This window comes from Panulirus ornatus, chromosome 19 (assembly GCF_036320965.1).
Source record: "Panulirus ornatus isolate Po-2019 chromosome 19, ASM3632096v1, whole genome shotgun sequence".
Lineage (NCBI taxonomy): Eukaryota > Metazoa > Arthropoda > Malacostraca > Decapoda > Palinuridae > Panulirus > Panulirus ornatus.
Genome location: NC_092242.1, coordinates 37,345,928 through 37,418,016, shown reverse-complemented (window position 1 = coordinate 37,418,016; position 72,089 = coordinate 37,345,928).

Here is a 72,089-nt window from a genome sequence, read left to right as displayed (position 1 = left end):
GGTTTTGATGCACGAGACCGGGTTATAGTGATGGGTGATTTGAATGCAAAGGTGAGTAATGTGGCAGTTGAGGGAATAATTGGTATACATGGGGTGTTCAGTGTTGTAAATGGAAATGGTGAAGAGCTTGTAGATTTATGTGCTGAAAAAGGACTGATGATTGGGAATACCTGGTTTAAAAAGCGAGATATACATAAGTATACTTATGTAAGTAGGAGAGATGGCCAGAGAGCGTTATTGGATTACATGTTAATTGACAGGCGTGCGAAAGAGAGACTTTTGGATGTTAATGTGCTGAGAGGTGCAACTGGAGGGATGTCTGATCATTATCTTGTGGAGGCTAAGGCTGAAGATTTGTATGGGTTTTCAGAAAAGAAGAGTGAATGTTGGGGTGAAGAGGGTGGTGAGAGTAAGTGAGCTTGGGAAGGAGACCTGTGTGAGGAAGTACCAGGAGAGACTGAGTACAGAATGGAAAAAGGTGAGAACAATGGAAGTAAGGGGAGTGGGGGAGGAATGGGATGTATTTAGGGAGTCAGTGATGGATTGCGCAAAAGATGCTTGTGGCATGAGAAGAGTGGGAGGTGGGTTGATTAGAAAGTGTAGTGAGTGGTGGGATGAAGAAGTAAGAGTATTAGTGAAAGAGAAGAGAGAGGCATCTGGACGATTTTTGCAGGGAAAAAATGCAATTGAGTGGGAGATGTATAAAAGAAAGAGACAGGAGGTCAAGAGAAAGGTGCAAGAGGTGAAAAAAGGGCAAATGAGAGTTGGGGTGAGAGAGTATCATTAAATTTTAGAGAGAATAAAAAGATGTTCTGGAAGGAGGTAAATAAAGTGCGTAAGACTAAGGATCAAATGGGAACTTCAGTGAAGGGCGCAAATGGGGAGGTGATAACAAGTAGTGGTGATGTGAGAAGGAGATGGAGTGAGTATTTTGAAGGTTTGTTGAATATGTTTGATGATAGAGTGGCAGATGTAGGGTGTTTTGGTCGAGGTGGTGTGCAAAGTGAGAGGGTTAGGGAAAATGATTTGGTAAACAGAGAAGAGGTAGTGAAAGCTTTGCGGAAGATGAAAGCCGGCAAGGCAGCAGGTTTGGATGGTATTGCAGTGGAATTTATTAAAAAAGGGGGTGACTGTATTGTGGACTGGTTGGTAAGGTTATTTAATGTCTGTATGACTCATGGTGAGGTGCCTGAGGACTGGCGGAATGCGTGCATAGTGCCATTGTACAAAGGCAAAGGGGATAAGAGTGAGTGCTCAAATTACAGAGGTATAAGTTTGTTGAGTATTCCTGGTAAATTATATGGGAGGGTATTGATTGAGAGGGTGAAGGCATGTACAGAGCATCAGATTGGGGAAGGGCAGTGTGGTTTCAGAAGTGTTAGAGGCTGTGTGGATCAGGTGTTTCTTTGAAGAATGTATGTGAGAAATACTTAGAAAAGCAAATGGATTTGTATGTAGCATTTATGGATCTGGAGAAGACATATGATAGAGTTGATAGAGATGTTCTGTGGAAGGTATTAAGAATATATGGTGTGAGAGGAAGGTTGTTAGAAGCAGTGAAAAGTTTTTATCGAGGATGTAAGGCTTGTGTACGTGTAGGAAGAGAGGAAAGTGATTGGAAAGTGAATGTAGTTTTGTGGCAGGGGTGTATGATGTCTCCATGGTTGTTTAATTTGTTTATGGATGGGGTTGTTAGGGAGGTAAATGCAAGAGTTTTGGAAAGAGGGGCAAGTATGAAGTGTGTTGGGGGTGAGAGAGCTTGGGAAGTGAGTCAGTTGTTGTTCGCTGATGATACAGCGCTGGTTGCTGATTCATGTGAGAAACTGCAGAAGCTGGTGACTGAGTTTGGTAAAGTGTGTGGAAGAAGAAAGTTAAGAGTAAATGTGAATAAGAGCAAGGTTATTAGGTACAGTAGGGTTGAGGGTCAAGTCAATTGGGAGGTGAGTTTGAATGGAGAAAAACTGGAGGAAGTGAAGTGTTTTAGATATCTGGGAGTGGATCTGGCAGCGGATGGAACCATGGAAGCTTAAGTGGATCATAGGGTGGGGGAGGGGCGAAAATTCTGGGGGCCTTGAAGAATGTGTGGAAGTCGAGAACATTATCTCGGAAAGCAAAAATGGGTATGTTTGAAGGAATAGTGGTTCCAACAATGTTGTATGGTTGCGAGGCGTGGGCTATGGATAGAGTTGTGCGCAGGAGGATGGATGTGCTGGAAATGAGATATTTGAGGACAGTGTGTGGTGTGAGGTGGTTTGATCGAGTGAGTAACGTAAGGGTAAGAGAGATGTGTGGAAATAAAAAGAGCGTGGTTGAGAGAGCAGAAGAGGATGTTTTGAAGTGGTTTGGGCACATGGAGAGAATGAGTGAGGAAAGATTGACCAAGAGGATATATGTGTCGGAGGTGGAGGGAACGAGGAGAAGAGGGAGACCAAATTGGAGGTGGAAAGATGGAGTGAAAAAGATTTTGTGTTATCGGGGCCTGATCATGCAGGAGGGTGAATGGAGGGCAAGGAATAGAGTGAATTGGAGCGATGTGGTATACCGGGGTTGACGTGCTGTCAGTGGATTGAATCAAGGCATGTGAAGCGTCTGGGGTAAACCATGGAAAGCTGTGTAGGTATGTATATTTGTGTGTGTGGACGTATGTATATACATGTGTATGGGGGGGGGGGGTTGGGCCATTTCTTTCGTCTGTTTCCTTGCGCTACCTCGCAAACGCGGGAGACAGCGACAAAGTATAATAATATAATAAAAAAAAAATATATATATTATACCTGGGGATAGGGGTGAAAGAATACTTCCCACGCATTCCTCGCGGGTCGTAGAAGGCGACTAGAGGTGACGGGAGCGGGGGGCCAGAAATCCTCCCCTCCTTGTATTTTTTAACTTTCTAAAATGGGAAACAGAAGAAGGAGTCACGCGGGGAGTGCTCATCCTCCTCGAAGGCTCAAACTGAGGTGTCTAAATGTGTGTGGATGTAACCAAGATGTGAAAAAAGGAGAGATAGGTAGTATGTTTGAGGAAAGGAACCTGGATGTTTTGGCTCTGAGTGAAACGAAGCTCAAGGGTAAAGGGGAAGAGTGGTTTGGGAATGTCTTGGGAGTAAAGTCAGGGGTTAGTGAGAGGACAAGAGCAAGGGAAGGAGTAGCAGTACTCCTGAAAGAGGAGTTGTGGGAGTATGTGATAGAATGTAAGAAAGTAAATTATCGATTAATATGGGTAAAACTGAAAGTTGATGGAGAGAGATGGGTGATAATTGGTGCATATGCACCTGGGCATGAGAAGAAAGATCATGAGAGGCAAATGTTTTTGGAGCAGCTGAATGAGTGTGTTAGTGGTTTTGATGCACGAGACCGAGTTATAGTAATGGGTGATTTGAATGCAAAGGTGAGTAATGTGGCAGTTGAGGGAATAATTGGTATACATGGGGTGTTCAGTGTTGTAAACGGAAATGGTGAAGAACTTGTAGATTTATGTGCTGAAATTGGACTGATGATTGGGAATACCTGCTTTAAAAAGCGAGATATACATAAGTATACGTATGCAAGTAGCAGAGATGGCCAGAGAGCGTTATTGGATTACGTGTTAACTGACAGGCGCGCGAAAAAGAGACTTTTGGATGTTAATGTGCTGAGAGGTGCAACTGGAGGGATATCTGATCATTATCTTGTGGAGGCTAGGGTTAAGATTTGTATGGGTTTTCAGAAAAGAAGAGTGAATGTTGGGGTGAAGAGGGTGGTGAGAGTAAGTGAGCTTGGGAAGGAGACTTGTTTGAGGAAGTACCAGGAGAGACTGAGTACAGAATGGAAAAAGGTGAGAACAATGGGAGTAAGGGGAGTGGGGGAGGAATGGGATGTATTTAGGGAATCAGTGATGGATTGCGCAAAAGATGCTTTTGTCATGAGAAGAGTGGGAGGTGGGTTGATTAGAAAGGGTAGTGAGTGGTGGGATGAAGAAGTAAGAGTGTTAGTGAAAGAGAAGAGAGAGGCATTTGGACGATTTTTGCAGGGAAAAAATGCAATTGAGTGGGAGATGTATAAAAGAAAGAAACAGGAGGTCAAGAGAAAGGTGCAAGAGGTGAAAAAGAGGGCAAATGAGAGTTGGGGTTAGAGAGTATCATTAAATTTTAGGGAGAATAAAAAGATGTTCCTGAAGGAGGTAAATAAAGTGCGTAAGACAAGGGAGCAAATGGGAACTTCAGTGAAGGGCGCAAATGGGGAGGTGATAACAAGTAGTGGTGATGTGAGAAGGAGATGGAGTGAATATTTTGAAGGTTTGTTGACTGTGTTTGATGATAGAGTGGCAGATATAGTGTGTTTTGGTCGAGGTGGTGTGGAAAGTGAGAGGGTTATGGAAAATGATTTGGTAAACAGAGAAGAAGTAGTAAAAGCTTTGCGGAAGATGAAAGCTGGCAAGGCAGCAGGTTTGGATGGTATTGCAGTAAAATTTATCAAAAAAGGGGGTGACTCTATTATTGACTGGTTGGTAAGGTTATTTAATGTATGTATGACTCATGGTGAGGTGCCTGAGGATTGGCGGAATGCGTGCATAGTGCCATTGTACAAAGGCAAAGGGGATAAGAGTGAGTGCTCGAATTACATAGGTATAAGTTTGTTGAGTATTCCTGGTAAATTATATGGGAGGGTATTGATTGACAGGTTGAAGGCATGTACAGAGTATCAGATTGGGGAAGAGCAGTGTGGTTTCAGAAGTGGTAGAGGATGTGTGGATCAGGTGTTTGCTTTGAAGAATGTATGTGAGAAATACTTAGAAAAGCAAATGGATTTGTATGCAGCGTTTATGGATCTAGAGAAGGCATATGATAGAGTTAATAGAGATGCTCTGTGGATGGTATTAAGAATATATGGTGTGGGAGGCAAGTTGTTAGAAGCAGTGAAAAGTTTTTATCGAGGATGTAAGGCATGTGTACGTGTAGGAAGAGAGGAAAGTGATTGGTTCTCAGTGAATGTAGGTTTGCGGCAGGGTGTGTGATGTCTCCATGGTTGTTTAATTTGTTTATGGATGGGGTTGTTAGGGAGGTGAATGCAAGAGTTTTGGATATTGGCAAGTCTGAAGTCTGTTGTGGATGAGAGATCTTGGGAAGTGAGTCAGTTGTTGTTCGCTTATGATACAGCGCTGGTGGCTGATTTATGTGAGAAACTGCAGAAGCTGGTGACTGAGTTTGGTAAAGTGTGTGAAAGAAGAAAGTTAAGAGTAAACGTGAATAAGAGCAATATAATTAGGTACAGTAGAGTTGAGGGTCAAGTCATTTGGGAAGTAAGTTTGAATGGAGAAAAACTGGATGAAGTAAAGTGTTTTAGATATCTGGGAGTGGATCTGGCAGCGGATGGAACCATGGAAGCGGAAGTGGATCATAGGTTGGGGAAGGGGGCGAAAATTCTGGGAGCCTTGAAGAATGTTTGGAAGTCGAGAACATTATCTCGGAAAGCAAAAATGGGTATGTTTGAGGGAATAGTGGTTCCAGCAATGTTGTATGGTTGCGAGGCGTGGGCTATGGATAGAGTTGTGCGCAGGAGGATGGATGTGCTGGAAATGAGATGTTTGAGGACAATGTGTGGTGTGAGGTGGTTTGATCAAGTAGGGAACGTAAGGGTAAGAGAGATGTGTGGAAATAAAAAGAGCGTGGTTGAGAGAGCAGAAGAGGGTGTTTTGAAATGGTTTGGGCACATGGAGAGAATGAGTGAGGAAAGATTGACCAAGAGGATATATGTGTCGGAGGTGGAGGGAACGAGGAGAAGTGGGAGACCAAATTGGAGGTGGAAAGATGGAGTGAAAAAGATTTTGTGTGATCGGGGCCTGAACATGCAGGAGGGTGAAAGGAGGGCAAGGAACAGATTGAATTGGATCGATGTGGTATACCGGGGTTGACGTGCTGTCAGTGGATTGAATGAGTGCATGTGAAGAGTCTGCGGAAACCATGGAAAGCTGTGTAGGTATGTATATTTACGTGTGTGGACGTATGTATATATATGCGTATGGGGGTGGCTTGGGCCATTTCTTTCGTCTGTTTCCTTGCGCTACCTCGCAAACGCGGGAGACAGCGAAAAAGTAAAAAAAAAAAAAAAAAAAAAATATATATATATATATATATATATATATATATATATATATATATATATATATATATATATATATATATATATATATATATATATATATGTATATTATTATCATTTTGCTTTGTCACTGTCTCCCGCGTTTGCGAGGTAGTGCAAGGAAACAGACGAAAGAACTGGCCCAACCCACGTCCATACACATGTATATACATGCGCGTCCACACATGCAAATATACATAACCATACATCTCAATGTACACACATATATATATATATATATATATACACACACAGACATATACATATATAGACATGCACACAATTCACACTGTCTGCCTTTATTCATTCTCATCGCCACCCCACCACACATCGAATAACATCCCCTTCCCCCCTCATGTGTGCGAGGTAGCGCTAGGAAAAGACAACAAAGGCCCCATTCGTTCACACTCAGTCTCTACCTGTCATGCAATAATGCCCGAAACCACAGCTCCGCTTCCACATCCAGGCCACACAGAACTTTCCATGGTTTACCCCAGACGCTTCACATGCCCTGATTCAATCCCTTGACAGCACGTCGACCCCGGTATACCACATCGATCCAATTCACTTTATTCCTTACCCACCTTTCACCCTCCTGGATGTTCAGGCCCCGATCACTTAAAATCTTTTTCACTCCATCTTTCTACCTCCAATTTGGTCTCCCACTTCTCCTAGTTCCCTCCACCTCCGATACATATACCTTGTTGGTCAATCTTTCCTCGCTCATTCTCTCCATGTACCCAAACCATTTCAAAAAACATTCTTCTGCTCTCTCAACCACGCTCTTCTTATTTCCACACATCTCTCTTACCCTTACATTACTCACTCGATCAAACCACCTCACAGCACATATTGTCCTCAAACATCTCATTTCAAGCACATCCACTCTCCTTGACACTACTGCACCCATAGCCCACGCCACGCAACCATACAACATTGTTGGAACAACTATTCCTTTTAAACATAGCCATTTTTGCTTTAAGAGATAATGTTCTCGCCTTCCACACATTCATCAAGGCTCCCAGAATTCTCGCCCCCTCCCCCATATATATATCTAAAACATATATATATATATATATATATATATATATATATATATATATATATATATATATATATATATATATATATATATATATATATATATATATATATATATATATATATATATATATATATATATATATCCTCAGGCACCTCACCATGAATCATACATACATTAAGTAACCTTACCAACCAGTCAACAATACAGTCACCCCCTTTTTTAATAGATTCCACTGCAATACCATCCAAACCTGCTGCATTGCCGACTGTCATCTTCCGTAAAGCTTTTACTACCTCTTCTCTATTTACCAAATCATTTTCCCTAAGCCTCTCACTTTGCACACCACCTCGACCAAGACACCTTATATCTGCCACTCTATCATCAAACACACACAACAAACGTTCGACAAAATCACTCTATATCCTTCTCACATCACCACTACTTGTTATCACCTCCCCATTAGCCCCCTTCACGGAAGGTCCCATTTGCTCCCTTGTCTCACGCACATTATTTACCTCCTTCCAAAGCATCTTTTTATTCTCCCTAAAATTCAATGATACTCTCTCACCCCAATTATCATTTGCCTTCTTTTTCACCTCTTGCACCTTTCTCTTGACCTCCTGCCTCTTTCTTTTATACCTCTCCCACTCATTTGCATTTTTTCCCTGCAAAAATCGTCCAAATGCCTCTCTCTTCTCTTTCACTAATAATCTTACTTCTTCATCCCAGAACTCACTACCTTTTCTAATCAACCCACCTCCCACGCTTCTCATGGCACAATCATCTTATGGGCAAGCCATCACTGCTTCCCTAAATACATCCTATTCCTCCCCCACTCCCCTTACCTCCTTTGTTCTCACCTTTTTCCATTATGTACTCAGTCTCTTCTGGTACTTCCTCACACAAGTCTCCTTCCCAAGCTCACTTACTCTCACCACTCTCTTCACCCCAATATTCTCTCTTCTTTTTTGAAAACCCCCACAAATCTTCACCTTCGCTTGCACAAGATAATGATCAGACATACCTGCAGTTGCACCTCTCAACACATTAACATCCAAAAGTCTTTCTTTTGTGCGTGTATCAATTAACACGTAATCCAATAACGCTCTCTGGCCATCTCTCCTACTTACATACGTATACTTATGTATATCTCGCTTTTTTAACCAGGTATTCCCAATCACCAGTCCTTTTTCAGCACATAAATCTACAAGATCTTCACCATTTCCATTTACAACACTGAACACTCCATGTATACCTATTATTCCCTCAACTGCCACATTACTCACCTTTGCATTCAAATCACCCATCACTCTAACCCGGTCTTTTTCATCAAAACCACTAACACACTCATTCAGCTGCTCTCAAAACACTTTCCTCTCATGACCTTTCTTCTCGTGCCCAGGTGCATATGCACCAATTATCACCCATCTCTCTCCATCAACTTTCAGTTTTACCCATATCAATCTAGAATTTACTTTCTTACACTCTATCACATACTCCCACAACTCCTGATTCAGGAGTAGTGCTACTCCTTCCCTTGCTTTTGTCATCTCACTAAACACTGACTTTACTCCCAAGACATTCCCAAACCACTCTTCCCTTTTAACCTTGAGCTTCGTTTTACTCAGAGCCAAAACATCCAGGTTCCTTTCCTCAAACATACTACTTATCTATCCTTTCTTCTCATCTTGGTTACATCCCCACACATTTAGACACAACATCTGAGCTTTCGAGGAGGATGTGTGGATAAAGTGTTTGCTTTGAAGAATGTATGTGAGAAATACTTAGAAAAAAAAAGGGATTTGTATATAGCAGTTATGGATCTAGAGAAGGCATATGATAGAGTTGATAGAGATGCTCTGTGGAAGGTTTTAAGAATATATGGTGTGGGAGGCAAGTTATTGTAAGCAGTGAAAAGTTTTTATCAAGGATGTAAGGCATGTGTACGTGTAGGAAGAGAGGAAAGTAATTGGTTCTCAGTGAATGTGGGTTTGCGGCAGGGGTATGTGATGTCTCCATGGTTCTTTAATTTGTTTATGGATGGGGTTGTTAGGGAGGTAAATGGAGCAGTTTTGGAAAGAGGGGCAAGTATACAGTTTGTTGTGGATGAGAGAGCTTAGGAAGTGAGTCAGTTGTTGTTCGCTGATGATACAGCGCTGGTGGCTGATTCATGTAAGAAACTGCAGAAGCTGGCGACTGAGATTGGTAACGTGTGTGAAAGAAGAAAGTTAAGAGTAAAAGAGAATAAGAGCAAGGTTACTAGGTACAGTAGGGTTGAGGGTCAAGTCAATTAGGAGGTAAGTTTGAATTGAGAAAAACTGGAGGAAGTAAAGTGTTTTAGATATCTGGGAGTGGATCTGGCAGCGGATGGAAACATGGAAGCGGAAGTGAATCATAGGTTGAGGGAGGGGGCGAAAATTCTCGGAGCCTTGAAGAATGTTTGTAAGTGGAGAACATTATCCAGGAAAGGAAAAATGGGTATGTTTGAAGGAATAGTGGTTCCAACAATGTTGTATGATTGCGAGGCGTGGGCTATGGATAGACTTGTGCACAGGAGGGTGGATGTGCTGAAAATGAGATGTTTGAGGACAATATGTGGTGTGAGGAGGTTTGATCTAGTAAGTAATGTTAGGGTAAGAGAGATGTGTGGAATTAAAAAGAGTGTGGTTGAGAGAGCGGAAGAGGGTGTTTTGAAATGGTTTGGTCACAGCGACAAAGCAAAATGATGATAGTAATGTATATATATATATATATATATATATATATATATATATATATATATATATATATATATATATATATATATATATATATATATATATATATATGGATGTGCTGGAATTAAGAGGTTTGAGGACAATGTGTGGTGTGAGGTGGTTTGATCGAGTGAGTAACGTAAGGGTAAGAGAGATGTGTGGAAATAAAAAGAGCGTGGTTGAGAGAGAAAAGAGGGTGTTTTGAAGTGGTTTGGGCAGATGGAGAGGATGAGTGAGGAAAGATTGACCAAGAGGATATATGTGTCGGAGGTGGAGGGAACAAGGAGAAGAGGGAGACCAAATTGGAGGTGGAAAGATGGAGTGAAAAAGATTTTTTGTGATCGGGGCCTGAACATGCAGGAGGGTGAAAGGAGGGCAAGGAATAGAGTGAATTGGAGCGATGTGGTATACCAGGGGTTGACGTGCTGTCAGTGGATTGAAGCAAGGCATGTGAAGCGTCTGGGGTAAACCATGGAAAGCTGTGTAGGTATGTATATTTGCGTGTGTGGACGTATGTATATACATGTGTATGGGGGGGGGGGTTGGGCCATTTCTTTCGTCTGTTTCCTTGCGCTACCTCGCAAACGCGGGAGACAGCGACAAAGTATAATAAATAAATAAAATATATATATATATATATATATATATATATATATATATATATATATATATATATATATATATATATATATATATATATATATATATATATATATATATATATATATTCCTATCGCCACCTCGCCACACATGGAATAACAACCACCTCTCCTTTCATGTGTGCGAGGTAGCGCAAGGAAAAGACAACAAAGGCCCCATTCGTTCACACTCAGTCTCTAGCTGTCAGGTAATAATGCACCGAAACAACAGCTCCCTTTCCACATCCAGGCCCCACACAACTTTCCATGGTTTACACCAGACGCTTCACATGCCTGGTTCAATCCATTGACAGCACGTCGATCCCGGTATACCACATCATTCCAATTCATTCTATTCCTTGCACGCATTTCACCCTCCTTCATGTTCAGGCCACGATCACTCAAAATCTTTTTCATTCCATCTTTCCACCTCCAATTTGGTCTCCCACTTCTCCTCGTTCCATTCACCTCTGACACATATATCCTCTTGGTCAATCTTTCCTCAGTCAGTCTCTCCATGTGACTAAACCATTTCAAAACACCCTCTTCTGCTCTCTCAACCACATTCTATTTATTTCCACACATCTCTCTTACCCTTACATTACTTACTCGATAAAACCACATCACACCACACATTGTCCTCAAACATCTCATTTCCAGCACATCCACCCTCCTGCGCACAACTCTATCCATAGCCCACGCCTCGCAACCATACAACATTGTTGGAACCACTATTCCTTCAAACATACCCATTTTTGCTTTCCGAGATAATCTTCTCGACTTCCATACTTTCTTCAAGGCTCACAGAATTTTCGCCCCCTCCCCCACCACCTATGATTCACTTCCGTTTCCTTGGTTCCATCCGCTGCCAGATCCACTCCCAGATATCTAAAACACTTTACTTCCTCAAGTTTTTCTCCAATCAAACTTACCTCCCAATATACTTGACCCTCAACCCTACTCTACCTAATAACCTTGCTCTTATTCACATTTACTCTTAACTTTCTTCTTTCGCACACTTTACCAAACTCAGTCACCAGCTTCTGCAGTTTCTTACATGAATCAGCCACCAGCACTGTATCATCAGCGAACAAAAACTGACTCACTTCCCAAGCTCTCTCATCCAGAACAGAACGCATACTTGTCCCTCTTTCCAAAACTCTTGCATTCACCTCCCTAACAACCTCACCCATAAACAAATTAAACAACCATGGAAACATCACACACCCCTGCCGCAAACCTACATTCTCTGAGAACCAATCACTTTCCTCTCTTCCTACACGTACACATGCCTTACATCCTCCATAAAAAACTTTTCACTGCTTCTAACAACTTGTCACCCACACCATATATTCTTAATACCTTCCACAGAGCATCTCTATCAACTCTATCATATGCCTTCTCCAGATCCATAAATGCTACATACAAATCCATTTGTTTTTCTAAGTATTTCTCACATACCTTCTTGAAAGCAAACACCTGATCCACACATCATCTACCACTTCTGAAACCACACTGCTCCTCCCCAATCTGAAGCTCTGTACATGCCTTCACCCCCTCAATCAATACCCTCCCATATAATTTACCAGGAATATTCAACAAACTTATACCTCTGTAGTTTGAGCACTAACTTTTATCCCCTTTGCCTTTGTACAATGGGACTATGCAAGCATTCCGCCAATCCTCAGGCACCTCACCGTGAATCATACATACATTATATAACCTTACCAACCAGTCAACAATACAGTCACCCCCTTTTTTAATAAATTCCACTACAATACCATCCAAACCTGCTGCCTTGCCGGCTTTTAACTTCTGTAAAGCTTTTACTACCTCTTCTCTATTTACCAAATCCTTTTCCCTAACCTTCTCACTTTGCACACCACCCCGACCAAAACACCCTATAGATATCTGCCACTCTATCATCAAACACATTCAACAAACAATCAAAATACTCACTCAATCTCTTTCTCACATCACTACTACTTGTTATTACCTCCCCATTAGCCCCCTTCACTGAAGTTTCATTTGCTCCCTTGTCTCACGCACTTTATTTACCTCCTTCCAGAACATCTTTTTATTCTCTCTAAAATTTAATGATACTCTCTCAACCCAACTCTCAATTGCCCTCTTTTTCACCTCTTGCACCTTTCCCGTGACCTCTTGCCTCTTTCTTTTATACCTTTCCCACTCATTTGCATTTTTTCCCTGCAAAAATCGTGTAAATGCCTCTCTCTTCTCTTTCACTAATAATCTTACTTCTTCATCCCACCACTCACTACCTTTTCTAATCAACCCACCTCCCACAATTCTCATGCCACAAGCATCTTTTTCGTAAGCCATCACTGCTTCCCTAAATACATCCCATTCCTCCCCCACTCCCCTTACCTCCTTTGTTCTCACCTTTTTCCATTCTGTACTCAGTCTCTCCTGGTACTTCCTCACACAAGTCTCCTTCCCAAGCTCACTTACTCTCACCACTCCCTTCACCCCAACATTCTCTCTTCTCTTCTGAAAACCCCCACAAATCTTCACCTTCGCCTCCACAAGATAATGATCAGACATCCCTCCAATTGCACCTCTCAGCACATTAACATCCAAAAGTCTCTCTTTCGTGCGTCTATCAATTAACACGTAACCCAATAACGCTCTCTGGCCATCTCTCCTACTTACATACGTATACTTATGTATATCTCGCTTTTTAAACCAGGTATTCCCAATCACCAGTCCTTTTTCAGCACATAAATCTACAAGCTCTTCACCATTTCCATTTAGAACACTAAACACTCCATGTATGCCAATTATTCCCTCAACTGCCATATTACTCACCTTTGCATTCAAATCACCCATCACTATAACCCGGTCTTGTGCATCAAAACCACTAACACACTCATTCAGCTGCTCCCAAAACACTTGCCTCTCATGATCTCTCTTCTCATGACCAGCTGAATATGCAACAATAATCACCCATCTCTCTCCATCAACTTTCATCTTTACCCATATCAATCTAGAATTTACTTTCTTACACTCTATCACATACTCCTACAACTCCTGATTCAGGAGTACTGCCACTCCTTCCCTTGCTCTTGTCCTCTCATTAACCCCTGACTTTACTCCCAAGACATTTCCAAACTACTTTTCCCCTTTACCCTTGAGCTTCGTTTCACTCAGAGCCAAAACATCCATATTCCTTTCCTCAAACATACTACCTATCTCTCCTTTTTTCTCTTCTTGGTTACATCCACACACATTTAGACACTCCAATCTGAGCCTTCGAGGAGGATGTGTGGATAAAGTGTTTGCTTTGAAGAATGTATGTGAGAAATACTAAGAAAAACAAAGGGATTTGTATGTAGCATTTATGGATCTGGAGAAGACATATGATAGAGTTGATAGAGATGCTCTGTGGAGGGTTTCAAGAATATATGGTGTGGGAGGCAAGTTATTAGAAGCAGTGAAAAGTTTTTATCGAGGATGTAAGGCATGTGTACGTGTAGGAAGAGAGGAAAGTTATTGGTTTTCAGTGAATGTAGGTTTGCGGCAGGGGTGTGTGATGTCTCCATGGTTGTTTAATTTGTTTTTGGATGGGGTTGTTACGGAGTTGAATGCAAGAGTTTTGGAAAGAGGGGCAAGTATGCAGTCTGTTGGGGATGAGAGAGCTTGGGAAGTAAGTCAGTTGTTGTTCTCTGATGATAGAGCGCTGGTGGCTGATTCTTGTAAGAAACTGCAGAAGCTGGCGACTGAGTTTGGTAAAGTGTTTGAGAGAAGAAAGTTAAGAGTAAATGTGAATAAGAGCAAGGTTATTAGGTACAGTAGGGTTGAGGGTCAAGTCAATTGTGAGGTAAGTTTGAATGGAGAAAAACTGGAGGAAGTAAAGTGTTTTAGATATCTGGGAGTGGATCTGGCAGCGGGTGGAACCATGGAAGCGGAAGTGAATCATAGGGTGGGGGAGGGGGCGAAAATTCTGGGAGCCTTGAAGAATGTTTGGAAGTCGAGAAGATTATCTCGGAAAGCAAAAATGGGTATGTTTGAAGGAATAATGGTTCCAACAATGTTGTATGGTTGCGAGGCGTGGGCTATGGATAGAGTTGTGCGCAGGAGGGTGGATGTGCTGGATATGAGATGTTTGAGGACAATATGTGGTGTGAGGTGGTTTGATCGAGTAAGTAATGTACGTGTAAGAGAGATGTGTGGAAACAAAAAGAGCGTGGTTGAGAGAGCAGAAGAGGGTGTTTTGACATGGTTTGGTCACATGGAAAGAATGAGTGAGGAAAGATTGACCAAGAGGATATATGTGTCAGAGGTGGAGGGAACGAGGAGAAGTGGGAGACCAAATTGGAGGTGGAAGGATGGGGTGAAAAATCTTTTGAGTGATCGGGGCCTGAACATGCAGGAGAGTGAAAGGCGTGCAAGGAATAGAGTGAATTGGAACGATATGGTATACCGGGGTCGACGTGCTAGCACGTCAATGGATTGAACCAGGGCATGTGAAGCGTCTGCGGTAAATCATGGAAGGTTCTGTGGGGCTTGGATGTGGAAAGGGAGCTGTGGTGTCGGTGCATTATTACATGACAGCTAGAGACTGAGTGTGAACGAATGGGGTCTTTGGTGTCTTTTCCTAACGCTACCTCGCACACATGAGGGGGGAGGGAGCTGTTATTCCATGTATGGCGAGGTGGCGATGGGAACAAATAATGTCAGACAGTATAAAATTATGTACATGTGTATATATGTATATGTCTGTGTGTGTATATATATGTGTACATTGAGATGTATAGGTATGTATATTTGGCTGTGTGGACGTGTATGCATGTACATGTGTATGTGGGCGGGTTGGGCCATTCTTTCGTCTGTTTCCTTGCGCTACCTCATTCACGCGGGAGACAGCGACAAAGCAAAATAATAATAGTAATATATATATATAACCAATTTATCGACCAGTCAAAATGGGAGGATGAACAGCTGGGTGAACTGCGGACCGACCCCTACTGGTTCATGTATTCTTCATGGTCACCACGAATCACTTCTCCGGTATCAGATGGATGGGGTAGTTCAGGTACACACAGCCTGTTAAACTGAAGCATGAACTTCCACACACCTATAAAAGTACTACTTAATCATACAGTTCACACGCATAGATGATGCGTCAGTGACACAAAAGCCTCCAGTCATACCAACTACATATAGACAATACTTCCATTGGATCCAATACCACAGTCATTCCCATGTTATCCATTTCCGAATATCTCTAACCCCAATCAGTACTCCCTCTACATGTGTCTGTCTCTTCCTCAGGCTACATATTTTTACCCCCTTTTACCCTCTACTGTGCTGCATTACGTCTTCTAGACTGCTATATGTTTTATATAAACATAGCATCCGCAATATGGATGTGACGTAGGTATTTCTACTGACTGCTTGATGCTACTACTTTTGTGAATTAAGAACCATTGCAACACAAACCTCGCCAGGTGGTAGAGTGACCCACAGTGTATCGAGACAGACTTCCCCAGAACTTTTTTAAAGGGGAAGTAAATGTTTATAGTTGTGTTACTGGAGTGATAGTTTTCATACATGGTGCTCTGACAAGAAAATAGTGAAAGTGGAAAAGAATGTAGCTTAGACATTGAAGCTTATTCTTTCATTGAAATGTGAACAAAGGGAGCATTTTTCAAAGTGATAGAGATGGAAAGCAAAAAGGCGTTTTTCATGAATGTACTGGAAAAGTTGAGGTCCAGATAAACTTTTGGTCTGTCAAGGCTTTATTATGGCGGATGACCAACTAACTACCCTCATGTATCCAAGATATGGTTGTACTTTGTGTAATGAAGACAATTGAGAAACATCATAAGCCAATATTCCAGTTTCATGATAAGAGAAGTGGACCAGGCAGTATGATACGTGGTTAAATTCATGAAAACTACTATTGACGTTTGTGTAAATAAATTATACATTTCCCTTTTCCATAGCCAGTGGTTAAACCATTATGTGACATTCATTTTTTCATTTCATTTCAAGCTAGAAGTTTCAGTTTTCTAAATTATTTCTTACATTTTTTTTTCTTTTTTTTTTTTGCCGCTGTCTCCCGCGTTTGCGAGGTAGCGCAATGAAACAGACGAAAGAAATGGCCCAACCCACCCCCATACACAATGTATACACACACACGTCCACACACGCAAATATACATACCTACACAGCTTTCCATGGTTCGCCCCAGGCGCTTCACATGCCCTGATTCAATCCACTGACAGCACGTCAACCCCGGTATACCATATCGATCCAATTCACTCTATTCCTTGCCCACCTTTCACCCTCCTGCATGTTCAGGCCCCGATCACACAAAATCTTTTTCACTCCATCTTTCCACCTCCAATTTGGTCTCCCACTTCTCGTTCCCTCCACCTCCGACACATATATCTTTTTGGTCAATCTTTCCTCACTCATTCTCTCCATGTGCCCAAACCATTTCAAAACACCCTCTTCTGCTCTCTCAACCACGCTCTTTTTATTTCCACTCATCTCTCTTACCCTTACGTTACTTACTCGATCAAACCACCTCACACCACACATTGTCCTCAAACATCTCATTTCCAGCACATCCACCCTCTTGCGCACAATTCTATCCATAGCCCACGCCTCGCAACCATACAACATTGTTGGAACCACTATTCCTTCAAACATACCCATTTTTGCTTTCCGAGATAATGTTCTCGACTTCCACACATTCTTCAAGGCTCCCAGGATTTTCGCCCCCTCCCCCACCCTATGATCTACTTCCGCTTCCATGGTTCCATCCGCTGCCAGATCCACTCCAAGATATCTAAAACACTTCACTTCCTCCAGTTTTTCTCCATTCAAACTTACCACCCAATTTACTTGACCCTCAACCCTACTGTACCTGATTACCTTGCTCTTATTCACATTTACTCTTAACTTTCTTCTTTCACACACTTTACCAAACTCAGTCACCAGTTTCTGCAGTTTCTCACATGAATCAGCCACCAGCGCTGTATCATCAGCGAACAACAACTGACTCACTTCCCAAGCTCTCTCATCCCCAACAGACTTCATACTTGCACCTCTTTCCAAAACTCTTGTATTTACCTCCCTAACAACCCCAGCCATAAACAAATTAAACAACCATGTAGACATCACACACCCCTGCCGCAAACCTACATTCACTGAAAACCAATCACTTTCCTCTCTTCCTACACGTACACATGCCTTACATCCTCGATAAAAACTTTTCACTGCTTCTAACAACTTGCCTCCCACACCATATATTCTTAATACCTTTCACAGAGCATCTCTATCAACTCTATCATATGCGTTCTCCAGATCCATAAATGCTACATACAAATTCGTTTGCTTTTCTAAGTATTTCTCACATACATTCTTCAAAGCAAACACCTAATCCACACATCCTCTACCACTTCTGAAACCACACTGCTCTTCCCCAATCTCATGCTCTGTACATGCCTTCACCCTCTCAATCAATAACCTCCCATATAATTTACCAGGAATACTCAACAAACTTATACCACTATAATTTGAGCACTCACTCTTATCCCCTTTGCCTTTGTACAATGGCACTTTGCACGTATTCCAACAATCCTCAGGCACCTCACCATGAGTCATACATACATTAAATAACCTTACCAAGCAGTCAACAACACAGTCACCCCCTTTTTTAATAGATTCCACTGCAATACCATCCAAACCTGCTGCCTTGCCGGCTTTCATCTTCCGCAAAGCTTTTACTACCACTTCTCTGTTTACCAAATCATTTTCCCTAACCCTCTCACTTTGCACACCACCTCGACCAAAACACCCTATATCTGCCACTCTATCATTAAACACATTCAACAGACCTTCAAAATACTCACTCCATCTCCTTCTCACATCACTACTACTTGTTATCACCTCCCCATTTGCGCCCTTCACTGAAGATCCCATTTGCTCCCTTGTCTTACGCACTTTATTTACCTCCTTCCAGAACATCTTTTTATTCTCCCTAAAATTTAATGATACTCTCTCACTCCAACTCTCATTTGCCCTCTTTTCCACCTCTTGCACCTTTCTCTTGACCTCCTGTCTCTTTCTTTTATACATCTCCCACTCAATTGCATTTTTTCCCTGCAAAAATCGTGAGTGAGAGCAAGGTTATTAGGTACAGTAAGGTTGAGGGTCAAGTCAATTGGGAGGTAAGTTTGAATGGAGAAAAACTGGAGGCAGTAAAGTGTTTTAGGTGTCTGGGAGTGGATCTGGCAGCGGATGGAACCATGGAAGCGGAAGTGAATCATAGGTTGGGGGAGTGGGCGAAAATCCTGCGAGCCTTGAAGAATGTGTGGAAGTCGAGAACATTATCTCCGAAAGAAGAAATGGGTATGTTTCACGGAATAGTGGTTCCAACAATGTTGTATGGTTGCGAGGCGTGGGCTATGGATATAGTTGTGCGTAGGACGGCGGATGTGCTGGAAATGAGATGTTGAGGACAATTTGTGGTGTGAGGTGGTTTGATCGCGTAAGTAATGTAAGGGTAAAAGAGATGTGTGGAAATAAAAAGAGCGTGGTTGAGAGAGCAGAAGAGGGTGTTTTGAAATGGTTTGGGCACATGGAGAGAATGAGTGAGGAAAGACTGACCAAGAGGATATAAGTGTCGGAGGTGGAGGGAACGAGGAGAAGTGGGAGAACAAATTGGAGATGGAAAGATGGAGTGAAAAAGATTTTGAGTGATCGGGGCCTGAACATGTAGGAGGGTGAAAGGCGGGCAAGGAATAGAGTGAATTAGATCGATGTGGTATACCGTGTTTGACGTCCTGTCAGTGGATTGAAACAGGGCATGTTAAGCGTCTGGGGTAAACCATGGAAAGTTGTGCGGTGCCTGGATGTGGAAAGGGAGCTGTGGTTTCGGGCATTGTTGCATGACAGCTAGAGACTGAGTGTGAACGAATGGGGCCTTTGTTGTCTTTTCCTATCGCTACCTCGCACATATGAGGGGGAAGGGGGATGGTATTCCATGTGTGGCGAGGTGGCGATGGGAATGAATAAAGGCAGGCAGTGTGAATTGTGTGCATGGGTATATATGTATGTGTCTGTGTGTGTATATATTTGTGTACATTGAGATGTATAGGTATGTATATTTGCGTGTGTGGACGTGTATGTATATACATATGTATGGGGGTGGGTTGGGCCATTTGTTTCGTCTGTTTCCTTGCGCTACCTCACAAACGCGGGAGACAGCGACAAAGGAAAATAGATAAAATAGAAAATAAGATATATATATATAATATATATATATATATATATATATATATATATATATATATATATATATATATATATATATATATATATATATATATATATATATATATATATATATATATATATATATATATATATATATATATATATATATATATATATATATATATATATATATATATATATATATATATATATATATATATATATATATATATATATATATATATATATATATATATATATATATATATATATATATATATATATATATATATATATATATATATATATATATATATATATATATATATATATATATATATATATATATATATATATATATATATATATATATATATATATATATATATATATATATATATATATATATATATATATATATATATATATATATATATATATATATATATATATATATATATATATATATATATACCTTGCTCTTATTCACATTTACTCTTAACTTTCTTCTTTCACACACTTTACCAAACTCAGTCACCAGCTTCTGCAGTTTCTCACATGAATCAGCCACCAGCGCTGTATCATCAGCGAACAACAACTGACTCACTTCCCAAGCTCTCATCCCCAACTGACGTCATACTTGACCATTTGTCCAAAACTCTTGCATTCACCTCCCTAACAACCTCATCCATAAACAAATTAAACAACCATGGAGACATCACACACCCCTGCCGCAAACCCACATTCACTGAGAACCAATCACTTTCCTCTCTTCCTACACGTACACATGCCTTACATCCTCGATAAAAACTTTTCACTGCTTCTAACAACTTGCCTCCCACACCATATATTCTTAATACCTTCCACAGAGAATCTCTATCAACTCTATCATATGCCTTCTCCAGATCCATAAATGCTACATATAAATCCATTTGCTTTTCTAAGTATTTCTCACATACATTCTTCAAAGCAAACACATGATCCACACATCCTCTACCACTTCTGAAACCACACTGCTCTTCCCCAATCTCATGCTCTGTACATGCCTTGACCCTCTCAATCAATAACCTCCCATATAATTTACCAGGAATACTCAACAAACTTATACCTCTGCAATTTTAGCACTCACTCTTATCCCCTTTGCCTTTGTACAATGGCACTATGCACGCATTCCGCCAATCCTCAGGCACCTCACCATGAGTCATACATACATTAAATAACCTTACCAACCAGTCAACAATACAGTCACCCACTTTTTTAATAAATTCCACTGCAATACCATCCAAACCTGCTGCCTTGCCGGCTTTCATCTTCCGCAAAGCTTTTACTACCTCTTCTCTATTTACCAAATCATTTTCCCTAACCCTCTCACTTTGCACACCACCTCGACCAAAACACCCTATATCTGCCACTCTATCATCAAACACTTTCAACAAACCTTCAAAATACTCACTCCATCTCCTTCTCACATCACTTTTACTTGTTATCACCTCCCCATTTGCGCCCTTCACTGAAGTTCCCATTTGCTCCCTTGTCTTACGCACTTTATTTACCTCCTTCAAGAACATCTTTTTATTCTCCCTAAAATTTAATGATACTCTCTCACCCCAACTCTCATTTGCCCTTTTTTTCACCTCTTGCACCTTTCTCTTGACCTCCTGTCTCTTTCTTTTATACATCTCCCACTCAATTGCATTTTTTCCCTGCAAAAATCGTCCAAATGCCTCTCTCTTCTCTTTCACTAATACTCTTACTTCTTCATCCCACCACTCACTACCCTTTCTAATCAACCCATCTCCTACTCTTCTCATGCCACAAGCATCTTTTGCGCAATCCATCACTGATTCCCTAAATACATCCAATTCCTCCCCCACTCCCCTTACTTCCATTGTTCTCACCTTTTTCCATTCTGTACTCAGTCTCTCCTGGTACTTCCTCACACAAGTCTCCTTCCTAAGCTCACTTACTCTCACCACCCTCTTCACCTCAACATTCACTCTTCTTTTCTGAAAACCCATACAAATCTTCACCTTAAGCTCCACAAGATAATGATCAGACATCCCTCCAGTTGCACCTCTCAGCACATTAACATCCAAAAATCTCTCTTTAGCGCGCCTGTCAGTTAACACGTAATCCAAGGTTATTAGGTACAGTAGGGTTGAGCGTCAAGTCATTTGGGAGGTGAGTTTGAATGGAGAAAAACTGGGGGAAGTGAAGTGTTTTAGATATCTGGGAGTGGATCTGACAGCGGATGGAACCATGGAAGCGGAAGTGGATCATATGGTGGGGGAGGGGGCGAAAATTCTGGGAGCCTTAAAGAATGTGTGGAAGTCGAGAACATTATCTCGCGAAGCAAAAATGTGTATGTTTGAATGAATAGTGGTTCCAACAATGTTGTATGGTTGCGAGGCGTGGGCTATGGATAGAGTGGTGCGCAGGAGGATGGATGTGCTGGAAATGAGATGTTTGAGGACAATGTGTGGTGTGAGGTGGTTTGATCGAGTAAGTAATGTAAGGGTAAGAGAGATGTGTGGAAATAAAAAGAGCGTGGTTGAGAGAGCAGAAGAGGGTGTTTTGAAATGTTTTGGACACATGGAAAGAATGAGTGAGGAAAGATTGACCAAGAGGATATATGTGTCGGAGGTGGAGGGAACGAGGAGAAGAGGGAGACCAAATTGGAGGTGGAAAGATGGAGTGAAAAAGATTTTGTGTGATCGGGGCCTGAACATGCAGGAGGGTGAAAGGAGGGCAAGGAATAGAGTGAATTGGATCGATATGGTATACGGGGGGTTGACGTGCTGTCAGTGGATTGAATCAGGGCATGTGAAGCGTCTGGGGTGAACCATGGAAAGCTGTGTAGGTGTGTATATTTGCGTGTGTGGACGTATATATATACATGTGTATGGGTGTGGGTTGGGCCATTTCTTTCGTCTGTTTCCTTGCGCCACCTCGCAAACGCGGGAGACAGCGACAAAGCAAAAAAAAAAGAAAAGATATATATACATGGGCTAACCCAACCCCATACACATGTATATACATACACGTCCACACACGCAAATATACATACCCATACATCTCAATGTACACATATATATACACACAAGGACTCATACATATATACACCTGCACACAACTCACACTGTCTGCTTCTATTCACTCCCATCGCCTCTTCGCCACAACTGGAATAACTTCCCCCTCCCACCTCATATGTGCGAGGTAGCGCTAGGAAAAGACAACAAATGTACCATTTCTTCACACTCAGTCTCTAGCTGTCATGTAATAATGCCCGAAACCACAGCTTCCTTTCCGCATCCAGGCCCGACAGAACTTTACATGGTTTACTCCAAACGCTTCACATGCCCTTATTCAATCCATTGACAGCACGTCGACCCCGGAATACCACATCGATCCTATTCACTCTATTCCTTGCCCGCTTTTCACCCTCCTACATGTTCAGGCCCCGATCACTCAAATTCTTTTTCGCTCCATCTTTCCACCTCCAATTTGGTCTCCCAATTCTCCTCATTCCCTCCACCTTCGTCACATATATCCTCTATCCTCTTGGTCATTCTTTTCTCACTCATTCTCTCCATGTGCCCAAACCATTTCAAAACACCCTCTTCTGCTCTCTCAACCAAGCCCTTTTTATTTCCACATCTCTCTTACCCTTACATTCCTTACTCGATCAAACCACCTCACACCACATATTGTCCTCAAACATCTTATTTCCAGCACATCCACCCTCCTGCGCACAACTCTATCCATAGCCCACGCCTCGCAACCATACAACATTGTTGAAACCACTATTCCCTCAAACATACCCATTTCTGCTTTCGGAGATAATGTTCTCGACTTCCACACATTCTTCAAGGCTCACAGGATTTTCAACCCCTCCCCCACCCTATGATTCACTTCTGCTTCCATGGATCAATCCGCTGCCAGATCCACTCCCAGATATCTAAAACACTTTACTTACTCCAGTTTTTCTCCATTCAAACTTTCTTCCCAATTGACTTGACCCTCAACCCTACTGTACCTAATAACCTTGGTTTTATTCACATTTACTCTTAACTTTCTTCTTTCACATACTTTACCAAACTCAGTCACCAGCCTCTGCAGTTTCTCACATGAATCAGACACCAGCACTGTATCATCAGCGAACAACAACTGACTCACTTCCTAAGCTCTCTCATCCCCAACAGACTTCATACTTGCCCCTCTTTCCAAAACTCTTGCATTAACTCCCTAACAACCCCATCCATAAACAAATTAAACAACCATGGAGACATCACAACGACATGCCGCAAACCTACATTCACTGAGAACCAATCACTTTCCTCTCTTCCTACACGTACACATGCCTTACATCCTCGATAAAAACCTTTCACTGCTCCTAACAACTTGTCACCCACACCATATATTCTTAGTACCTTCCACTGAGCATCTCTATCAGCTCTATCATATGTCTTCTCCAGATCCATAAATGCTACATACAAATGCATTTGCTTTTCTAAGTATTTCTCACAATCATTCTTCAAACAAACAACTGATCCACACATCCTCTACCACTTCTGAAACCACACTGCTATTGCCCAATCTGATGCTATGTACATGCCTTCACCCTCTCAATCAATACCCTCCCATATAATTTACCAGGAATACTCAACAAACTTATACCTCTGTAATTTGAGCACTCACCCTTCTCCCCTTTGCCGTTGTACAATGGCACTATGCAAGCATTCCGCCAATCCTCAGGCACCTCACCATGAATCATACATACATTAAATAAATACATTAAATAATATTACCAACGAGTCAACAATAGAGTCACCCCCTCTTTTAATAAATTCCACTGCAATTCCATCCAAACCTGCTTCCTTGCCGACTTTCATCTGCAGCAAAGCTTTTACTACCTCTTCTCTTTACCAAATCATTCTCCCTAACCCTCTCACTTTACACACCACCTCGACCAAAACACCCTATATCTGCCACTATATCCTCAAACACATTCAACAAACCTTCAAAATACTCACTCCATCTTCTCACATCACGACTACTTGTTATCCCCTCCCCATTAACGCCCTTCACTGAAGTTCCTATTTGCTCCCTAGTCTTACGCACTTTATTTACCTCCTTCCAGAACATCTTTTTATTCTCCCTAAAATTTAATGATACTCTCTCACCCCAACTCTCATTTCCCTCTTTTTCACCCATTGCACCTTTCTCTTTACCTCCTGTGTCTTTCTTTTATACATCTCCCACTCAATTGCATTTTTCCCCTGCAAAAATCGTCCAAATGCCGCTCTCTTCTCTTTCACTAATAATCTTACTTCTTCATCCCACCAATCACTACCCTTTCTAATCAACCCATCTCCCACGCTTCTCATGCCACAAGCATCTTCTGCGCAATCCCTCACTGATTTCCTAAATACATCCCATTCCTCCCCCACTCCCCTTACTTCCATTGTTCTCACCTTTTTCCATTCTGTACTTAGTCTCTCCTGGTACTTCCTCACACAAGTCTCCTTCCCAAGCTCACTTACTCTCACCACCCTCTTCACTCCAACATTCACTTTCTTTTCTGAAAACCCATACAAATCTTCACTTTAGCCTCACAAGATAATGATCAGACATCCCTCCAGTTGCACCTCTCAGCACATTAACATCCAAAAGTCTCTCTTTCGCGCGCCTGTCAATTAACACGTAATCCAATAACGCTCACTGGCCATCTCTCCTACTTACATACGTATACTTATATACATCTCGCTTTTTAAACCAGGTATTCCCAATCACCAGTTCTTTTTCAGCACAAAAATCTACAAGCTCTTCACCATTTCCATTTACAACACTGAACACCAAATGTATAACAATTATTCCCTCAACTGCCACATTACTCAACTTTGCATTCAAATCACCCATCACTATAACCCGGTCTTGTGCATCAAAACCACTAACACACTCATTCAGCTGCTCCCAAAACACTTGCCTCTCATGATCTTTCTTCTCATGCCCATTGGCATATGCACCAATAATCACCGATCTCTCTCCATCAACTTTCAGTTTTACACGTATTAATCGAGAATTTACTTTCTTACATTCTATGACATACTTCCACAACTCCTGTTTCAGAAGTACTGCTACTCCTTCCCGTGCTCTTGTCCTCTCACTAAACCCTGACTTTACTCTGAAGACATTCCCAAACCACTCTTCCACTTTACCCTTGAGCTTCGTTACACTCAGAGCCAAAACATCTAGGTTCCTCTCCTCAAACATACTACCTATCTCTACTTTTTTCACATCTTGGATACATCCACACACATTTAGACACCCCAATATGAGTCTACGAGGAGGATGAGCACTCCCCGCAAGACTCCTTCTGTTTCCCATTTTTAGAGTTAAAATACAAGGAGGGGAGGATTTCTGGCCCCCCGCTCCCGTCCCCTCTAGTCGCTTTCTACGACACGTGAGGAATGCGTAGGAAGTTAGAAGCAGTGAAAAGTTTTTATCGAGGATATAAGGCATGTGTACGTGTAGGAAGAGAGGAAAGTGATTGGTTCTTAGTGAATGTAGGGTTGCGGCAGGGGTGTGTGATGTCTCCATCGTTGTTTAATTTGTTTATGGATGGGGTTGTTAGGGAGGTAAATGCAAAAGTTTTCTAAAGAGGGGCAAGTAAGAAGTCTGTTGTGGATGACAGAGCTTGGGAAGTGAGTCAGTTGTTGTTCGCTGATGATACAGCGTTGGTGGCTGATTCATGTGAGAAACAGCAGAAGCTGGTGAAAGAGTTTGGTAAAGTCTGTGAAAGAAGAAACTTAAGAGTAAATGTGAATAAGAGCGAGCTTATTGGGTACAGTTGGATTGAGGGTCAAGTCAGTTGTGAGATGAGTTTGTATAGAGAAAAACTGGAGGAAGTAAAGTGTTTTAGATATCTGGGAGTGGATCTGGCAGCGGATGGAACCATAGACGCGGAAGTGAATCATAGGGTGGGGGAGGGGGAGAGAATCCTGGGAGCCTTGAAGAATGTTTGGATGTCGAGAACATTATCTTGGAAAGCAAAAACGGGTATGTTTGAAGGAATAGTGGTTCCAACAATGTTGCATGGTTGCGAGGCGTTGGTTATGGATAGAGTTGTGCGCAGGAGGGTGGATGTGCTGGAAATGAGATGTTTGAGGACAATATGTGGTGTGAGGTGGTTTGATCAAGTAAGTAATGTAAGGGTAAGAGAGATGTGTGGAAATAAAAAGAACGTGGTTGAGAGATCAGAACAGGGTGTTTTGAAATAGTTTGGGCACATCGAGAGAATGAGTGAGGAAAGATTGACCAAGAGGATATATTTGTCGGAGGTGGAGGGAACGAGGAGAAGTGGGAGACCAAATTAAAGGTGGAAAGATGGAATGAAAAAGATATATTTATATATATATATATATATATATATATATATATATATATATATATATATATATATATATACATATATATATATATATATATATATATATATATATATATATATATATATATATATATATATATATATGTATATATATATATATATATATATATATATATATATATATATATATATATATATATATATATATATATATATATATATTTCTTTTCTTTCTTTCAAACTATTCGCCATTTCCCGCATTAGCGAGGTAGCGTTAAGAACAGAGGACTGGGCCTTTGAGGGAATACTCTCACCTGGCCGAATTCTCTGTTCCTTCTTTTGGAAAATTAAAAAAAAAAAAAAAAAAAAAAAAAAAAAATGAGAATGAGTGAGGAAAGATTGACCAAGAGGAAAAATGTGTCGGAGGTGGAGGGAAGGAGGAGAAGAGGGAGACCAAATTGGAGGTGGAAAGATGGAGTGAAAAAGATTTTGTGTGATCGGGGCCTGAACATGCAGGAGGGTGAAATGAGGGCAAGGAATAGAGTGAATTGGAGCGATGTGGTATACCGGGGTTGACGTGATGTCGGTGGATTGAATCGGGGCATGTGAAGCGTCTGGGGTAAACCATGGAAAGCTGTGTAGGTATGTATATTTGCGTGTGTGGACGTATGTATATACATGTGTATGGGGTTATATATATATATATATATATATATATATATATATATATATATATATATATATACAGTGAATGTAGGTTTGCGTCAGGGATGTGTGATGTCTCCATGGTTGTTTAATTTGTTTATGGATGAGGTTGTTAGGTAATTGATTGAAAGAGTTTTGGAAAGAGGGGCAAGTATGAAGTGTGTTGGGATGAGAGAGCTTGGGAAGTGATTCAGTTGTTGTTCGCTGATGATACAGCGCTGTTGGCTGATTCATGTGAGAAAATGCAGAAGCTGGTGACTGAGTTTGGTAAAGTGTGTGAAAGAAGAAAGTTAAGAGTAAATGTGAATAAGAGTAGGGTAATTAGGTACAGTATGGTTGAGGGTCAAGTTAATTTGGAGGTAAGTTTGAATGGAGAAAAACTGGAGGAAGTAAAGTGTTTTAGATATTTGGGAGTGGATTTGGCAGCGGATGGAACCATGGAAGCGGAAGTGGATCATAGGGTGCGGGAGTGGGCGAAAATCCTGGGAGCCTTGAAGAATGTGTGGAAGTCGAGAACATTATCTCGGAAATTAAAAATGGGTATGTTTGAAGGAATAGTGGTTCCAACAATGTTGTATGGTTTCGAGGCGTAGGCTATGGATAAAGTTGTGCGCAGGAGGATGGATGTTCTGGAAATGAGATGTTTGAGGACAATGTGTTGTGTGAGGTGGTTTGATCGAGTAAGTAACGTAAGAGTAAGAGATATGTGTGGAAATAAAAAGAGCGTGGTTGAGAGAGTAGAAGTGTGTGTTTTGAAACGGTTTGGGCACATGGAGATAATGAGTGAGGAAAGATTGACCAAGAGGATATATGTGTCGAAGGTGGAGGGAACGAGGAGAAGTGGGAGACCAAATTGGAGGTGGAAAGATGGAGTGAAAAAGATTTTGTGTGATCGAGGCCTGAACATCCAGGAGGGTGAAAGGAGGGCAAGGAATAGAGTCAATTAGATCGATGTGGTATACCGGGGTTTACGTGCTGTCAGTGGATTAAATCAGGGCATGTGAAGCGTCTGGGGTAAACCATGGAAAGCTGTGTAGGTATGTATATTTGCGTGTGTAGAAGTGTATGTATATACATATGTATGAGGGTGGGTTTGGCCATTTCTTTCGTCTGTTTCCTTGCGCTACCTCGCAAACGCGGGAGACAGCGATAAACCAAAATAAAAAGAAAAAAAAAAAAAGAAAATATATATATATATATATATATATATATATATATATATATATATATATATATATATATATATATATATATATATATATATATATATATATACATATATATAAATCTACAAGCTCTTCACCATTTCCATTTACAACAATGAACACCCCATGTATACCAATTACTCCCTCAACTGCCACATTACTCACCTTTGCATTCAAATCACCTATAACTATAACCCGGTCTCGTGCATCAAAACCACTAACACACTCATTCAGCTGCTCCCAAAACACTTGCTTCTCATGATCTTTCTTCTCATGCCCAGGTGCATATGCACCCATAATCACCCATCTCTCTCCATCAACTTTCAGTTTTACCCATATTAATCGAGAATTTACTTTCTTACATTCTATCACATACTCCCACAACTCCTGTTTCAGGAGTATTGCTACTCCTTCCATTGCTCTTGTCTTCTCACTAACACCTGACTTTACTCCCAAACCACTCTTCCCCTTTACCCTTGAGCTTCGTTTCACTCAGAGCCAAAACATCCAGGTTCCTTTCCTCAAACATACTACCTATCTCTCCTTTTTTCACATCTTGGTTACATCCACACACATTTAGGCACCCCAATCTGAGCCTTCGAGGAGGATGAGCACTCCCCGCGTGACTCCTTCTTCTGTTTCCCATTTTAGAAAGTTAAAAAAATACAAAGAGGGGAGGATTTCTGGCACCCCGCTCCCGTCCCCTCTAGTCGCTTTCTACGACGCGCGAGGAATGAGTGGGAAGTATTCTTTCACCCCTATCCCCAGGGATAATATATATATATATATATATATATATATATATACACACACACACACACATACATACGCACATATACACACACACACACACACACACACATACATATATATACATATGAAAAATGTAAGAAACAATTTAGAAAACTGAAACTTCTAGATTGAAATGAAGTTAAAAAATGAATGTCACATAATGGTTCAACCTCTGGCTATGGAAAAGGAAATGTATAATTTATTTACACAAACGTCAATAGGACTGATGACACATATATCCTCTTGGTCAATCTTTCCTCACTCATTCTCTCCATGTGCCCAAACCATTTCAAAACAACATCTTCTGCTCTCTCAACCACGCTCTTCTTATTTCCACACATCTCTCTTACCCTTACATTACTTACTCGATCAAACCACCTCACACCACAAATTGTCCTTAAACATCTCATTTCCAGTACATCCATCCTCCTGCGCACAACTCTATCCATAGCCCACGCCTCGCAACCATACAACATTGTTGGAACCACTATTCCTTCAAACATACCCATTTTTGCTTTCCGAGATAATGTTCTCGACTTCCACACATTCTTCAACGCTCCCAGAATTTTCGCCCCCTCACCCACCCTATGATCCACTTACGCTTCCATGGTTCCATCCGCTGCCAGATCCACTCCCAGATATCTAAAACACTTCACTTCCTCCAGTTTTTCTACATTCAAACTCACCTCCCAATTGACTTGACCGTCAACACTACTGTACCTAATAACCTTGCTCTTATTCACATTTACTCTGAACTTTCTTCTTTCACACACTTTACCAAACTCAGTCACCAGCTTCTGCAGTTTCTAACCTGAATCAGCCACCAGCGCTATATCATCAGCGAACAACAACTGACTCACTTCCCAAGCTCTCTCATCCCCAACAGACTTCATACTTGCCCCTCTTTCCAAAACTCTTGCATTCACCTCCCTAACAACCCCATCCATAAACAAATTAAACAACCATGGAGACATCACACACCCCTGCCGGAAATCTACATTCACTGAGAACCAATCACTTTCCTCTCTTCCTACACGTACACATGCCTTACATCCTCGATAAAAACTTTTCTCTGCTTCTAACAACTTGCCTCCCACACCATATATTCTTAATTCCTTCCACAGAGCATCTCTATCAACTCTATCATATGCCTTTTCCAGATCCATAAATGCTTCATACAAATCCATTTGCTTTTCTAAGTATTTCTCACATACATTCTTCAAAGCAAACACCTGATCCACACCTCCTCTACCACTTCTGAAACCACATTGCTCTTCCCCAATATGATGCTCTGTACATGTCTTCACCCTCTCAGTCAATATCCTCCCATATAAATTACCAGGAATACTCAACAAACTTATACCTCTGTAATTTGAGCACTCACTCTTATCCCCTTTGCCTTTGTACAATGGCACTATGCACGCATTCCAACAATCCTCAGGCACCTCACCATGAGTCATAAATACATTAAATAACCTTAAGAACCAGTCAATAATACAGTCACCCCCTTTTTTAATAAATTCCACTGCAATACCATCCAAACCTGCTGCCTTGCCGGCTTTCATCTTCCGCAAAGCTTTTACTAACTCTTCTCTGTTTACCAAATCATTTACTCTAACCCTCTCACTTTGCACACCACCTCGACCAAAACACTCTATATCTGCCACTCTATCATCAAACACATTCAACAAACCTTCAAAATACTCTCTCCATCTCCTTCTCACATCACCACTACTTGTTATCACCTCCCCATTTGCGCCCTTCACTGAAGTTCCCATTTGCTCCCTTGTCTTACGCACTTTATTTACCTCCTTCCAGAACATCTTTTTATTCTCCATAAGATTTGATGATACTCTCTCACCCCAACTCTCATTTACCCTTTTTTCACCTCTTGCACCTTTCTCTTGACCTCCTGTCTCTTTCTTTTATACATCTCACACTCAATTGCATTTTTTCCCTGCAAAAATCGTACAAATGCCTCTCTCTTCTCTTTCACTAATACTCTTACTTCTTCATCCCACCACTCACTACCCTTTCTAATCAACCCACCTCCCACTCTTTTCATGCCACAAGCATCTTTTGCGCAATCCATCACTGATTCCCTAAATACATCCCATTCCTCCCCCGTTCCCCTTACTTCCATTGTTCTCACCTTTTTCCATTCTGTACTTAGTCTCTCCTGGTACTTCCTCACACAAGTCTCCTTCCCAAGCTCACTTACTCTCACCACCCTCTTCACCCCAACACTCACTCTTCTTTTTTGAAAACCCATACAAATCTTCACCTTAGCCTCCACAAGATAATGATCAGACATCCCTCCAGCTGCACCTCTCAGCAAGTTAACATCCAAAAGTCTCTCTTTCGCGCGCCTGTCAATTAACACGTAATCCATATATATATATATATATTCCTGGTAAACTATATGGGAGGGTATTGATTGAGAGGGTGAAGGCATGTACAGAGCATCAGATTGGGGAAGAGCAGTGTGGTTTCAGAAGTGGTAGAGGATGTGTGGATCAGGTGTTTGCTTTGAAGAATGTATGTGAGAAATACTTAGAAAAGCAAATGGATTTGTATGTAGCATTTATGGATCTGGAGAAGGCATATGATAGAGTTGATAGAGATGCTCTGTGGAAGGTATTAAGAATATATGGTGTGGGAGGCAAGTTGTTAGAAGCAGTGAAAAGTTTTTATCGAGGATGTAAGGCATGTGTACGTGTAGGAAGAGAGGAAAGTGATTGGTTCTCAGTGAATGTAGGTTTGCGGCAGGGGTGTGTGATGTCTCCATGGTTGTTTAATTTGTTTATGGATGGGGTTGTTAGGGAGGTAAATGCAAGAGTCTTGGAAAGAGGGGCAAGTATGAAGTCTGTTGGGGATGAGAGAGCTTGGGAAGTGAGTCAGTTGTTGTTCGCTGATGATACAGCGCTGGTGGCGGATTCATGTGAGAAACTGCAGAAGCTGGTGACGGAGTTTGGTAAAGTGTGTGGAAGAAGAAAGTTAAGAGTAAATGTGAATAAGAGCAAGGTTATTAGGTACAGTAGGGTTGAGGGTCAAGTCAATTGGGAGGTGAGTTTGAATGGAGAAAAACTGGAGGAAGTGAAGTGTTTTAGATATCTGGGAGTGGATCTGTCAGCGGATGGAACCATGGAAGCGGAAGTGGATCATAGGGTGGGGGAGGGGGCGAAAATTTTGGGAGCCTTGAAAAATGTGTGGAAGTCGAGAACATTATCCCGGAAAGCAAAAATGGGTATGTTTGAAGGAATAGTAGTTCCAACAATGTTGTATGGTTGCGAGGCGTGGGCTATGGATAGAGTTGTGCGCAGGAGGATGGATGTGCTGGAAATGAGATGTTTGAGGACAATGTGTGGTGTGAGGTGGTTTGATCGAGTAAGTAACGTAAGGGTAAGAGAGATGTGTGGAAATAAAAAGAGCGTGGTTGAGAGAGCAGAAGAGGGTGTTTTAAAATGGTTTGGGCACATGGAGAGAATGAGTGAGGAAAGATTGACCAAGAGGATATATGTGTCGGAGGTGGAGGGAACGAGGAGAAGAGGGAGACCAAATTGGAGGTGGAAAGATGGAGTGAAAAAGATTTTGTGTGATCGGGGCCTGAACATGCAGGAGGGTGAAAGGAGGGCAAGGAATAGAGTGAATTGGAGCGATGTGGTATACAGGGGTTGACGTGCTGTCAGTGGATTGAATCAAGGCATGTGAAGCGTCCGGGGTAAACCATGGAAAGCTGTGTAGGTATGTATATTTGTGTGTGTGGACGTGTGTATGTACATGTGTATGGGGGGGGTTGGGCCATTTCTTTCGTCTGTTTCCTTGCGCTACCTCGCAAACGCGGGAGACAGCGACAAAGTATAAAAAAAAAAAAAAAAAAAAAAAATATATATATATATATATATATATATATATATATATATATATATATATATATATATATATATATATATATATATATATATATATATATATATATATATCTATTTATATATGTTGGGGTGAAGAGGGTGGTCAGAGTAAGTGACCTTGGGAAGGAGACTTGTGTGAGGAAGTACCAAGAGAGACTGAGTACATAATGGAAAAAGGTGAGAACAATGGAAGTAAGGAGAGTGGGGGAAGAATGGGATGTATTTAGGGAATCAGTGATGGATTCGCAAAAGATGCTTGTAGCATGAGGAGAGTGGGAGGTGGGTTGATTAGAAAGGGTAGTGAGTAGTGGGATGAAGAAGTAAGATTATTAGTGAAAGAGAGGAGAGAGGCATTTGGACGATTTTTGCAGGGAAAAAATTCAATTGAGTGGGAGATGTATAAAAGAAAGCGACAGGAGGTCAAGAGAAAGGTGCAAGAGTGAAAAAGAGGGCAAATGAGAGTTGGGGTGAGAGAGTATCATTAAATTATAGGGAGAATGAAAAGATGTTCTGGAAGGAGGTAAATAAAGTGCGTAAGAAAAGGGAGCAAATGGGAACTTCAGTGAAGGGCGCAAATGGGGAGGTGATAACAAGTAGTGGTGATGTGAGAAGGAGATGGAGTGAGTATTTTAAAGGTTTGTTGAATGTGTTTTATGATAGAGTGGCAGATATAGGGTGTTTTGGTCGAGGTGGTGTGCAAAGTGAGAGGGTTAGGGAAAATGATTTGGTAAACAGAGAAGAGGTAGTACAAGCTTTGCAGAAGATGAAAGTCGGCAAGGCAGCAGGTTTGTATGGAATTGCAGTGGAATCTATTAAAAAAGGGTGTGACTGTATTATGGACTGGTTGGTAAGGTTAATTAATGTATGTATGACTCCTGGTGAGGTGCCTGAGGATTGGCGGAATACGTGCATAGTGCCATTGTACAAAGGCAAAGGGGATAAGAGTGAGTGCTCAAATTACAGAGGTATAAGTTTGTTGAGTATTCCTGGTAAATCATATGGGAGGGTATTGATTGAGAGGGTGAAGGCATGTACAGATCATGAGATTGGGGAAGAGCAGTGTGGTTTCAGAAGTGGTACAGGATGTGTGCATCAGGTGTTTGCTTTGAAGAATGTATGTGAGAAATACTTAGAAAAGCAAAGTGATTTGTATGTAGCAGTTATGGATCTGGAGAAGGCATATGATAGAGTTGACAGAGATGCTCTGTGGAAGGTATTAAGAATATATGGTGTGGGAGGCAAGTTGCTAGAAGTAGTGAAAAGTTTTTATCGAGGATGTAAGGCATGTGTACGTGTAGGAAGAGAGGAAAGTGATTGGTTCTCAGTGAATGTAGGTTTGCGGCATGGGTGTGTGATATCTCTATGGTTGTTTAATTTGTTTATGGATGGGGTTGTTAGGGAGGTGAATGCAAGAGTTTTGGAGAGAGGTGCAAGTATGAAGTCTGTTTTGGATGAGAGAGCTTGGGAAGTGAGTCAGTTGTTGTTCGCTGATGATACAGCGCTTGTCGCTGATTCATGTGAGAAACCGCAGAAGCTGGTGACTTGGTAAAGTTTGGTAAAGTGTATGGAAGAAGAAAGTTAAGAGTAAATGTGAATAAGAGCAAGGTTATTAGGTACAGTGGGGTTGAGGGTCAAGTCAATTGGGAAGTAAGTTTGAATGGAGAAAAACTGGAAGAAGTAAAGTGTTTTAGATATCTGGGAGTGCATCTGGCAGCGGATGGAACCATGGAAGCGGAAGTGGATCATAAGGTGGGGGAGGGGGCGAAAATCCTGGGACCCTTGAAGAATATGTGGAAGTCGAGAACATTATCTCGGAAAGCAAAAATGGGTATGTTTGAAGGAATAGTGGTTCCAACAATATTGTATGGTTGCGATGCATGGGCTATGGATAGAGTTGTGCGCAAGAGAGTGGATGTGCTGGAAATAAGATGTTTGAGGACAATGTGTGGTGTGAGGTGGTTTGATCGAGTAAGTAACGGAAGGGTTGGAGAGATGTGTGGAAATAAAAAGAGCGTGGTAGAGAGAGCAGAAGAGGTTGTTTTGAAATGGTTTGGGCACATGGAGAGAATGAGTGAGGAAAGATTGACCAAGAGGATATATGTGTCGGAGGTGGAGGGAACGAGGAGAAGTGGGAGACCAAATTGGAGGTGGAAAGATGGAGTGAAAAAGATTTTGTGTGATCGGGGCCTGAACATGCAGGAGGGTGAAAGTAGGGCAAGGAATAGAGTGAATTGGATCGATGTGGTATACCGGGGTTGACGTGCTGTCAGTGGATTGAATCAGGGCATGTGAAGCGTCTGGGGTAAACCATGGAAAGCTGTGTAGGTATGTATATTTGCGTGTGTGGACGTGTATGTATATACTTGTGTATGGGGGTGGGTTGGGCCATTTCTTTCTTCTGTTTCCTTGCGCTACCTCGCAAACGCGGGAGACAGCGACAAAGCAAAAAAAAAAAAGAAAAAAAATATATATATATATATATATATATATATATATATATATATATATATATATATATATATATATATATATATATATATTTATTTATTATTTATTTATTTTACTTTGTCGCTGTCTCCCGCGTTAGCGAGTTAGCGCAAGGAAACAGACGAAAGAATGGCCCAACCCGCCCACATTCACATGTTTATACATACATGTCCACACAATGAAATATACCTACCTATACATCTCAATGTACACATATATTTACACACACAGACATATACATATATACACATGTACATAATTCATACTGTCTGCCTTTATTTGTTCCCATCGCCACCTCGCCACACATGGAATAACAATCCCCCTCCCACCTCGTGTGCGAGGTTGCGAAAGGAAAAGACACCAAAGGCCCCATTCGTTCACACTCAGTCTCTAGCTGTCATATAATAATGCACCGAAACCACAGCTAACTTTCCACATCCAGGCCCCACACAACTTTCCATGGTTTAACCCAGACGCTTCACATGCCCTGGTCCAATCCATTGACAGCATATCGACCCCGGTATACCGCATCGTTCCAATTCACTCTATTCCTTGTACGCCTTTCACCCTCCTGCATGTTCAGGCCCCGATCATTCAAAATCTTTTTCATTCCATCTTTCCACCTCCAATTTGGTCTCCCACTTCTCCTCGTTCCATCCACCTCTGACACATATATCCTCTTGGTCAATCTTTCCTCACTCATTGTCTCCATGTGACCAAACCATTTCAAAACACCCTCTTCTGCTTTCTCAACTACACTCTTTTTATTTCCACACATCTCTCTTACCCTTACATTACTTACTCGATCAAACCACATCACACCACATACTGTCATCAAACATCTCATTTCCAGCACATCCAACCTCCTGCGCACAGCTCTATCCATAGACCACGCCTCGCAACCTTACAACATTGTTGGAACCACTATTCCTTAAAACATACCCATTTTGCCTTTTCGAGATAATGTTCTCGACTTCCATACTTTCTTCAAGGCTCCCAGAATTTTCGCCCCCTCCCCCATCCGATGATTCACTTCCGTTTCCATGGTTCCATCCGCTGCCAGATCCACTCCCAGATATCTAAAACACTTTACTTCCTCCAGTTTTTCTCCATTGAAACTTACCTCCCAATGGGCTTGACCGTCAACCCTACTGTACCTAATAACCTTGCTCTTATTTACATTTACTCTTAACTTTCTTCTTTCGCACACTTTACCAAACTCAGTCACCAGCTTCTACAGTTTCTTACATGAATCAGCCACTAGCGCTGTATCATCAGCAAACAACAACTAACTCACTTCACAAGCTCTCTCATCCAGAGCAGATTTCATACTTGCCCCTCTTTGGAAAACTCTTGCATTTACCTACCTAACAATACCATCCAGAAACAAATTAAACAACCATGGAGACATCACACACCCCTGCCGCAAACCTACATTCACTGAGAACCAATCACTTTCCTCTCTTCCTACACGCACAAATGCCTTACATCCTCCATAAAAACTTTTCACTGCTTCGAACAACTTGCCACCCTCACCATATATTCTTATTACCTTCCACAGAGCATCTCTGTCAACTCTATCATATGCCTTCTCCAGATCCATAAATGCTACATACAAATCCATTTGTTTTTCTAGGTATTTCTCACATACATTCTTCAAAGTGGTGATGTGAGAAGGAGATGGAGTGAGTATTTTGAAGGTTTGTTGAATGTGTTTGATGATAGCGTGGCAGACATTGGGTGTTTTGGTCGAGGTGGTGTGAAAAGTGAGAGGGTTAGGGAAAATGATTTGGTAAACAGAGAAGAGGTACTAAAAGCTTTGCGGAAGATGAAAGTCGGCAATCCAGCAGGTTTGGATGGTATATGAATGGTCTTTATTAATAAAGGTAGTGACCCTATTGTTGACTGTTTGGTAATGTTACTTAATGTATGTATGATTCATGGTGAGGTGCCTGAGTATTGGCGGAATGCTTGCATAGTGCCATTGTACAAAGGCAAAGGGGAGAAGAATGACTGTTCAAATTACAGAGGTATAAGTTTGTTGAGTATTCCTTTTAAATTTTATGGGAGGGTATTGATTGAGAGGATGAAGGCACGTACAGAGCATCAGATTGGTGAAGAGCAGTGTGGTTACAGAAGTGGTAAAGGGTGTGTGGATCAGGTGTTGGCTTTGAAGAATCTATGTGAGAAATACTTAGAAAAGGAAATGGATTTATATGTAGCATCACTGGATCTGGAGAAGGCATATGATAGAGTTGATAGAGATGCTCTATGGAAGGTACTAAGAATATATGGTGTGGTTGGCAAGTTGTTAGAAGCAGTGAAAAGTTTTTATCGAGGATGTAAGGCGTGTGTACGTGTAGGAAGAGAGGAAAGTAATTGGTTCTCAGTGAATGTAGGTTTGCGGCAGGGGTGTGTGATGTCTCCATGGTTGTTTAATTTGTTTATGGATGGGGTTGTTAGGGAGGTGAATGCAAGCGTTTTTTGTAGGAGGGGCAAGTATGAAGTCTGTTCGGGATAAGAGAGCTTGGGAAGTGAGTCAGTTGTTGTTCGCTGATGATTCGGCGCTGTTGTCTGATTCATATGAGAAACTGCAGAAGCTGGTGACTAAGTTTGGAAAAGTGTGTGAAAGAAGAAAGTTAAGAGTAAGTGTGAATAAGCGCAAGGTTATTAGGTACAGTAGGGTTGAGGGTCAAGTTAAGTGAGAGTCAAGTCTGAATGGATAAAAACTGCAGGAAGTAAAGTGATTTAGATATCTGGGAGTGGATCTGGCAGTGGATGAAACCATGGAAGCGGAAGTGAATCATAGGGTGGGGGAGTGGGCGAAAATCCTGGGAGCCTTGAAGAATATGTGGAAGTCGAGAAGATTATTTCCGAAAGCAAAAATGGGTATGTTTGAAGGAATAGTGGTTCTAACAATGTTTTATGGTTTCGAGGCGTGGGCTATGGATAGAGTTGTGCGCAGGAGGGTGGATGTGCTGGAAATGAGATGTTTGAGGACAATATGTGGTGTGAGGTGGTTTGATCGAGTAAGGAATATAAGGGTAAGAGAGATGTGTGGAAATAAAAAGTGTGTGGTTGAGAGATCAGAAGAGGGTGTTTTGAAATGGTTTGGGCACATGGAGAGAAAACGTGAAGAAAGATTGACCAAGAGGATATATGTGTCGGAGGTGGAGGGAACGAGTAGAAGTGGGAGCGAAAAAGATTTTGAGTGATCGGGGCCTGAACATGCAGGAGGGTGAAAGGTTGGCAAGGAATAGAGTGAATTGGATCGATGTGGTATACCGGGCTCGACGTGCTGTCAATGGATTGAATCAGGGCATGTGAAGCGTCTAGGGTAAACCATGGAAAGTTCTGTTGGGCTGGATGCGGAAAGGGAGCTGTGGTTTCGGGCATTATTGAATGACAGCTAGAGACTGAGTGTGAAGGAATGGGTCCTTCGTTGTCTTTTCCTAGCGCTAACTCGACGCATAAATCGTCACTATGTTTTGGGAGGTGGCGATGGAATAATAAACCTGTGCTTGGCTGCTTGTGCGAATGTGTATATTCTTGTTTATATATAAGTGTCACATTGAATTTATGGTCATGTATATTTGACGTCTGTGCGTCGCATTATATACATGGAATTGGAGTATGGGCATTCATTTTGTCTGTGACCCTACTGTTACACTCGCAACGCGGGCCTGCGACTGGAAGTTCATTTGCTCCCTGCTATACACCATATATCCGAACATCTTATATAAAATATATAATAATTAATATATATATATATATATATATATATATATTATATATATATATTATATATATATATATTAATAATATATATATATATAATATATTAATATCATTCATATTTACTAATATATTACTTCATATATACATCATACTATCTATAATGTGCTGTCCTTTCATCTTACTATGACAACACTAAGATGCCGATCCACACCCCATAAATCATATACCTACTCCCCTATCCACACGTAAATATATATATATATAATATATATAATATATATATATATATATATATAATAATATATATATATATATAATATATATATATATATATATATATATATATATTATATATATATAATATATATATATAAATAAATATATAATATAATATAATATATATATCTATATATATATATATATATATATATATATATATATATATATATATATATAATATATATATATATATATATATATATATATATATATATATATATAATATATATATATATATATGCATATAAATATGTACATGAGTCTTACTGGCTGCCTTTATTCACTCCCATCGCCACCCCGCCATATATGAAATAAAAAAAACCCTTCCTTTCATGTATGCGATGTAGCGGTAGGAAAAGACAACAAAGGCCACATACGTTCACACTCAGTCTCTAGCTGTCATGTAATAATGCACCGAAACTACAGATCACTTTCCACATCCAGGCCCCACATAACTTTCCATGGTTTACCCCAGATGCTTCACATGCCCTGATTCACTTCATTGACTGTACATCGACGTTGGTATACCTTCTGCATATGCAGGTCCCTTTCACTCAAACTCTTTTTCACTCCATCTTTCCACCTCCAATTTGGTCTCCCTCTTCTCATTTCCTCCACCTCTGACACATATATCCTCTTTCTCAATCTTTCCTCACTCATTCTCTCCATGTGACTAAACCATTTCAAAATACCCTTTTCTGCTCTCTCGACCATACTCTTTTTATTACCACACATCTCTCTTACCCTTTTATTATCTACTCGATCAAAGCAACTCACACCACACATTGTCCTCACATCTCATTTCCATCACATCCACCCTCGTACGCACAACTCTATCTATAGCCCACGCCTCGCAACTATATAATATTGGTTGAATCATTATTCCTTCAAACACACCCATTCTTGCTTTTTGAGTTATAGTTCTCGACTGCCACACATTCTTCAACGCTCCTTGAACTTTCATCCCCTCGCCCACCCTATGATTCACATCCGCTTCCATGGTTCCATCCGCTGCCAAAGTCACTCCCAGATACCTAAAACACTTCAATTCCTCCAGTTTTTCTCCATTAAAACCTACCTCCCAATCGACTTCTCCCTCAACCCTACTGTACCTAATAACCTTGCTCTTATTCACACTTACTCTCAGCTTTCTTCTTTCACACACTTTACAAAATTCACTCTGCAGTTCCTCACACGAATTAGCCACCAGCGCTGTGTCATCAGTGAACAACAACTGACTCATTTCCTAAGCTCTCTCATCCAGAACAGACTGCATACTTGCCCCTCTTTCCAAAACTCTTCCATTCATTTCCCTAGCAACCCCATCCATAAACAATTTAAGATAAACATGGAGACATCACACACCCCTTCCGCAACCCTACAGTGCCTGAGAACCAATCACTTTCCTCTCTTCCTAAACGTACACATGACTTACATCATCGATAAAAACTTTTCACTGCTCGTACGAACTGGCCTTCCACACCATATATTCGTAACACCTTCCATAGAGCATCTCTATCAACTCGATCATATGCCTTCTCCAGATCCATAAATGCTATATGCAAATCCATTTTCTTTTCTAAGTATTTCTTACATACATTCTTCAAAGGAAACACCTGATCCACGTATCCTCTACCACTTCTGAAAGCACACTGCTCTTCCCCATTCTGATGATCTCTGCATGTCTTCACCCTCTCAATCAATGCCCTTTCATATAATTTCCCAGGAATACTCAACAAACGTTTACCTCTGTAATTTGAGCACTCACTTTTACCCCCTTTGCCTCTATACGATGGCACTATGCAAGCATTCCGCCAGTCCTCAGCCACCTCACCATGAGTCATACATATGTTAAATAACCTTACCAACCAGTCAACAATACAGTCACCGCACTTTTTAATAAATTCCACTGCAATACCATCCAAACCCGCTGCCTTGCCGGCTTTCATCTTCCTCAAAGTTTTTACTACATCTTCTCTGTTTACCAAATCATTCTCCCCAACCCTCTGACATTGCACACCTCCTCGACCAAAACACCCTATGTCTGCCACTCTATCATGAAACACATTCAACAAACCTTCAAAATACTCACTCCATCTCCCTCTCACATCACTACTTGTTATCACCTCCCCGTTAGCCTGCTTCACTGAAGCTAACATTGATTCTCTTGTCTTACGCACATTATTTACCTACTTCCAGTACATCTTTTTATTCTCCCAAAATTTAATGATACTCTTTCACCCCAACTCTCATTTACCCTCTGTTACAACTCTTGCACTTTTCTCTTGACCTCCTGCCTCATTCTTTTATGCATCTCCAAGTCATTTGTATTATTTCTCTGCAAAAATCGTCCAAATCCCTCTCTCTTCTCTTTCACTAACAATTATACATCTTCATCCGACCACTGACTACCCTTTCTAATCTGCCCACCTGGGGATTGGGGAAAAAGAATACTTCCCACGCATTCTTCCCGTTTCGTAGAAGGCGACTACAAAGGACGGGAGCGGGAGGCTGGACACCCTCCCCTCCTTGTATTTTGACTTTCTAAAAGGGGAAACAGAAGAAGGAGTCATGCGGGGAGTGCTCATCCTCCTCCAAGGCTTAGATTGGGGTGTATAAATGGTTGTGGATGTAACCAAGATGAGGAAAAAGGAGAGATAGGTAGTATATTTGAGGAAAAGAACCTGGATGTTCTGGCTCTGGTTTAGGAATGTCTTGGGAGTAAAGTCAGGGGTTAGTGAAAGGACAAGAGCAAGGGAAGGAGTAACACTACTCCTGAAACATGAGTGGTGGGAGTATGTGACAGATTGTATAAAAGTAAACTCTAGATTGACATGGGTAAAACTGAAAGTGGATGGAGAGAGATGGGTGATTGTTGGTGCATATGCACTTGGGCATGAGAAGAAAGATTATGAGAGGCAAGTGTTTTGGAACAGCTGAGTGAGTGTGTTAGTAATTTTGATGCACGAGACCGGGTTGTAATGATGGGTGATTTGAATGCAAAGGTGAGTAATGTGGCAGTTGAGGGAATAATTGGTGTACATAGGGTGTTCAGTGTTGTAAATGGAAATGGTGAGGAGCTTGTAGATTTTTGTGGTGAAAAAGGAATGATGATTGGGAATAGCTAGTTTAAAGAGAGAGATATACATAAGTGTACGTATGTAAGTAGGAGAGAATGACCAGAGAACGTTATTGGATTACGTGTTAATTGATAGAAGTGCGAAAGAGACAATTTTGGGTGTTAATGTGCTGATATGTGCAACTGGAGGGATATCTGATCATTATCGTCTGGAGGCGAATGTGAAGATTTGTAGAGGTTTTCAGAAAAGAAGTGAAAATGTTGGGGAGAAGAGAGTGGTAAGAGTAAGTGAGCTTGGGAAAGAGACTTGTGTGAGGAAGTACCAGGAGAGAATGAGTACAAAATGGAAAAAGGTGCGAACAAAGGACAGAAGGGAAGTGGGGGAGGAATGGGATGTATTTAGGGAATCAGTGATGGCTTGCGCAAAGATGCTTGTGGTATGAGAAGCTTGGGAGTTGGGCACATTCGGAAGTGTAGTCAGTGGTTGGATGAAGAAGTAAGATTATCAGTAAAAGAGAGAGAGATGCATTTGTACGTTTTTGCAGAGAAATAAGGAAAATGATTGGGATATGTATAAAAGAAAGAGGCAGGAGGTCAAGAGAACGGTGCGAGAGGTGAAAAAAGGGCAAATGAGAGTTGGGGTGAGAGAGTATCATTAAATTTTAGGGAGAATAAAAAGATGTTTTGGAAAGAGGTTATTAAAGTGCGTAAGACAAGCTAATCAATAAGAACTTCAGTGAAGGGGGCAAATGGAGAGACGATAACAAGTAGTGATGATGTGAGAAGGAGATGGAGTGAGCATTTCGAAGGTTTTTTGAATGTGTTTGATGATAGAGTGGCGGATATACGGTGTTTTGGCCGAGGTGGTTTGCAAAATGAGACGGTTGAGGAGAATGATTTGGTAAACTGAGAAGAGGTACTAAAAGCTTTGCGGAAGATGAAAGCAGGCAAGGCATCGGGTTTGAATGGTATTGCAGTGGAATTTATTAAAAAAGGTTGTGACTGTATTGTTGACTGGTTGGTAAGGTTATCTAATGTATGTATGACTCATGGTGAAGTGCTTGAGGATTGGCGGAATGCTTGCATAGTGCCATTGTACAAAGGCAAAGGGGATAAAAGTGAGTGCTCAAATTACAGAGGTATGAGTCTGTTGAGTATTCCTGGGAAATTATATGGGAGGGTATTGACTGAGAGGGTGAAACGATGTAGAGAGCATCAGATTAGCGAAGAGCAGTGTAGTTTGAGAAGTGGTAGAGGATGTTTGAATCAGGTGTTTGCTTTGAGGAATGTTTGTGAGGAATACTTAGAAAAGCAAATGGATTTGTATGTAGCGTATATGGATATGGAGAAGGTATATGATAGAGTTGATAGAGATGCTCTGTGGAAGGTATTAAGAATATATTGTGTGTGAGGCAAGTTGTTAGAAGCAGTGAAAAGTTTTTATCGAGGATGTAAGGCATGTGTACGTGTAGGAAGAGAGGAAAGTGATTGGTTCTCAGTGAATGTAGGTTTGCGGCAGGAGTGTGTGAGGTCTCAATGGCTGTTAAATTTGCTTATGGATGGGGTTGTTAGGGAGGTGAATGCAAGAGTTTTGGAAAGAGGTGCAAGTATGTAGTCTGTTGTGGATGAGAGAGCTTGGGAAGTGAGTCGGTTGTTGTTCGCTGATGATACAGCGCTAGTGGCTGATTCATGTGAGAAACTGCAGAAGCTGGTGACTGAGTTTGGTAAAGTTTGTAAAAGAAGAAAGCAGAGAGTAAATGTGAATAAGAGCAAGTTTACTAGGTACAGTAGGGTTGAGTGACAAGTCAAATGAGGGGTAAGTTTGAATGGAGAATAGTAGATCTAGGAATGGATTTGGCAGCGGATGGAACCAAGGAAGCGAAATTGAATCATAGGGAGGGGGAGGGGGCTAAGGTTCTGGGAGCGTTGAAGAATGTGTGGAAGTGGAAAACATTATTTCGGGAAGGAAAAATGGGTAGGTTTGAAGGAATAGTTGTTCCAAGATTGTTATATGGTGGCGAGGCATGGGCTATTCATAGAGTTGTGCGGGGGAGGGTGGATATGCTGGCAATGGTTAGCGAGGTAGCGCAAGGGAACAGACGAAAGAAATGGCCCAACCCGCCCATATACACATGTATATACATACACGTCCATACAAGCTAATATACATACCTATACATCTCAACGTATACATTCATATACACACACAGACATATACATATATAAACATTTACATAATTCATTCTGTCTGTTTCTATTCATTCCCATCGCCGCCTCACCACATATGGAATAACAACCCCTTCACCTCTCATGTGTGCCAAATAGCGCTAGGAAAAGACAACAAAGGCGACATTCGTTCACACTGACTCTCTAGCTGTTATGTAATAATGCACCGAAACCACAGCTCCCTTTCCACATCCAGACCCCAGAGATCTTTCCATGGTTTACCCCAGACGCTTCACATTCCCTGGTTCAATCCACTGACAGCACCTCGACCCACGTATACCACATCGTTCCAATTCACTCTATTCCTTACACACCTTTCACCCTCCTGCATATTCAGGCCCCGATCACTCAAAATCTTTTTCACTCGATCTTTGCACCTCCAATTATGTCTCCCACTTCTATTCGTTCCCTCCACCTTCTGATGCTTGTGGCATGAGAAGAGTGGGAGGTGGGTTGATTAAAAAGGGTAGTGAGTGGTGGGATGAAGAAGTAAGATTATTAGTGAAAGAGAAGAGAGAGGCATTTGGACGATTTTTGCAGGGAAAAAATGCAATTGAGTGGGAGATGTATAAAAGAAAGAGATAGGAGGTCAAGAGAAAGGTGCAAGAGGGGAAAAAGAGGGCAAATGAGAATTGGGGTGAGAGAGTATCATTAAATTTTAGGGAGAATAAAAAGATGTTCTGGAAGGAGGTAAATAAAGTGCGTAAGACAAGGGAGCAAATGGGAACTTCAGTGAAGGGCGCAAATGGGGAGGTGATAACAAGTAGTGGTGATGTGAGAAGGAGATGGAGTGAGTATTTTAAAGGTTTGTTGAATGTGTTTGATGATAGAGTGGCAGATATAGGGTGTTTTGGTCGAGGTGGTGTGCAAAGTGAGAGGGTTAGGGAAAATGAATTGGTAAACAGAGAAGAGGTAGTAAAAGCTTTGCGGAAGATGAAAGCCGGCAAGGCAGCAGGTTTGGATTGTATTGCAGTGGAATCTATTAAAAAGGGGGGTGACTGTATTATTGACTGGTTGGTAAGGTTATTTAATGTATGTATGACTCATGGTGAGGTGCCTGAGGATTGGCGGAATGCGTGCATAGTGGCATTGTACAAAGGCAAAGGGCATAGGAGTGAGTGCTCAAATTACTGATGTATAAGTTTGTTGAGTATTCCTGGTAAATTATATGGGAGGGTATTGATTGAGAGGGTGAAGGCATGTACAGAGCATCAGATTGGGGAAGAGCAGTGTGGTTTCAGAAGTGGTAGAGGATGTGTGGATCAGGTGTTTGCTTTGAAGAATGTATGTGAGAAATACTTAGAAAAGCAAATGGATTTTTATGTAGCATTTATGGATCTGGAGAAGGCATAAGATAGAGTTAATAGAGATGCTCTGTGGAAGGTATTAAGAATATATGGAGTGGGAGGCAAGTTGTTAGAAGCAGTGAAAAGTTTTTATCGAGGATGTATTGCATGTGTACGTGTAGGAAGAGAGGAAAGTGATTGGTTCCCAGTGAATGTAGGTTTGCGGCAGGGGTGTGTGATGTCTCCATGGTTGTTTAATTTGTTTATGGATGGGGTTGTTAGGGAGGTAAATGCAAGAGTTTTGGAAAGAAGGGCAAGTATGAAGTCTGTTGGGGATGAGAGAGCTTGGGAAGTGAGTCAGTTGTTGTTCGCTGATGATACAGCGCTGGTGGCTGATTCATGTGAGAAACTGCAGAAGCTGGTGACTGAGTTTGGTAAAGTGTGTGAAAGAAGAAAGTTAAGAGTAAATGTCAATAAGAGCAAGGTTACTAGGTACAGTAGAGTTGAGGGTCAAGTCAATTGGGAGGTAAGTTTGAATGGAGAAAAACTGGAGGAAGCAAAGTGTTTTAGATATCTGGGAGTGGATCTGGCAGCGGATGGAACCATGTAAGCGGAAGTGGATTATAGGGTGGGGGAAGGGGCGAAAATCCTGGGAGCCTTGAAGAATGTGTGGAAGTCGAGAACATTATCTCGGAAAGCAAAAATGGGTATGTTTGAAGGAATAGTGGTTACAACAATGTTGTATGGTTGCGAGGCGTGGGCAATGGATAGAGTTGTGCGCAGGAGGATGGATGTGCTGGAAATGAGATGTTTGAGGAGAATGTGTGGTGTGAGGTGGTTTGATCGAGTAAGTAACGTAAGGGTAAGTGAGATGTGTGGAAATAAAAAGAGCGTGGTTGAGAGAGCAAAAGAGGGTGTTTTAAAATGGTTTGGGCACATGGAGAGAATGAGTGAGGAAAGATTGACCAAGAGGATATATGTGTCGGAGGTGGAGGGAACGAGAAGTGGGAGACCAAATTGGAGGTGGAAAGATGGAGTGAAAAAGATTTTGTGTGATCGAGGCCTGAACATGCAGGAGGGTGAAAGGAGGGCAAGGAATAGAGTGAATTGGATCCATATGGTATACCGGGTTGACGTGCTGTCAGTGGATTGAATCAGGGCATGTGAAGCGTCTGGGGTAAACCATGGAAAGCTGTGTAGGTATGTATATTTGCGTGTGTGGACGTATGTATATACATTGTTTGATGGTGGGTTGGGCCATTTCTTTCGTCTGGTTCCTTGCGGTACCTCGCAAACGCGGGAGACAGCGACAAAGCCAAAAAAAAAAACTATATATATATATATATATATATATATATATATATATATATATATATATATATATATATATATATATTGTGGAAAGGATGACAATTTTGCGCGTGATCAAGATATTCCTATGAATCCACGGTAAAAATGAAACACGATAAGTTCCCAAAAGCATTTTCATGTAATAATCACATAATCAGGGTAGACACAAGAGAGAAATATAAATCAGTCGATATACATTGAAGAGACGATGCTACGACGCCATTTGATAAAGAAGTGATCGTCGAAAACATATATATATATATATATATATATATATATATATATATATATATATATATATATATATATATATATATATATATATATATATATATATATATAAATATATATATATATATATATATATATATATATATATATATATATATATATATATATATATATATATATAAATATATATATATGTATATCTTATGCTATATTTATGTTGCTTAAGTCTAACAGAAAGATCCTTCTGACAAGTCTGACCAACATAAAATTTATCACAGTTTCCACAAGGCACTTTATAGATGCAAACAAGAGATTGTCCAAACCATGTGATCATCCAAAACATACAACGAGCGTTTATAAACTTATCGTTTTACAAGTCTTATCAACAATAAAATTATCTAATTTGTATTGACCATCACTAATATTAAGATTATAATTCTTTGTGTATTTAATTTTAGAAGATTCAATGATATTTCACTTGGTAATAGAGTTAGAGTTAATAACGGAGATCGCGTTCCTCCAGTCAATACAATGATCATAGTTTTTAACATGATTAAACAAGGCATTTGATTATTGTATTATACTATATTTATTCTTATATATTGTATTTGTTCTTATACTATATTTATGTTGCTTTAGTGTAATAAAAAGATCCTTACCATTCTGACCAACATAAAATTTATCAGTTTCCACAAGGCACTTTCTACATGCAACCAAGAGATTTTTTGATGAATTCCTGATTAAGATATTCTTTATAGTATTATTGTTGCTAAAGGCAACATTTACATAAAGGATTTAAACAACATGGGAATCAAAGTGAAATTATTATTAAAAGGGAGAACTGAAACATTCTTGGTGTCAATGGGAGGTTTGGGCTCAACTCTATAAAATAATTTCTTTGCTAACTTAAGGGATTTTTCAATGAAAGGTCTAGGGTAATTTAACGTAGATCCAATAGAATATATCTTCTCAAACTCATCATCAATAATCTTTGGACTGCAAATACGTAATGCCCTAAGGAACATTGATTGAAATGATGATAATTTAACTCTGTCATGTTGAGATCAGTAATAATGGATATATGAGCATACATTGGTGGGTTTTCTGTATATGCTAAACTTAAACTTGTTTCCTTGTCTATGGTAACATACCATTATATTCATTTTCTACAGTAAATTTGATGGAAGGTACTAAATTGTTAAGTAAGGGGAGAAATATTTGTAAATTTTCATTTGTTGGCCAAACACAAAGAACATCATCTACATAACTAAACCAAATTGCATTAGAAGGTAAGATATCCTTTAGTAATTTTCTTTCAAAAAATTCCATATCAAGATTACTTAGTACAGGTGAAAGAGGGTTACCGATTGCCATACCAAATTTTTGAGCATAATAATCTCCATTAAATTGAAATACACAATCTTTTATACACAATTTCATGATTTCAATGAAATTGACTTTGAAATAGGTAAATGAATATTATCTAAGACATCAAATAAATATTCTAAAAGGTCATCAACTGGAACTTTAGTGAAAAGTGAGGAAACATAAAAGCTAACTACCTTGAAATGAAAATTAACATTGATATTGTTTAGCTTGTTGACTAAATCTACATTGTTCATGGTATTAGAATTTGATACCTTACCCACTAAAGGGCTTAATAAAGAAACTAACCATTTTGAAAATCTATGTGATGGAGCCTACTGGAAAATTCTGTTCATGTGTTTTGATGAGTCCATACATATATATATATATATATATATATATATATATATATATATATATATATATATATATATATATATATATATATATATATATATATTGTAGATTTATGTGCTGAAAAAGGACTGATGATTGGGAATACCTGGTTTAAAAAGCGAGATATACATAAGTATACTTATGTAAGTAGGAGAGATGGCCAGAGAGCGTTATTGGATTACGTGTTAATTGACAGGCGTGCGAAAGAGAGACTTTTGGATGTCAATGTGCTGAGAGGTGCAACTGGAGGGATGTCTGATCATTATCTTGTGGAGGCTAAGGTGAAGATTTGTATGGGTTTTCAGAAAAGAAGAGTGAATGTTGGGGTGAAGAAGGTGGTGAGAGTAAGTGAGCTTGGGAAGGAGACCTGTGTGAAGAAGTATCAGGAGAGACTGTGTACAGAATGGAAAAAGGTGAGAACAATGGAAGTAAGGGGAGTGGGGGAGGAATGGGATGTATTTAGGGAATCAGTGATGGATTGCGCAAAAGATGCTTGTGGCATGAGAAGAGTGGGAGGTGGGCTGTTTAGAAAGGGTAGTGAGTGGTGGGATGAAGAAGTAAGAGTATTAGTGAAAGAGAAGAGAGAGGCATTTGGACGATTTTTGCAGGGAAAAAATGCAATTGAGTGGGAGAAGTATAAAAGAAAGAGACAGGAGGTCAAGAGAAAGGTGCAAGAGGTGAAAAAAAGGGCAAATGAGAGTTGGGGTGAGAGACTATCAGTAAATTTTAGGGAGAATAAAAAGATGTTCTGGAAGGAGGTAAATAGGGTGCGTAAGACAAGGGAGCAAATGGGAACTTCAGTGAAGGGCGTAAATGGGGAGGTGATAACAAGTAGTGGTGATGTGAGAAGGAGATGGAATGAGTATTTTGAAGGTTTGTTGAATGTGTCTGATGACAGAGTGGCAGATATAGGGTGTTTGGGTCGAGGTGGTGTGCAAAGTGAGAGGGTTAGGGAAAATGATTTGGTAAACAGAGAAGAGGTAGTAAAAGCTTTGCGGAAGATGAAAGCCGGCAAGGCAGCAGGTTTGGATGGTATTGCAGTGGAATTTATTAAAAAAGGGGGTGACTGTATTGTTGACTGGTTGGTAAGGTTATTTAATGTATGTATGACTCATGGTGAGGTGCCTGAGGATTGGCGGAATGCGTGCATAGTGCCATTGTACAAAGGCAAAGGGGATAAGAGTGAGTGCTCAAATTACAGAGGTATAAGTTTGTTGAGTATTCCTGGTAAATTATATGGGAGGGTATTGATTGAGAGGGTGAAGGCATGTACAGAGCATCAGATTGGGGAAGAGCAGTGTGGTTTCAGAAGTGGTAGAGGATGTGTGGATCAGGTGTTTGCTTTGAAGAATGTATGTGAGAAATACTTAGAAAAGCAAATGGATTTGTATGTAGCATTTATGGATCTGGAGAAGGCATATGATAGAGTTGATAGAGATGCTCTGTGGAAGGTATTAAGAATATATGGTGTGGGAGGCAAGTTGTTAGAAGCAGTGAAAAGTTTTTATCGAGGATGTAAGGCATGTGTACGTGTAGGAAGAGAGGAAAGTGATTGGTTCTCAGTGAATGTAGGTTTGCGGCAGGGGTGTGTGATGTCTCCATGGTTGTTTAATTTGTTTATGGATGGTGTTGTTAGGGAGGTAAATGCAAGAGTCTTGGAAAGAGGGGCAAGTATGAAGTCTGTTGGGGATGAGAGAGCTTGGGAAGTGAGTCAGTTGTTGTTCGCTGATGATACAGCGCTGGTGGCGGATTCATGTGAGAAACTGCAGAAGCTGGTGACTGAGTTTGGTAAAGTGTGTGGAAGAAGAAAGTTAAGAGTAAATGTGAATAAGAGCAAGGTTATTAGGTACAGTAGGGTTGAGGGTCAAGTCAATTGGGAGGTAAGTTTGAATGGAGAAAAACTGGAGGAAGTGAAGTGTTTTAGATATCTGGGAGTGGATCTGTCAGCGGATGGAACCATGGAAGCGGAAGTGGATCATAGGGTGGGGGAGGGGGCGAAAATTTTGGGAGCCTTGAAAAATGTGTGGAAGTCGAGAACATTATCCCGGAAAGCAAAAATGGGTATGTTTGAAGGAATAGTAGTTCCAACAATGTTGTATGGTTGCGAGGCGTGGGCTATGGATAGAGTTGTGCGCAGGAGGATGGATGTGCTGGAAATGAGATGTTTGAGGACAATGTGTGGTGTGAGGTGGTTTGATCGAGTAAGTAACGTAAGGGTAAGAGAGATGTGTGGAAATAAAAAGAGCGTGGTTGAGAGAGCAGAAGAGGGTGTTTTGAAATGGTTTGGGCACATGGAGAGAATGAGTGAGGAAAGATTGACCAAGAGGATATATGTGTCGGAGGTGGAGGGAACGAGGTAAAGGTGGGAGACCAAATTGGAGGTGGAAAGATGGAGTGAAAAGGATTTTGTGTGATCGGGGCCTGAACATGCAGGAGGGTGAAAGGAGGGCAAGGAATAGAGTGAATTGGAGCGATGTGGTATACCGGGGTTGACGTGCTGTCAGTGGATTGAATCAAGGCATGTGAAGCGTCTGGGGTAAACCAAGGAAAGCTGTGTAGGTATGTATATTTGCGTGTGTGGACGTGTGTATGTACATGTGTATGGGGGGGGTTGGGCCATTTCTTTCGTCTGTTTCCTTGCGCTACCTCGCAAACGCGGGAGACAGCGACAAAGTATAAAAAAAAAAAAAAAAAAAAAAAAAAAAAATATATATATATATATATATATATATATATATATATATATATATATATATACATACATAAATATATATATATATATACATATATATATATATATATATATATATATATATATATATATATATATATATATATATATATATATATATATATATATATATATATATATATATATATATATATATATATATATATATATATATATATATATATATATATGTGTGTACGTGTAGAAAGAGAGGAAAGTGACTGGTTCTCAGTGAATGTAGGTTTGCGGCAGGGGTGTGTGATGTCTCCATGGTTGTTTAATTTGTTTATGGATGGGGTTGTTAGGGAGGTAAATGCAAGAGTTTTGGAAAGAGGGGCAAGTATGAAGTCTGTTGGGGATGAGAGAGCTTAGGAAGTGCGTCAGTTGTTGTTCGCTGATGATACAGCGCTGGTGGTGATTCATGTGAGAAACTGCAGAAGCTGGTGACTGAGTTTGGTAAAGTGTGTGGAAGAAGAAAGTTAAGAGTAAATGTGAAAAAGAGCAAGGTTATTAGGTACAGTAGGGTTGAGGATCAAGTCAATTGGGAGGTGAGTTTGAATGGAGAAAAACTGGAGGAAGTGAAGTGTTTTAGATATCTGGGAGTGGATCTGGCAGCGGATGGAAACATGGAAGCGGAAATGGATCATAGGGTGGGGGAGGGGGCGAAAATTCTGGGGGCCTTGAAAAATGTGTGGAAGCCGAGAACATTATCTCGGAAAGCAAAAATGGGTATGTTTGAAGGAATAGTGGTTCCAACAATGTTGTATGGTTGCGAGGCGTGGGCTTTGGATAGAGTTGTGCGGAAGAGGATGGATGTGCTGGAAATGAGATGTTTGAGGACAATGTGTGGTGTGAGGTGGTTTGATCGAGTGAGTAACGTAAGGGTAAGAGAGATGTGTGGAAATAAAAAGAGCGTGGTTGAGAGAGCAGAAGAGGGTGTTTTGAAGTGGTTTGGGCACATGGAGAGAATGAGTGAGGAAAGATTGACCAAGAGGATATATGTGTCGGAGGTGGAGGGAACGAGGAGAAGAGGGAGACCAAATTGGAGGTGGAAAGATGGAGTGAAAAAGATTTTGTGTGATCGGGGCCTGAACATGCAGGAGGGTGAAAGGAGGGCAAGGAATAGAGTAAATTGGAGCAATGTGGTATACCGGGGTTGACGTGCTGTCAGTGGATTGAATCAAGGCATGTGAAGCGTGTGGGGTAAACCATGGAAAGCTGTGTAGCTGTGTATATTTGCGTGTGTGGACGTATGTATATACATGTGTATGGGGGTAGTTTGGGCCATTTCTTTCGTCTGTTTCCTTGCGCTACCTCGCAAACGCGGGAGACAGCGACAAAGTATAATAAAAAAAATAGTAAAATATATATATATATATATATATATATATATATATATATATATATATATATATATATATATATATATTTAGGCACCCCAATCTGAGCGTTCGAGGAGGATGAGCGCTCCCCACGTGACTCCTTCTTCTGTTTCCCATTTTAGAAAGTTAAAAAAAAAAAAATACAAAGAGGGGAGGATTTCTGGCCCCCCGCTCCCGTCCCCTCTAGTCGCTTTCTACGACACGCGAGGAATGCGTGGGAAGTATTCTTTCACCCCTATCCCCAGGGATAATATATATATATATATATATATATATATATATATATATATATATATATATATATATATATATATATATATATATATATATATATATATATATATATCTATATATATATTTATATATATATATATATATATATATATATATATATATATATATATATATATATATATATATATATATTATATATATATATATATATATATATATATATATATATATATATACACATACACACACATACACATACATACGCACATATACACACACACACATACATATATATACACATGAAAAATGTAAGAAACAATTTAGAAAACCGAAACTTCTAGCTTGAAATGAAATGAAAAATGAATGTCACATAATGGTTCAACCTCTGGCTAAGGAAAAAGGAAATGTATAATTCAGTTACACAAAAGTCAATAGTAGTTCTCATCAATTTAACTACTGTATCAATAAGCTTCAATGTCTAAGCTACATTTTTTTCAATTTCACTATTTTCTTGTCAAAGCACCATGTATGAAAACTATCACTCCAGTAACACAACTATAAACATTTGCTTCCCCTTTAAAAAAGTTCTGGGGAAGTCTGTCTCGATACACTGCGGGACACTCTACCACCTGGCGAGGCTTGTGTTGCAATGGTTCTTGATTCACAAACGTAGTAGCATCACTGTGTGTGGATGTAAATGTGTGTGGATGTAACCAAGATGTGAAAAAAGGAGAGATAGGTAGTATGTTTGAGGAAAGGAACCTGGATGTTTTGGCTCTGAGTGAAACGAAGCTCAAGGGTAAAGGGGAAGAGTGGTTTGGGAATGTCTTGGGAGTAAAGTCAGGGGTTAGTGAGAGGACAAGAGCAAGGGAAGGAGTAGCAGTACTCCTGAAACAGGAGTTGTGGGAGTATGTGATAGAATGTAAGAAATTAAATTCTCGATTAATATGGGTAAAACTGAAAGTTGATGGAGAGAGATGGGTGATTATTGGTGCATATGCACCTGGGCATGAGAAGAAAGATCATGAGAGGCAAGTGTTTTGGGAGCAGCTGAGTGAGTGTGTTAGTGGTTTTGATGCACGAGACCGGGTTATAGTGATGGGTGATTTGAATGCAAAGGTGAGTAATGTGGCAGTTGAGGGAATAATTGGTATACATGGGGTGTTCAGTGTTGTAAATGGAAATGGTGAAGAGCTTGTAGATTTATGTGCTGAAAAACTACTGATGATTGGGAATACCTGGTTTAAAAAGCGAGATATACATAAGTATACTTATGTAAGTAGGAGAGATGGCCAGAGAGCGTTATTGGATTACGTGTTAATTGACAGGCGCGCGAAAGAGAGACTTTTGGATGTTAATGTGCTGAGAGGTGCAACTGGAGGGATGTCTGATCATTATCTTGTGGAGGCTAAGGTGAAGATTTGTATGGGTTTTCAGAAAAGAAGAGTGAATGTTGGGGTGAAGAGGGTGGTGAGAGTAAGTGAGCTTGGGAAGGAGACTTGTGTGAGGAAGTACCAGGAGAGACTGAGTACAGAATGGAAAAAGGTGAGAACAATGGAAGTAAGGGGAGTGGGGGAGGAATGGGATGTATTTAGGGAATCAGTGATGGATTGCGCAAAAGATGCTTGTGGCATGAGAAGAGTGGGAGGTGGGTTGATTAGAAAGGGTAGTGAGTGGTGGGATGAAGAAGTAAGAGTATTAGTGAAAGAGAAGAGAGCGGCATTTGGACGTTTTTTGCAGGGAAAAAATGGATGTGAGTGGGAGATGTATAAAAGAAAGAGACAGGAGGTCAAGAGAAAGGTGCAAGAGGTGAAAAAAAGGGCAAATGAGAGTTGGGGTGAGAGAGTATCATTAAATTTTAGGGAGAATAAAAAGATGTTCTGGAAGGAGGTAAATAAAGTGCGTAAGACAAGGGAGCAAATGGGAACTTCAGTGAAGGGCGCAAATGGGGAGGTGATAACAAGTGGTGGTGATGTGAGAAGGAGATGGAATGAGTATTTTGAAGGTTTGTTGAATGTGTTTGATGATAGAGTGGCAGATATGGGGTGTTTTGGTAGAGGTGTTGTGCAAAGTGAGAGGGTTATCGAGAATGATTTAGTAAACAGAGAAGAGGTAGTAAAAGCTTTAAGGAATATGAAAGCCGGCAAGGCAGAAGTTTTGGATGGTATTGCAGTGGAATTTATTGGAAGAGTGGGTGACTGCATATTGACTGGTTGGTAAGGATATTTAATGTATATATGATTCATGTTGAGGTGCCTCAGGATTGATGGAATGCTTGCATCGTGACATTGTACAAAGGCATAGGGGAGAAAAGTGAGTGCTCAAATTACAGAGGTATAAGTTTCTTGAGTATTCCTGGTAAATTGTATGGGAGGGTATTGATTGAAAGGGTTAAGGTATGTACAGAGCAACAGATTGAGGAAGAGCAGTGTGGTTTCAGAAGTGGTAGAGGATATGTGGATCAGGTGTTTGCTTTGAAGAATGTATGTGAGATATACTTAGAAATTGCGAATGGATTTGTATGTAGCATTTATGGACCTGGAGAAGGCATATAACAGAGTTGATAGAGATGCTCTATGGAAGGTATTAAGAATATATATTGTGGGAGGTAAGTTTTTTGAAGAAGTGAAAAGTTTTTATCGAGGACATAAGGCATGTGTGCGTGTAGGAAGAGAGGAAATTTATGTGTTCTCAGTGAATGTAGATTTGCGGGAGGGGTGTGTGATGACTGTATGATTGTTTAATTTGTTTATGGATGGTGTTGTCAGGGAGGTGAATGCATGAGTTTTGGAAAGAGGGGCAAGTCTACAGTCTGTTATGGATGGGACAGCTTGGGAAGTGAGTCAGTTGTTGTTCCCTGATAATACAGAGCTGGTGGCTGATTCGTGTGAGAAACTGCAAAAGCTGGTGACTCAGTTTGGTAAAGTGTGTGAAAGAAGAAAGCTGAGAGTAAATGTGAATAAGAGCAAGGGTAGTAGGTACAGTAGGGATGAGGGACAAGTCAACTGGGAGGTAAGTTTCAATGAAGAAAAACTGGAGGAAGTGAAGTGTTCTAGATATCTGGGAGGGGATTTGGCAGAGGATGGAACCATGGAAGCGGAAGTGAATCATAGAGTGTGGGAGGTGGAGAAAATTCTGGGAGCCTTGAAGAATGTGTGGAAGTCGAAAACATTATCTGGGAAAGCAAAAATGGGTATTTTTGAAGGAACAGTGGTTACAACAATGTTGTATGGTTGCGAGGCGTGGACTATAGATAGAGCTGTGCGGAGGAGGGTGGATGTGCTAGAAATGAGATGTTTGAGGACAATAAATGGTGTGAGGTGATTTGATCGAGTAAGTACTAAAAGGGTTAGATAGATGTTTGGTAATATAAAGGCTGTGATTGAGAGAGCACAAGTAGGTGTTTTGAAGTGGTTTGATCATATGGAAAGAATGAGTTTGGAAAGATTGACCATTAGGATATATGTGTCAGAGCTGGAGGGAACGAGGAGAAGTGGGAGACCAAATTGGAATTGGAATGATTAAGTGAAAAAGATTTTATGTGATCTGGGCCTGAACATTCAGGAGGATGAAAGGCCTGCAAAGAATAGATGTGGTATACCGGTATCGACGTGCTGTCAATGGATTAAACCAGGGCGTGTGAAGAGACTGGGGTAAACCAAAGAAAGGTCTGTGAGGCCTGGATGTGCAAAGGGAGCTGTGGTTTCGGTGACATATTACATGACAGCTAGAGACTGAGTGTGAACGAATATGACCTTTGTTGTCTTTACCCAGCGCTAACTTGTGCACATGCCGGGAGAGGGTTGTTATTTCATGTGTGACGGGGTGGCGATGGAAATGAATATAGGCAGACAGTATGAATTATGTACATATATATATATATATATATATATATATATATATATATATATATATATATATATATATATATATATATATATATATATATATATATATATATATATATATATATATATATATATATATATATATATATATATATATATATATACGTATATATATATATATATATATATATATATATATATATATATATATATATATATATATATATATATATACATATATATATATATATATATATATATATATATATATATATATATATATATATATATATATATATATATATATATATATATATATATATATATATATATATATATATATATATATGAAATGGTTTGGGCACATGGAGAGAATGAGTGAGGAAAGATTGACCAAGAGGATATATGTGTCGGAGGTGGAGGGAACGAGAAGAGGGAGACCAAATTAGAGGTGGAAAGATGGAGTGAAAAAGATTTTGTGTGATCGGAGCCTGAACATGAAGGAGGATGAAAGGAGGGCAAGGAATAGAGTGAATTGCAGCGATGTGGTATACCGGGGTTGACGTGCTGTCAGTGGATTGAATCAAGGCATGTGAAGCGTCTGGGGTAAACCATGGAAAGCTGTGTAGGTATGTATATTTGCGTGTGTGGACGTATGTATATACGTGTGTATGGGGGAAGGTTGGGCCATTTCTTTCGTCTGTTTCCTTGCGCTACCTCGCAAACGCGGGAAACAGCGACAAAGCAAAAAAAAAAATATATATACATATATATATATATATATATATATATATATATATATATATATATATATATATATATATATAGAAAGGGTAGTGAGTGGTGGGATGAAGAAGTAAGAGTATTAGTGAAAGAGAAGAGAGAGGCATTTGGACGATTTTTGCAGGGAAGAAATGCATTTGAGTGGGAGAAGTATAAAAGAAAGAGACAGGAGGTCAAGAGAAAGGTGCAAGAGGTGAAAAAAAGGGCAAATGAGAGTTGGGGTGAGAGACTATCAGTAAATTTTAGGGAGAATAAAAAGATGTTCTGGAAGGAGGTAAATAGGGTGCGTAAGACAAGGGAGCAAATGGGAACTTCAGTGAAGGGCGTAAATGGGGAGGTGATAACAAGTAGTGGTGATGTGAGAAGGAGATGGAATGAGTATTTTGAAGGTTTGTTGAATGTGTCTGATGACAGAGTGGCAGATATAGGGTGTTTTGGTCGAGGTGGTGTGCAAAGTGAGAGGGTTAGGGAAAATGATTTGGTAAACAGAGAAGAGGTAGTAAAAGCTTTGCGGAAGATGAAAGCCGGCAAGGCAGCAGGTTTGGATGGTATTGCAGTGGAATTTATTAAAAAAGGGGGTGACTGTATTGTTGACTGGTTGGTAAGGTTATTTAATGTATGTATGACTCATGGTGAGGTGCCTGAGGATTGGCGGAAAGCGTGCATAGTGCCATTGTACAAAGGCAAAGGGGATAAGAGTGAGTGCTCAAATTACAGAGGTATAAGTTTGTTGAGTATTCCTGGTAAATTATATGGGAGGGTATTGACTGAGAGGGTGAAGGCATGTACAGAGCATCAGATTGGGGAAGAGCAGTGCGGTTTCAGAAGTGGTAGAGGATGTGTGGATCAGGTGTTTGCTTTGAAGAATGTATGTGAGAAATACTTAGAAAAGCAAATGGATTTGTATGTAGCATTTACGGATCTGGAGAAGGCATATGATAGAGTTGATAGAGATGCTCTGTGGAAGGTATTAAGAATATATGGTGTGGGAGGCAAGTTGTTAGAAGCAGTGAAAAGTTTTTATCGAGGATGTATTGCATGTGTACGTGTAGGAAGAGAGGAAAGTGATTGGTTTTCAGTGAATGTAGGTTTGCGGCAGGGGTGTGTGATGTCTCCATGGTTGTTTAATTTGTTTATGGATGGGGTTGTTAGGGAGGTAAATGCAAGAGTCCTGGAAAGAGGGGCAAGTATGAAGTCTGTTGGGGATGAGAGAGCTTGGGAAGTGAGTCAGTTGTTGTTCGCTGATGATACAGCGCTGGTGGCTGATTCATGTGAGAAACTGCAGAAGCTGGTGACTGAGTTTGGTAAAGTGTGTGGAAGAAGAAAGTTAAGAGTAAATGTGAATAAGAGCAAGGTTATTAGGTACAGTAGGGTTGAGGGTCAAGTCAATTGGGAGGTGAGTTTGAATGGAGAAAAACTGGAGGAAGTGAAGTGTTTTAGATATCTGGGAGTGGATCTGTCAGCGGATGGAACCATGGAAGCGGAAGTGGATCATAGGGTGGGGGAGGGGGCGAAAATTTTGGGAGCCTTGAAAAATGTGTGGAAGTCGAGAACATTATCTCGGAAAGCAAAAATGGGTATGTTTGAAGGAATAGTGGTTCCAACAATGTTGTATGGTTGCGAGGCGTGGGCTATGGATAGAGTTGTGCGCAGGAGGATGGATGTGCTGGAAATGAGATGTTTGAGGACAATGTGTGGTGTGAGGTGGTTTGATCGAGTAAGTAACGTAAGGGTAAGAGAGATGTGTGGAAATAAAAAGAGCGTGGTTGAGAGAGCAGAAGAGGGTGTTTTGAAATGGTTTGGGCACATGGAGAGAATGAGTGAGGAAAGATTGACCAAGAGGATATATGTGTCGGAGGTGGAGGGAACGAGGAGAAGAGGGAGACCAAATTGGAGGTGGAAAGATGGAGTGAAAAAGATTTTGTGTGATCGGGGCCTGAACATGCAGGAGGGTGAAAGGAGGGCAAGGAATAGAGTGAATTGGAGTGATGTGGTATACAGGGTTTGACGTGCTGTCAGTGGATTGAATCAAGGCATGTGAAGCGTCTGGGGTAAACCATGGAAAGCTGTGTAGGTATGTATATTTGCGTGTGTGGACGTATGTATGTACATGTGTATGGGGGGGGGGGTGGGGCCATTTCTTTCGTCTGTTTCCTTGCGCTACCTCGCAAACGCGGGAGACAGCGACAAAGTATAAAAAAAAAAAAGAAAAAAAAAAAAATATATATATATATATATATATATATATATATATATATATATATATATATATATATATATATATATATATATATATATATATATATATATATATATATATATATATATATTTTTTTTTTTTTTTATACTTTGTCGCTGTCTCCCGCGTTTGCGAAGTAGCGCCTGGAAACAGACGAAAGAAATGACCTAACCCCCCCCATACACATGTATATACATATGTCCACACACGCAAATATACATACCTACACAGCTTTCCATGCTTTACCCCAGACGCTTCACATGCCTTGATTCAATCCACTGACAGCACGTCAACCCCGGTATACCACATCGCTCCAATTCACTCTATTCCTTGCCCTCCTTTCACCCTCCTGCATGTTCAGGCCCCGATCACACAAAATCTTTTTCACTCCATCTTTCCACCTCCAATTTGGTCTCCCTCTTCTCCTCGTTCCCTCCACCTCCGACACATATATCCTCTTGGTCAATCTTTCCTCACTCATTCTCTCCATGTGCCCAAACCACTTCAAAACACCCTCTTCTGCTCTCACAACCACGCTCTTTTTATTTCCACACATCTATCTTACCCTTACGTTACTCACTCGATCAAACCGCCCCACACCACACATTGTCCTCAAACATCTCATTTCCAGCACATCCATCCTCCTGCGCACAACTCTATCCATAGCCCACGCCTCGCAACCATACAACATTGTTGGAACCACGATTCCTTCAAACATACCCATTTTTGCTTTCCGAGATAATGTTCTCGACCTCCACACATTCTTCAAGGCCCCCAGAATTTTCTCCCCCTCCCCCACCCTATGATCCACTTCCGCTTCCATGGTTCCATCCGCTGCCAGATCCACTCCCAGATATCTAAAACACTTCACTTCCTCCAGTTTTTCTCCATTCAAACTCACCTCCCAATTTGACTTGACCCTCAACCCTACTGTACCTAATAACCTTGCTCTTATTCACATTTACTCTTAACTTTCTTCTTCCACACACTTTACCAAACTCAGTCACCAGCTTCTGCAGTTTCTCACATGAATCAGCCACCAGCGCTGTATCATCAGCGAACAACAACTGACTCACTTCCCAAGCTCCCTCATCCCCAACAGACTTCATACTTGCCCCTCTTTCCAAAACTCTTGCATTTACCTCCCTAACAACCCCATCCATAAACAAATTAAACAACCATGGAGACATCACACACCCCTGCCGCAAACCTACATTCACTGAGAACCAATCACTTTCCTCTCTTCCTACACGTACACATGCCTCACATCCTCGATAAAAACTTTTCACTGCTTCTAACAACTTTCCTCCCACACCATATATTCTTAATACCTTCTACAGAGCATCTCTATCAACTCTATCATATGCCTTCTCCAGATCCATAAATGCTACATACAAATCCATTTGCTTTTCTAAGTATTTCTCACATACATTCTTCAAGGCAAACACCTGATCCACACATCCTCTACCACTTCTGAAACCACACTGCTCTTCCCCAATCTGATGCTCTGTACATGCCTTCACCCTCTCAATCAATACCCTCCCATATAATTTACCAGGAATACTCAACAAACTTATACCTCTGTAATTTGAGCACTCACTCTTATCCCCTTTGCCTTTGTACAATGGCACTATGCACGCATTCCGCCAATCCTCAGGCACCTCACCATGAGTCATACATACATTAAATAACCTTACCAACCAGTCAACAATACAGTCACCCCCTTTTTTAATAAATTCCACTGCAATACCATCCAAACCAGCTGCCTTGCCGGCTTTCATCTTCCGCAAAGCTTTCACTACCTCTTCTCTGTTTACCAATCATTTTCCCTAACCCTCTCACTTTGCACACCACCTCGACGAAAACACCCTATATCTGCCACTCTATCATCAAACACATTCAACAAACCTTCAAAATACTCACTCCATCTCCTTCTCACACCACCACTACTTGTTATCACCTCCCCATTTGCGCCCTTCACTGAAGTTCCCATTTGCTCCCTTGTCCTACGCACTTAATTACCTCCTTCCAGAACATCTTTTTATTCTCCCTAAAATTTAATGATACTCTCTCACCCCAACTCTCATTTGCCCTTTTTTTTCACCTCTTGCACCTTTCTCTTAACCTCCCGTCTCTTTCTTTTATACATTTCCCACTCAATTGCATTTTTTCCCTGCAAAAATCGTCCAAACGCCTCTCTCTTCTCTTTCACTAATACTCTTACTTCTTCATCCCACCACTCACTACCCTTTCTAATCAACCCACCTCCCACTCTTCTCATGCCACAAGCATCCTTTGCGCAATCCATCACTGATTCCCTAAATACATCCCATTCCTCCCCCACTCCCCCTGCTTCCATTGTTCTCACCTTTTTCCATTCTATACTCAGTCCCTCCTGGTACTTCCTCACACAGGTCTCCTTCTCAAGCTCACTTACTCTCACCACCCTCTTCACCCCAACATTCACTCCTCTTTTCTGAAAACCCATACAAATCTTCACCTTAGCCTCCACAAGATAATGATCAGACATCCCTCCAGTTGCGCCTCTCAGCACATTAACATCCAAAAGTCCCTCTTTCGCACGCCTGTCAATTAACACGTAATCCAATAACGCTCTCTGGCCATCTCTCCTACTTACATAAGTATACTTATGTATATCTCGCTTTTTAAACCAGGTATTCCCAATCATCAGTCCTTTTTCAGCACATAAATCTACAAGCTCTTCACCATTTCCATTTACAACACTGAACACCCCATGTATACCAATTATTCCCTCAACTGCCACATTACTCACCTTTGCATTCAAATCACCCATCACTATAACCCGGTCTCGTGCATCAAAACCACTAACACACTCATTCAGCTGCTCTTAAAACACTTGCCTCTCTTGATCTTTCTTCTCATGCCCAGGTGCATATGCACCAATAATCACCCATCTCTCTCCATCAACTTTCAGTTTTAACCATATTAATCGAGAATTTACTTTCTTACACTCTATCACATACTCCCACAACTCCTTGTTTCAGGAGTACTGCTACTCCTTCCCTTGCTCTTGTCCTCTCACTAACCCCTGACTTTACTCCCCAGACATTCCCAAACCACTCTTCCCCTTTACCCTTGAGCTTCGTTTCACTCAGAGCCAAAACATCCAGGTTCCTTTCCTCAAACACACTACCTATCTCTCCTTTTTTCACATCTTGGTTACATCCACACACATTTAGGCACCCCACTCTGAGCCTTCGAGGAGGATGAACACTCCCCGCGTGACTCTATCTTCTGTTTCCCATTTTGGAAAGTTGATACAAGGAGGGGAGGATTTCTGGCCCCCCGCTCCCGTCCCCTCTAGTCGCTTTCTACGACACGCGAGGAATACGAGGGAAGTAGTCTTTCACCCCTATCCCCAGGGATAATATACATATATAAATACATATACATATACACACACATACACATACATACGCACATATAAACACACACACACACATACATATATTTACACATGAAAAATGTAAGAAACAATTTAGAAAACTGAAACTTCTAGCTTGAAATGAATGAAAAAAATGAATGTCACATAATGGTTCAACCTCTGGCTATGGAAAAAAGGAAATGTATAATTTATTTACACAAACGTCAATAGCAGTTCTCATCAATTTAACCACTGTATCAATAAGCTTCAATGTCTAAGCTACATTTTTTCTCCAATTTCACTATTTTCCTTCACATTTTCAATTGTGTCTGAAGGTTCTACTTCAAGAGTGATATCTGGTAGAGGATGTGTGGATCAGGTGTTTGCTTTGAAGAATGTATGTGAGAAATACTTAGAAAAGCAAATGGATTTGTATGTAGCATTCATGGATCTGGAGAAGGCATATGATAGAGTTGATAGAGATGCTCTGTGGAAGGTATTAAGAATATATGGTGTGGGCGGCAAGTTCTTAAAAGCAGTGAAAAGTTTTTATCGAGGATGTATTGCATGTGTACGTGTAGGAAGAGAGGAAAGTGATTGGTTCCCAGTGAATGTAGGTTTGCGGCAGGGGTGTGTGATGTCTCCATGTTTGTTTAATTTGTTTATGGATGTGGTTGTTAGGGAGGTGGATGCAAGAGTTTCGGAAAGAGGGGCAAGTATGAAGTCTGTTGTGGATGAGAGAGCTTGGGAAGTGAGTCAGTTGTTGTTCGCTGATGATACAGCGCTGGTGGCTGATTCATGTGAGAAACTGCAGAAGCTGTTGACTGAGTTTGGTAAAGTGTGTGAAAGGAGAAAGTTAAGGGTAAATGTGAATAAGAGCAAGGTTATTAGGTACAGTAGTGTTGAAGGTCAAGTCAATTGGGAGGTAAGTTTGAATGGAGAAAAATGGATGAAGTAAAGTGTTTTAGATATCTGGGAGTGGATCTGGCAGCGGATGGAACCATGGAAGCGGAAGTGAATCCTAGGGTGGGGGAGGGGTGAAAATTCTGGGAGCCTTGAAGAAAGTGTGGAAGTCGAGAACATTATCTCGGAAAGCAAAAATGGGTATGTTTGAAGGAACAGTGGTTACAACAATGTTGTATGGTTGCGAGGCGTGGGCTATGGATAGAGTTGTGCGGAGGAGGGTGGATGTGCTGGAAATGAGATGTTTGAGGACAATGTGTGGTGTGAGGTGGTTTGATCGAGTAAGTAATGTAAGGGTAAAAGAGATGTGTGGAAATAAAAAGAGCGTGGTTGAGAGAGCAGAAGAGAGTGTTTTGAAATGGTTTGTGCACATGGAGAGAATGAGTGGGGAAAGATTGACCAAGAGGATATATGTGTCGGAGGTGGAGGGAACGAGAAGTGGGAGATCAAATTGGAGGTGGAAAGATTGAGTGAAAAAGATTTTGTGTGAGAGTTGGGGTGAGATAGTATCATTAAATTTTAGGGAGAATAAAAAGATGTTCTGGAAGGAGGTAAATAAAGTGCGTAAGACAAGGCAGCAAATGGGAACTTCAGTGAAGGGCGCAAATGGGGAGGTGATAACAAGAAGTGGTGATGTGAGAAGGAGATGGAGTGAGTATTTTGAAGGTTTTTTGAATGTGTTTGATGATAGAGTGGCAGATATAGGGTGTTTTCGTCGAGGTGGTGTGGAAAGTGAGAGGGTTAGGGAAAATAATTTGGTAAACAGAGAAGAGGTAGTAAAAGCTTTGCGGAAGATGAAAGCCGGCAAGGCAGCAGGTTTGGATGGTATTGCAGTGGAATTTATTAAAAAAGGGGGTGACTGTACTGTTGACTGGTTGGTAAGGTTATTTAATGTATGTATGACTCATGGTGAGGTGCCTGAGGATTGGCGGAATGCGTGCATAGTGCCATTGTACAAAGGCAAAGGGGATATGAGTGAGTGCTCAAATTACAGAGGTATAAGTTTGTTGAGTATTCCTGTTAAATTATATGGGAGGGTATTTATTGAGAGGGTGAAGGCATGTACAGAGCATCAGATTGTGAAAGAGCAGTGTGGTTTCAGAAGTGGTAGAGGATGTGTGGATCAGGTGTTTGCTTTGAAGAATGTTTGTGAGAAATACTTAGAAAAGCAAATGGATTTGTATGTAGCATTTATGGATCTGGAGAAGGCATATGATAGAGTTGATAGAGATGCTCTGTGGAAGGTATTAAGAATATATGGTGTGGGAGTCAAGTTGTTAGAAGCAGTGAAAAGTTTTTATCGAGGAAATTAAGAAACATATATATATATATATATATATATATATATATATATATATATATATATATATATATATATATATATATATATATATATATATATATATATATATATATATATATATATATTTCTTTCTTTCTTTCATACTATTCGCCATTTCCCGCATTAGCGAGGTAGCGTTGAGAACAGAGGACTGGGCCATTGAGGGAATATCCTCACCTGGGCCCCTTCTCTGTTCCCTCTTTTGGAAAATTAAAAAAAAAAGTGAGAGGGGAGGCTTTCCAGCCCCCCGCTCCCTCCCCTTTTAGTCGCCTTGTACGACACGCAGGGAATACGTGGGAAGTATTCTTTCTCCCCTATCCCCAGGGATTATATATATATATATATATATATATATATATATATATATATATATATATATATATATATATATATATATATATATATATATATATATATATATATATATATATATATATATATATATATATATATATATATATATATATATATATATATATATATATGTATACGTTGAGATGTAGAGGTATGCATATGAGTGTGTGTGGACGTGTATGTATATCCATGTGTATGTGGGTGAGTTGTGCCATTCTTTCGTCTGTTTCCTTGCGCTATCTCACTAACTCGGGAGACAGCGACAAAGCAAATAATGAGCGTGTTAGTAGTTTTGATGCCCGAGACTCACATTACGTGAGCAATGTGCCTGTTGAGTCAATATTTAGTGTAAATGGTGTGTACAGTGTTGTAAATGAAAATGGTGAGGAGCTTGTAGATTTGTGTGTCGAGAAAGGACTGGTTTATAGAAAAACTTGGTTTTAAAGAGATATATACATAAGTATATGCATATAAGTAGGAGATATGGCCAGAGAGCGTTATTGGATTACGTGTTTATTGATATGCGCGTGAAAGAGACTTTGAATGTTAATATGCTGAAAGGCGCAACTGGAGGGATATCTGATCATTATCTTGTGCAGGGGAAGATGAAGATTTGTAGCGGTTTTCAGAAAAGATGAGACAATGTTGAGGTCAAGAGAGTAGTGAGAGTAAGTGAGCTTGGGAAGGAGAGTCGTGTGAGGAAGTAACAGGAGAGGGTGAGTGCTAAATGGTAAAAGGTGAGAACAAAGGACATAATGGGAGTGGGAGAGGGATGGGATGTATTTAGGGAAGCAGTGATGGCTTGCGCAAAAGATGCTTGTGCCATGAGAAGCGTGGTAGGTGGGGAGACTAGAAAGGGTAGTGAGTGGTGAGATGAAGAAGTAAGATTATTAGTGAAAGTGAAGAAAGGCATTTGGACAATTTGGACGATTTTTGGGAGGAAATAGTGCAAATGACTGGGAGATGTATAAAAGAAAGAAGCAAGAGGTCAAGAGAAAGGTGAAAAAGGTGAAAAAGAGGGCAAATGCGAGTTGAGGTAAGAGAGTATCAATAACTTTTAGGGATATTAAAATGATGCTTTGGAAGGAGGTAAATAAAGTGCGTAAGACAAGAGAACAAATGAGAACATCGGTGAAGGGTGCTAATGGGGAGGTAATAACAAGTATTGGTGATGTAAAAAGGAGATGAATTGAGTATTTTGAAGGTTTGCTGAATGTGTTTGATGATAGCCTGGCAGATATAGGATGTTTTGGTCGAGATGGTGTGGAAATGAAAGGTTTAGGGAGAATGATTTGGTAAACAGAGCAGAGGTAGTAAAAGCTTTACGGAAGACGAAAGCCGGCAAGGTAGCGTTTGTGGATGGTATTGCAGTGGGCTTTATTAAAAAAGGGGGTGACTATGTTGTTGACTGGTTGGTAAGGATATTTAATGTCTGTATGACTCATGATGAGGTGTCTGAGGAATAGCGGAATGCATGCACAGTGCCATTGTAATCTGGGCTCAGATCACAGAGGTATAAGTTTGTTGAGTATTCTTGGAAAATTATACGGGAGGTTATTGATTTAGAGGTTGAAGGCATGTACAGAGCATCAGATTGGGGAAGAGCAGTGTGTATTCAGAAGTGGTAGTGGATGTTTGGATCAGGTGTTTGCTCTGAAGAATGTATGTGAAAAATACATAAAAAAATAGATGGATCTGTATGTAGCATTTATAGTTTCGAAGAAGGCATATGATAGAGTAGATAGATATGCTCTGTGGAAGGTATTAAGAACATATCGTGTAGGAGGCAAGTTGTTCGAAGCAGTGAAGAGTTTTAATCGAGGATGTAAGACATAGTACGAGTAGAAACACAGGAAAGTGATTGGATCTCAGTGAATATTGGTTTATGGCAGGGGTGCGTGATGTCTTCATGGTTGTTGAATTTGTTTATGAATGAGGTTGTTAGGGAGGTGAATGAAAGAGTTTTGGAGAAAGGACAAATATGCAGTCTGTTGTGGATGAGAGGGCTTGGGAAATGATGGAAAATGGCTTATTCGGGTGAGAAACTTCAGAAGCTGGTTACTGAGTTTGGTAAAATGTATGAAAAAGAAGGCTGAGAATACATCTGAATGAGAGCTAGGTTAATATTTACAGTAGGGTTGAGGGACAAATCAATTGGGAGGTAAGCTAGAACGGAGAAAAACTGGAGAAGTGAAGCGTGTTAGATATCTGGGAGCGGATTTGGCAGCGGATCGAACCATGGAAGCGAAAGTGAGTCATCGGGTGGGGGAAGGGGCGAAAGTTCTGGGAGCGTTGAAGAATGTGAGGAAGGCGAGAACATTGTCTCTGAAAGCAAAAATGGGTATGTTTAAAGAAATAGTGTTTCCAACAATGTTTTCTGGTTTCGAGTCGTGGCCTATAGATAGGGTTGTGCGGAGGAGGGTCGATGTGTTGGAAATGAGATGCTTTATGACAATATGTGGTGTGGGGTGGTATGATCGAGTAAGTAATGAAAAGGTTAGAGAGATGTGTGGTAACGAAAAGAGTGTGTTTGAGAGAGCAGAAGAGGGTGTAGTGAAATGGGGTGGTATGATCGAGTAAGTAATGAAAAGGTTAGAGAGATGTGTGGTAATGAAAAGAGTGTGTTTGAGAGAGCAGAAGAGGGTGTATTGAAATGGTTTGGGCACATGGAGAGAATGAGTGAGGAAAGATTGAGAAAGAGGACATATATGTCAGAGGTGGAAGGAATGAGGAGAAGTGTGAGACCAAATTGGAGGTGGAAGGATGGGGTGAAAAAGATTTTGAGCAATTGGAGCCTGAACATGCCGGAGGGTGAAAGGCGTGCAAGGAATATAGTGAATTGGAACGATGTGGTATACCGGGGTGGACGTGCCGATAATGGATTGAACTAGAGCATGAGAAGCATCTGGCAAGTTTTGTATGGCCTGGATGTCGAAATGGAGCTGTGGTTTCGGTGCATTATACATGACATCTAGAGACTGAGTGTGAACGAATTTGACCTTTGTCTTCTTTTCCTAGCACTACCTCGCGCGTATGGGTGGAGGGGGCTGTCATTTCATATGTTTCTGGGTGGTGACGGGAATGAATAAAGGAAGCAAGTGTGAATTGTGTCTATGTGTATCTGTGTATATGTCTGTTTATGTGTATATATATATATATATATATATATATATATATATATATATATATATATATATATATATATATATATATATATATATATATATATATATATATATATATATATATATATATATATATATATATATATATATATATATATATATATATATATATATATATATATATATATATATATATATATATATATATATATATATATATATATATATATATATATATATATATATATATATATATATATATATATATATATATATATATATATATATATATATATATATATATATATATATATATATATATATATATATATATATATATATATATATATATATATATATATATATATATATATATATATATATATATATATATATATATATATATATATATATATATATATATACATATACATATATATATATATATATATATATATATATATATGTATATATATATATATATATATATATATATATATATATATATATATATATATATATATATATATATATATATATATATATACATATATATATATATATATATATATATATATATATATATATATATATATGTAGGTTTGCGGCAGGGGTGTGTGATGTCTCCATGGTTGTTTAATTTGTTTATGGATGGGGTTGTTAGGGAGGTAAATGCAAGAGTTTTGGAAAGAGGGGCAAGTATGAAGTCTGTTGGGGAAGAGAGAGCTTGGGAAGTGAGTCAGTTGTTGTTCGCTGATGATACAGCGCTGGTGGCTGATTCATGTGAGAAACTGCAGAAGCTGGTGACTGAGTTTGGTAAAGTGTGTGGAAGAAGAAAGTTAAGAGTAAATGTGAATAAGAGCAAGGTTATTAGGTACAGTAGGGTTGAGGGTCAAGTCAATTGGGAGGTGAGTTTGAATGGAGAAAAACTGGAGGAAGTGAAGTGTTTTAGATATCTGGGAGTGGATCTGGCAGCGGATGGAACCATGGAAGCGGAAGTGGATCATAGGGTGGGGGAGGGGGCGAAAATTCTGGGGGCCTTGAAGAATGTGTGGAAGTCGAGAACATTATCTCGGAAAGCAAAAATGGGTATGTTTGAAGGAATAGTGGTTCCAACAATGTTGTATGGTTGCGAGGCGTGGGCTATGGATAGAGTTGTGCGCAGGAGGATGGATGTGCTAGAAATGAAATGTTTGAGGACAATGTGTGGTGTGAGGTGATTTGATCGAGTGAGTAACGTAAGGGTAAGAGAGATGTGTGGAAATAAAAAGAGCGTGGTTGAGAGAGCAGAGGAGGGTGTTTTGAAGTGGTTTGGGCACATGGAGAGAATGAGTGAGGAAAGATTGACCAAGAGGATATATGTGTCGGAGGTGGAGGGAACGAGGAGAAGAGGGAGACCAAATTGGAGGTGGAAAGATGGAGTGAAAAAGATTTT